General features: G+C 40.6%; 2 protein-coding genes across 4 annotated transcripts; both read left to right on the forward strand.

Annotated features, from left to right (window-relative positions):
• The first annotated feature begins 256 nt into the window (after positions 1–256).
• Positions 257–3,441, forward strand: LOC112543578 (UDP-N-acetylglucosamine transferase subunit ALG13-like). Its single transcript, XM_025178050.3, has 2 exons — positions 257–356; positions 3,330–3,441. Exons 1-2 carry the CDS (start codon positions 286–288, stop codon positions 3,439–3,441), a joined length of 183 nt encoding a protein of 60 aa, XP_025033835.3. The 5' UTR covers positions 257–285.
• Positions 3,442–9,648: 6,207 nt separating this feature from the next.
• LOC102463607 (UDP-N-acetylglucosamine transferase subunit ALG13) lies at positions 9,649–46,562 on the forward strand. Of its 3 annotated transcripts, XM_025178044.3 has the most exons (24): positions 9,650–10,003; positions 11,023–11,106; positions 13,129–13,179; positions 14,039–14,085; positions 15,185–15,257; positions 16,582–16,663; positions 16,930–17,110; positions 18,109–18,184; positions 19,068–19,176; positions 20,850–20,914; positions 21,602–21,702; positions 22,896–23,023; positions 26,392–26,629; positions 27,792–27,905; positions 28,094–28,250; positions 28,984–29,119; positions 30,452–30,487; positions 30,613–30,668; positions 31,528–31,590; positions 32,352–32,523; positions 34,432–34,557; positions 41,851–41,891; positions 43,511–43,694; positions 45,586–46,562. In XM_025178044.3, exons 1-24 carry the CDS (start codon positions 9,863–9,865, stop codon positions 45,858–45,860), a joined length of 2,736 nt encoding a protein of 911 aa, XP_025033829.2. In that variant the 5' UTR covers positions 9,650–9,862; the 3' UTR covers positions 45,861–46,562. The 3 variants fall into 3 exon arrangements, with proteins under 3 accessions (XP_025033832.2, XP_025033829.2, XP_075797020.2); XM_025178047.3 differs by lacking the exon at positions 27,792–27,905 and having other exon boundaries at positions 9,649–10,003; XM_075940905.2 differs by lacking the exons at positions 19,068–19,176; positions 20,850–20,914.
• Positions 46,563–62,049: the final 15,487 nt, after the last annotated feature.

A 62,049-nucleotide genomic window follows, 5' to 3' on the forward strand; every position in this document is an offset into this window, starting at 1 on the left:
AAAGCATCCTGCCAATCTAGACGTGCTTTTCCAAAAATGCTTTTAACAGAAAACTTTTCCGTTAAAAGCATTTTCGGAAATTCATGCCAGTGTAGACGTAGCCTGGGAGTGTGACCGGAGGAAACAGTTCAGGGTGAATTGTTTTTTACGGAGAGTGTAAGGTGAAACATGGATACATATGTATAAATAGTGTTCATGTTACTGATTTCTTCTGTAGGTGCAGGCACATGATTGGAGACACTGGAAAAAGGAAAACCACTCCTGGTGGTTGTAAATGAAAAGCTGATGAACAATCATCAGCTAGAATTAGCCAGGCAACTCTACAAATATGGACACCTCTTCTATTGCACGTGTAGGTACATCAGATCTTTTCACATCATTTGTGCCTCTATCTAAGAGTACAGTCACTGTTCGCACTTTGTTTTCTTAGAAGAAATTGACAGCAGCCATCTTGTCTGAACAAATATTATTAGTGGTAATATTCAGACAGTGTTTAGGAGCCCCAGTCATGAACTAGGTCCCCATTGTGCTAGGTGTAAGGTGTTCACAATTGTATGTTACAGTGTCACAACACACAGATTTACTAGAAAAACGAAAACAAACTCTTCTCTGGAACTACATCAAAGGCAAAAATCAGTAACTTTTCCTCAAACAGACTAGGGATGTAAATCATATTTAATAGTGTTTTACTGGTTAACTGAGGGGAGGTGGGGCTGGAACCCCTTTTCCCCCACCGCAAGCAGGGGCTGTTCCAACCTGGCCAGAGTAGCGGCAGGAGGGTCACTCCAGCCTGGGGTGGCAGGGGGTGGGGAACTCTGCCTGCCCTGCATGGGCTGAGTGCTGGCAATCCCATGCGGGGGCTGGCGGGCCTGGAGCAGCCCTCCAAGTTGGCTGCTCCCAGGTGCCAATTAACTGTTAAGGGTGATGCTTAAGGGGTAACTGGTTACCCATTCACATACCTAAAATAGTGACTAGATTGGACATAGCTCCCTCCAGGGCTAGTCTACCACTGCCACATATTTTTGCCAGGGTAGATTACTAGAGTTATGCTTGGTGCAGCATTCACCAAACTCTTGAAAATCTGGTTCCAGGGTTATCATTTTCGAAGGCAATACTTGATTCCCAATAAATCAGTGGTGGGCAACCTGCAGGCATATATCTGTGATGTGTGGCCTATGAGACGTTTTGCTGAATGTTAGCAGTAAGGATGTTAAGTATGGGGTATTGGAATAGTCGATGATTTTTGTATCGACTATTCAATTAGTCAATAGGGCGTCTTCGCCTTTGAAGTGTAGCAACAGCCCCTAAGGCTGTTGCTATGCTTCAAAGGAGAAAGCGCCGAAGCCCAGAGTCAGCTGGGGACTGAACCCGAGCTCCGCACGGCACTGTCGCACTGAAATGCTGTGAGGAGCCTGACACTGGGCTCCTTGCAGCATTTCAAAGTGGCAACGCCATGTGGAGCCCGGGGCCAGCTAGGGAGTCCAGCTGATCCTGGGCTTCACGCGGCATTTCGAAGTGGCACGAGCCCAAAGTGGACTCCCCTGCTGATCCTGGGCTCCACGCGGTGCTGCGCTTTGAAATGCCAACATGAGGAACCTTATACCAGGATCCCCGTGATATTCAAAGTGGCAGTGCTGCATGGAGCAGCTGAACCTGGGCTCCATGTGGCACTATTGCTTTAAAGTACCCTCCTCCCCCCACCCCCGCCTCTATCTGATAGAGGCAGCAAAGGTGGGGAAGCAACTAGTCGACTATCGTTTGGACTAGTCCTTCACATCCTTAGTTAGCAGGTTTGCCAGATTCTGGTGGTTTCCATCTATGCAGGTTTTCTTCCCTATCAGTATTACTAAAGTCACAAGTACATAAAGCAAGGTGCTTGATGATTGCACACAACATTGATTGTGAATCTTGCACCTCTTCTGCATCCAATCAGTGTTGCTACAGTTCACTCCGCTACCCTTTCCTAGGAGAACGTCTTGGTTACAACAATCTTGCAGCCCACTGAGATGAAGGAGGGCCACTCATGTGCTCCACTCAGTAGCCTAGATTGCCCATCGCTACATTAAATGATGAACACTGTAAACAGAGCAAAAGTGAAGGAATTTGAATTATTCAAACTGTTAGGAAAAATCAAATACATCCTCTGAAGTCGGCAGAAAGCAGCACTGGTCTATAGATCTAAGTCACATACCTTGTAAGGTAGCAAAAGGCAGTGTCTCTTCAGAAGCTTCTGTTTGAAAGTATTTAGATCTTCATGTTGAGTACAACCTTAAAACACTGTCAAAAGTTTGGGTTGATCAACAATTCTCTCTCTGATTAGGATAGTGAATAACCATTTAGATCTGATAAGTTCTCTTGTCTTGCACATTCATTGTTCCTGCTGTCAACTTAATTCTAACACCTAGTCAAGACTCTGTGTGGCTGTCTGTTGGGGGACCTTAGGAGGGTAAAAACAGAATACAGATTGGGTATTGTGAAATGCATTTAAAAGTGTCTTAATTTTAATAGTTATCTTATTACTTATATAGTTCATGGTTCTCTTTATGAATAAAATTATATGAGCTCCCCCTCAAAGAGCTTAAACTTAATATACGCACAAATAAAAGTGAATATTCTTGTCCTTCCTTAGTGAAAATTATTCCGGAAAAATTAAGAAGGGAGAATGAGAAGGCTTTAGGATACATGCTGTATTTCTTTTAGGATTCGTGTTTGGGAATTTTGGGTTATCATGGTAATTTTTTATGTTTTGGTAAATTTAAAATTACTATCATGAGACAAATAAATAACCGAGTGAAAATATTTAGTGGAAGAATTTTGAGAAGTGATCTGACAGGCAGATAAAATAGAGAGTGTGGGGTTGCTTTTGACCTGGGACAAGCCCTCTGAATCTGGCTCTACTTTGAAAGGAAAACCCATTGGTCATGTGCTGAAATAGTTTACATTTCATGATTCTATGGTGTCTTTTTTTCCTTCCAGGGTGTGCTCTTGTTGCTGATCTAATGCCAAAGGGAGTCATGTATTTAAGGCAGAATTAGAAACAGTGAAAGACAGAATACCCCCTTTGTAGCATTCCCTGTAAGCGGTGTGCTTGTGCAGACACTCAAGAGAAGATGAAATGAAACATAGCTGATTAGCAGAGTGTTCACTGATAGGTTTTTGTTTCTATTGGTGGAGCACATTTGCACATGCATCAGTGCACATAGAAAAAACTTATTCCATACGTGAATGGAACAAATCTGCACATGGGTAGAAAAGATTAGAGGAAACATTGCCCCTGTGTAAAGTATTTAATTGTTCATATCGCTTTTGTTGTTGCTCTGTTTTTATAGCACCCTTTTGGAGTCATTGAAGTCAATTGATTTGTCAAGACTGAAACCCTTTCCTCCTGGAAAGCCGGAAGAGTTTGCTGCATTCTTGGATAGCGTTATTGGATTTGAATAACTAATCCAGAAAAATAAATGTCTGTCTGTGGTCAGATTCTTTTACTGTCACTTTTTTTAATAGGAAAATCAATTTATTAAAACCAACACTTTTTGTACCAACTCAACATAAATTATCTTAATTTATAATGATGTGCCTTCCTATGTCATCTCTATGTCAACACATAATTTTGTACTTGTCATAGCATCAAAAAAACAGAGCAAGGAGTTGGATGTATATTTTTGTGAATAAATACATACAAACTTAATTTTATTGTATTATGTTTGCAATGTGGGCATTAATAAACATTCACACAACAAACAGGACTTGTTCTTGGTTAAATACACTTTTGTTTGGCATGATTTGGGAAAATATAGACTATTCAGTCATAACATTCTTACAGTATTGAAGACCCTCCCAGACTAGGTAAATATGTTTTATTTGAAATCATGTTAGCAAATGCAATTTTAAAAATACAATATAAAACAGGACTTTTCATCTAGTGCAGACAAGGCAAGATTTGCTTACATGTATTATGTGTTCATGGACAGTCCTAACCTCTTGTTTTTTCTATTACAGACATGGTTTAAATGTTTTCTGGAATCCAGAATTAATTTATTTATAGAGCTGTAGGTCTGTGTCAGAGGTTGAAGTGACAATAATTCCACCAAACTGAGAACAGGAAGGACATCTTATAAGAATGAAGACAATATTCTTTTGGAAGGCGCGTCTATAGTATATATATGCACACACATACACAAAGCACCAATGAAATGCAGCATCCTCCAAGGTGAGGATGTGGTAACCAACAAGTACAGAGGTTCCCAAGCACCGGTCTGCAGTACTCTGCCAGGCCATGCTCCCAGCTATGTGCCTAGGGTTGCCAGATGGCTTCAACAAAAATACCAGACACACTTGACATTACATCACAATCTACATTACATCTTATTTAGAAAATACCAGACATTTATATTTTCTCAGTTTGTTTCCCAAACAGAAAGCTCAAACACTGGACTATCCGGTTCAAAACCGGACACCTGGCAACCGTATGGGCTACGGCTGGAGCCAGGCCACGGTGAGATTGTCTCTACTGGGGTAGTCTCATCATGGCTGCAGTTCCAGCTCTGTGGCAGCCATGCAGCCCAGCTGGTGGGGCAGCGTGGTGGGTGGCTGCTCCAGGAGGTGGGGCTGCTCTTGGGGCAGCCAGTTCACATGGCCAAATGGGGCTGCTTTGGGGCAGCTGGGCTGTGTGGCAGAGCGGGGCTGCTTTGGGGGAAGCTGGGCTGCACTGAGCCCTGGGGATTGGCTCGGGGACCTCCTAGCAGGGCAGCTGGGGTGGGGTGAAGGGACAAGATGGGAGAAGCCCTCCGAGCCGGAGTCAGCACCCTGCTGTTTTCAGACCAGCCTCTCCCTGGCTTAGTCCCCCTTTTCTTTCCCTCCCTTCTTCTGCCTCTCTCCAAAAAATAATGAAAACCAGAATTATTCTGCAAAGCATACCATCTGTTTAACAATGTAAGATTCTGATCTTCCCATCCACACAATGACATCATACAGATACAATGTAAAATAACACGTGACCACTTAAAATCAATTACCACAATAAATACACAAATATGCAAATACATTAATTACTATAATAATATGCAAATATTTCAGTGCTGGTCTGCCAAATGGTTTTGAATGAGTTTGCTGATCCACGGTATAAAAGGGGTTGGGAACCACCTAACTAGTATACTTCACAGTGCACAACAGATGAGGAGGAAAACGGTAATCCAAGCACACCTGGAAATATCACCATTGTTTAAAAAAAAATGCAATTGGTTCTTTACTATCTATGGAGAAAAAACAGAACCTTGCTTTTAAAAAATGATTTAAAATAAACTATATTTCTAAATTTTAATCAGGGCTAAACAAGTTTTTTTGTTGTTGTTAAACCCGTGGTCACATATCCCCAGACATCCACACTGTTAAATAGGTTCAAAGCCAGGACCTTCAGCTCTAAGGCTACATCTACACTGCAGGCTTCTTGCTCAAGAACTGATTTGCACAAGAGTTCTTGCGCAAAAGTGTGTCCACACTGCCATGTGCTTTTGCGCAAGAGATGTGCTTTTGCACAAGAGCGTCCATGGCAGTGTGGACGTTCTCTTGTGCAAGAAAGCTCTGATGGCCATTTTAGCCATAGAGGTTTCTTGCGCAAGAAACCCCTGTTGCCCATCCACACTGCCTTCTTGCGCAAGAACTCTTGCGCAAGAGGGATTATTCCTCGTAAAGCCTTCTCTTCTGATGCTTTACTGTAAATTTACTTGCACAAGAACACATGTGCAGTGTAGACACTCCAAGTTTTTGGGCAAGAATGGCCATTCTTGTGCAAGAAGCCTACAGTGTAGACATAGCCTCAGGAGTGCTCCGAGGTTGGCTGCGGCAGCTGGCACCCCAGGCGGAAGGCGCAATTGGCGCCCTCGTCTGCACGGCTGTCAATGGCCATGACGTAACCACGGGCCGCCCCTGCATAGCCTAAAAGAATCTATCACTTGAGGCAAGGCAAGCTGACTCTAGTCTAGAGCCTTGGTCTCAATGTAAAGTTAATGACATAACTTGAGTGCTGGCCCCAGATCAAATCCAGTCCATATAGAAAAACCATTAACTCGAGCTATCTTATTACTAGAGCAAGGAGGCGGGCCTGGTTTTCCCAGCCCACGAAGGTTTAAAACAATTGAAATTTACCCTGCCCCAAACTGAGACAAATTATAAACCTAGTGTTGTTTATTAACTGAATGGGGGAGGGAGTGTTATGTGGGAGGGGAGTTTGGGCGGAGGGAGTCAGGTAAAATGAAATGTTTCCTTTTGATAATTCCAAAACTTTTTTTTCTTATTTCAGCTTTTGTTTTTGAATCTTTCTTTTTTGAGGTTATACATTAATTTTTCAAAACAAAAAGTTGTTTTAAACAAAAAATAAAATTTTGTTTAAGAACAGAACATTTTGGCAATTTCAAACTGAGTTTTAAAATTTAAAAAATTCAAATTTGGAAATTTGTTAAAACCAGCCCTTTCCCACAAAGTATCAGTTTTGACAAATCAGTATTTTACAACGAAAAACATTTATTTGGAAAACTCCACACCAGCTGTACTTATTACTTAATTATTCAAAAGTCATGTATGGAAACTTTTCACCAGGAGGTATACCTGGGTGGTCGACAAATGCCTTTGATGTCCACACCCGCACGTCCAGACTACCGCACTGAGCCGACAAACAGCTGATCGGCTCAGCGCGGCAGCCATGTAAATTTAAATGAAGCGGCGATTATTTAAATCGCCGCTTCATTTTCCTATGCCTGGTAGCCTAATCTACATGCCTCTGGCGACAGAGGCATGTAGTCTAGACGTACCCGGAATGTCCTTTCATGGACTGATAACTGGTTAAAAAAGACAGAAAACAAAGGGTGGGAATAACTGGTAAGTTTTCTGATTGGAGAGAGGTAACCAGTGGGGTCTCCCAAGGTTCTGTCCTGGGACCAATCCTATTCAACTTATTTATAAATGATTTAGAGAAAGGAGTAAACAGTGATGTGGCAAAATTTGCAAATGATATGAAACTGCTCAAGATAGTTAAGATCAAAGCAAACTGTGAAGAGCTTTAAAAAAGATCTCACCAAACAAAGTGACTGGGCAACAAAATGGCAAATGAAATTTAATGTTGATAAATGTAAAGTAATGCACATTGAAAAACATAATCCCAACTATATATACAATATGATGGGGACTAATTTAGCTACAACTACTCAAGAGAGAGATCTTGGAGTCATTTTGGATAGTTCTCTGAAAAGAGCCACTCAGTGTACAGCGGCAGTCACAAAAGCAAATAGAAGGTTAGAAATCATTAAAAAAGTGATAGAGAAAACGACAAAAAATATCTTATTGCCTCTATATAAAATCATGGTACGCCCACATCTTGAATACTGCGTACAGATGTGGTCACCTCATCTCAAAAATGATATATTGGCACTGGAAAAGGTTCAGAAAAGAGCAACAAAATTATTAGGGAGAGATGAGAGATTAAAAAGACTTGGATTTTTCAATTTAGAAAAGAGGAGACTAAGGGGCGGATTTGATAGAGGTCTATAAAATCATGACTAGTGTGGAAAAAATGAATAAAGAAGAGTTACTTATTCCCACAATATAAGAACTAGGGGTCACTAAATGAAATTAATAGGCAGCAGGTTTAAAACAAACAAAAGGAAGTTTTTCTTCACTCAATGCCCAGTCAACCTGTGGAACTCCTTGCCAGAAGATGTGGTGAAAACTAGGACTTGAACAGAGTTCAAAAAAGAGCTAGATAGATAATATATCATGCTATCTTCCTTGCTCTGAATTGAGCTTTAGGATAGCATGAAGAAGGCAAATAGATTTCAAATGTTTCAGTAAAACTTTATAGAAAATTAAATTATGGGCTTTACAATATTTTTAGTGTCTACCCCTCAAAAATTGTTCAGGTTTCTAACCCCTGGGATGCTTGTTCATATTTCATCCTGAATCATCTAAAGACCTGTAACCTGATGTCCTACTATATTAATCTCTGCAAGAGTTCCAGTTTCTCTTCCACCCATCAGACTCTAGCAAATAATCATGTCTAAACACTAGCATTTCCCTGTCCAGTTAATCGCATTTTTAAATCATTTTTAGTTTCTTTTACTAAATAATCAAGTAATTGTGCAATTGGTATTAAATGTCATTCTTTAAATACTGTTTTGCCTATTTTTTTAAAAGTTCTGCATGGAGGTATTGTATGTCTAATCTTAATTAACAGGTGACAGCTGTCCTCAGTCAAATAATTTGTATTCAAATACTTTATGGTAACCAGTTTATGTGCTCCCCAGTGGCACAACAATGAATTTTTCTAATCACCAAAATTTTTCTCAAGAAGATTTTCACTTCCTAAGTGGGCAAACACTGCTTGACTCATATTTACCTCTTTAGGCCTGACTCACGTAATACCCAGTGAAACTACCTGGCCATTTGGGCTGAGTAGGGATTGCAGATCTAACTCTTAATTTGTGTTTTATTTATAGTTATATATAGGCACATCAGAAAATAGAGCTCTAAATCAATATGATCTCAGCCTAACAAGAAAATTTTCTCTTCTTGGAATGGGATGTAGATTTACAGAGCATCTATTGTTAATATTTTATTGATCTTTTAGTCAAAAGATCAATTTTCAGGAAAAAAAAAAACTTACACACATTGCCCCTGGACCTATATATGAGTAATTTTACATGGCAACAGTCCCACTGAGTTCAACAGTTTGCAGGATTGCTTACACATACAAACAAGATGGACAATGCAAAATAGGCGAGGAGTCCTGTGGCACCTTATAGACTAAGTGAAGTGTAGGAGCATAAGCTTTCAGTGGGCAAAGACCCACTTTGTCAGATGCATGTAGTGGAAATTTCCAGAGGCAGGTATAAATATGAAATGCAAAATACTAACTTACACTACATCTAAATGAGTCTAGTAAAATGTTCATGTTTTCCTCTCCGAGGCCTCACAGGTTAATTAGAACTTAATTGTCCCCAGGCCTGTGAGTAGGCACCTCTTTTGTTGAGAAGAAATAGAAGAGCTTTTGCACCTGCTCAAGCCGCCAAAGACAAACCAGAGCAATTAACAGTGGAATTCCAAGGAAAGACCATCTTTAACTTTTCTCAATTTTATTATGGTTTGGTGCCTTACAACTGCCAAGTTAGCCCACATATGGGAATCATCCCTAAATTCTCTTGTTATAAGTATAACATACTTTTATGCTCCAACTGAACAGCATGCTTGTTACCACTAGCGCCAGTCCTTTAGAGTAGAAAGAGCTGCAAGGAATCGCAGGCCCAGAATCAACAGCGATGTGTGTATGCGTGTGTTCTGACCCTGCCCTGGGGGGTGACTGTTTGCCAGCCCTTAGGCTGCCAGTGACAGGGTGGAAAGGAGAAGCGAGCTGTCTCCACGCTGGATGCCCAGCTTTGGAACTTTTACGCATGGCCCCCTAGGAAAAGCGCCATCGGGCTTTAAGCCTCGTTGCACCCCGAGCCGGCCAGCTTTGCTATATGAGGCAGGGCTGGTCCCCCGGCCCACCGAACGGGTGCAGCAGCATGGGCTCATCACTGCCCAGCCGGATTGGCTGCAGCTGGGCTCCCAGCAAGCGACGCCACGCGCTGCCCCGTGCGCCCAGGGGGCCACTGCGCTCCGCGCCGCGCTCCCCCTCCCCACTCAGCGCATCCCCGCCCCACCGCCGCCTCCCTAGCGAGCCCCTCCTCCAGCCCCACGGCTCCAAAGCCCCTAGGGCCACAATGCAGCCGTCCTCCCACCAGCCTGGTGCTTGCGCCTAGTTCTCAGGCTGGACCCGGGGGCTCTTGCCTCGCAGAAGGAGGAGTTACCCACCCACCCCGCCTCAGGTCGGAAGATGCAGAAGGGCTGGAAGAAATACTTCGGCCAGAAATCCCTCAGCGAGGTCACCATGGATGAGTATCTGGCCAGCCTGGGGCTGTACCGCAAACTCACCGCCAAGGACGCCTCCTGTCTCTTTCGGGCTATTTCAGAGCAGGTAGCAGGAGTTTCCTTCCCACCCCAGCCGTGGGGCTCTAGGGGCTGCCACTCGAGGCCCCTTGAGGGCTGGGCTTGTTTCCTTCATAGGCCTGGCCTCCAACCACATTTTAGCTCTAATACCTGGGGTTAAAGACCGTCCCTGGTTTGGGGAGAGAACCTCATCTCTCCCTTCCTCCAGTTTTCTCTGCTAAAAGAACCAGATGGCTTCTGAGTGGGAGGGGTTGATTTCTTTTGATAAGGGGGTTGGTTGAGGTGAGGCATCATTTCCTAAAGTTGTGTTTTTGGCTTTGAGCCAACACTGACCCTTCAATCTTCCTCTTCCTACAAGTTTCTAATTTTGTTTGGTCTCATACACAAGTTCTGGCTTTGCAAATTAATTTGTGGCCCATGTCCACTATTCCTTTTATCCCAGCTAAAAGTTGGATGAAAGGCTCTTGTTCAGGCTAATACTACCAGTGGTTACCTACTTGATCTTTTCCCCCCCATTAGCCTCTTCAAATTCTTCCATTTAAAAATGAACATAAGGCACGGATGTGCAATCAAAAAAAAATTGTGCTATATATTGAGGTTCCATTTATGGGTAGTTTATAAAGGGTTGTATTAAATGGTTAAATTGTTTTTCTATAGAACATTAGTCCAACTGGTCTAATTATCTAACACCTAATGGTGGGCCTGTAACTATAATAAATGTTCAGGTCTGTAACATGTTTACAGGTGTCATTAATTTATTATAATGTAAACTACATGTTAAGAGAGCCTTAGTGTAAAGTCAAAGAGGAGGTCCTGTGGCACATTAGAGACTCACAGTTTTATTAGAGCTTTCATCAGATGAAGTGGGCCTTGCTCGTGAAAGCTTATGCCCTGATAAATGTTATCCTCTAAAGTGCCACAGTACTTCTCATTGTTTTTGCAGATATAGACAAACATGGCTAACCCTCTGAGACATAGTGAAAAGTGTAAATAAGGTTAGCTGCAAGCCCTTCCTTTCAACACCTTTTAAACACTTTTATTTTCTAGCTGTTTTCTTGTCAGATTCATCATATGGAAGTCAGGAAGGCTTGTGTTTCATTTATGAGGGAAAACCAACGTAACTTTGAGTCCGTAAGTAGATTTGTGTATTTTAATGTGTGAACTTAGGAAATAAGGGTGTGTTTATACATAAACTTATTTATCTACACCCATGCTCTGAAAATCTACAGCCCACTGTACTTTATTTTGTTTTTACCTTGTAAGTTTTGACCAAGCATAGGTTTAAACTACTATAAAGTAAGAAGAAAAGTTGAAGCAACATGCTTGCTGATTTGCCTTACTCTGTATACTGTCCATTAGTTTCTAGTCAGCTTTAGATTTTTCTGGAAATATATTTATATGGTGCAACATTTTTATTTGTAAAACATAATATACATTACATCTAAACATTTGAAGCTATCTTTGTGCAACTGAAATGTCTTGTGTGTTTGTGTGAAACTATATTTTGATGTAAAACATGCATCTGTAAGGACAGTGGGCTGTTTCAGGGCCCTGTAAAAGCATTTGTTACACAATGGTTCATGCCACTGGACACTTTTGGTGGATGACTTCAACAACCAAAGTCTGCTGTTTACCATTTCAGTTCAGGTTGTGAGTAGGTGAAGAGATTTGTCACTTTCATTCAGAAGATCACAAATTCAATCCCTGTGAACAACTGTAGTGTCTTTATACATGTAGCCTCAGTTTGTTCTAATACTGCTGAATATTAGGAAATATTTTGTTGCTCATGATGGATCAGTGGTTATCAGCAACAGGTAAACTAAATCAGTATACGCAGGTCTTGTGAATACTTTGAAACAACTTGGTTTTGAAAAAGCATTCTGGATGGCTATTAGAACTCTTAATTTGCAAATAGCTTTCCATGTATCTTAAGGGTGCAATTCTATGTGTTTCTTCGCGCTCCCCCCCACAAAATGGATGTTGGAAAGCAACAAACTATTTTTTAATACATTCTTTCACATCAAATGCTTGGTTCACTGTGGCCTTACCTCACTTAAATGAAGCTACCATTGGGGTGGAGGGAGACGCCCTGCTGGCTCAGTACATACTGCGTAATAGCAAGATAAGAGACTTTTTGGTAACAGGCATTTGCACAAGTTCCTCCTATTCACAACTACTGCTGTGCAATTTTAGCTTCCATACAGAGTGATCAAGATCTTTCTCAAACAATAAAAGAAAGTTGCAATAAACTACATGGCATTTAGTATATTGACTTCAGGAGGAAGGGCTGGGGTGAGCAATGCTTGTATTGCACATGTATATTTTAGGGTGTTTACCTTTTCCAACATAATGCCTTTAAGCTATCCCATTTCAATTAGAGGAGTAGATACAAAATTTGATAATAGCTAAAATTGTTATCCTGCAGTTTTAAAAACAAATACGCTTGAAAAAGTCACTTCTGCAATACCCTGATTGTGAGCAAGTGGACAGATTGTTAAAACTGGATAATTTTGAGAATGAAACATTAGACTCAAGTGTAACCAAACCATATGTATGGTTATTTGTGTGTGCAGGGAAGAATTCTGGACCATCCAGACCTAATGTTTCACATAAGACATTCACATATGCCTAATATGTTTGAGGAAACACTGCTACAATTGTTTGTTTGTTTGGGTTCTCATAAATCTAGTGCATACAGATAAAAAAGCTTTCAAGCAAGAAGTTACCACCTGTACTAAGTACACATATGCAATTGTTCCTAAATGTGGTAAAGAGGAAAATCCATTAATGATCAGGAAGGTGACTTGTTTTATGAACTCGAAGGTTGTTGGACTAAGACCACTGCCTATATGCTGATCAATGTGGTCTCATTGTTTTCTGGTATTCTTCCTCCCCCAATTGTGTATAGCCATCTGTTGTGTCTATGCTTAGAATGTAAGCTCCTTGGGGCAGGGACCATCTGTTGTTTGTACATTGCCTCACACAGTGGAGTCCTGATCCAGGGCTTGGTTCTTAGGTAATACAAATTAGAGGAAAACTGTATTTAAAAAATATTTTTCTTAAGCTCAGAGTGCAAATTCTGGCTCTTAATATTTTCAGCAGATGTAACAAATGATCTGCAGTTTGCTAATTCAATATTATCTTTTTTTTAAGTATGTGGAAGGATCATTTGAAAAATATCTGGAACGGCTGGGAGATCCAAAGGTAAAGCCAGATTCATATTCCTGAGAGTGAGCCCAGAAAGCTCATGCAGTTTGCCGAGATGTGGGTTTGAATGTTACATTTCTGTTCTCCCTGCTCATTTGGACCTCCGTCCTGCCATCACACCCACACAGGAGTATTGTTGATTTCAGTGTGGGTATAATAGGACTCTTTGGATCTGATGGCAAGATCAGGGCCTTAGTTCTTGCTTGTGGACAAAAAATGGGGCATTGTCAAACCACAGCATGTAACTTAAGCATTGGGAACCAAACTTTGGTCCAGCTTGGACCTTTAAAAGGCTGTTACAAAACTAGGTGCATAATTCATAGTAGATATTAATTAAACTTTGTTTTTTTTCCCCCAGATTTGGGGGGAAAAACCTGCTTTCTTATAAATTGTTTCTTTGAACATTTCTAACTTGTGAATATGAGCAGGATGCAAGAATATCTAAAGCAAAATTAGCATGTTTATCAAAGAAGTATTTTAAAATACATTTGAGACTGCCAGAGGTCTAGCTAATAGAACTATCACTAATTTTCAAGGATTGAGGCACAGACTTGTCTTTTCCATGAAACAGTTAGTTCAGAGGGTGATATACTCAGATGTACTCCTTTAAAGAACTTGGCTTGAACCTTTTAGAGTTTTGAAGATGAGGTCTAAGAATTTTACCCAGTAGTTACAGCTGGTTAAAAATGCTTAAATCACAAAAAATGTTGGCTAGCTCTAATAATGCTCTAGTGAGAGTCAATATAGAGTTTGTTACAGAAGTAAAATGCAGGCTCAGCAGTCAGTTCCTCTACACATTTGACACAGTTATTTTTGTACGTTGTAGCGTGATCTCAAAATATGTTTATACTCCTAGGAAAGTGCTGGCCAATTGGAAATAAGCGCTCTATCATTGATCTATAAGTAAGTCTATTCCTCTTTTGTTTAAAATTAAAATCTAATTTTGTAATGGGCTGTGATACTAGCTGTGGGGCCCAGAATATATATATAAAATCAATCTCTCTATCGATATTTTAAAGGCTGAGAGAGACCATTATCATCTAGTTTTTATGTTTGCTTTGGTTAGGAGTGACTGCCATTCAGTGTTTAATTTAAATATATTAGTGGCTACAGAACAATTACAGGTAGAGAGGATCCCACAAATTGAAATGTACTGAATTGGCTCCTTAGGTAAGGTGGCCGTGGAAACTGAATGAATTCTGATTACTGGAGGTTTCATTGATGCTACCCAAGCAGTAGTAGCTTTGTGAATTATCAGAGGACTTCAGTCTTTAGTGATGTCTACTTGGCATTTTTTTATAATTAAATTCTTTAAAAAACTTTACAATTAGAGACTTACTGATTGTGTGCAGTGGAAACAACTTTTATGGACAGCATTAAATAACTGCCAAACCACAAGTAAAACTTTGTGCTTGTTTTATGAGGTGTTCTTGAAAATTGAGAGTGAGAAGAGCTGCTTGCTATGTAAGCCTGGAACTGCACTGCATTTAAAATATAATTTCAATTGACATTTGAGTGTGTGGTACAGACACTGTCTGCTTCGTTGAAAAATACTCCCACTTCTGAACAGTTTAGGAGCATAGTAGCAGAGACACTAAAACATTCTGCATTCTGTTCTAGTCCACTAGACTCCCAGAAGGTTGTAATGGCATCTTATACTGAGATTTTAATCCTTTTGAGGGCTACTTCATTTAAGGTCATCAAAACTATCTGTCTTTGAACAAAAATACCTGACTTAATGCATCTTTTTATTGTCTGAAACCAGATATTGTCGTTTTTACCAAATATTTCTTATTTCATATAGAAGGTTCCACTTTGTGAATATAGTTGTTGCTTAAATTTTATGTCTGCATTCACTTGTCAGGAAAAATATTCTGTTCCAATTCTCTCTACTAACCAAAAGTGGATTTGCCAAGTTGTTCTCTTCAAACATCTTCATAACAAGCACTTGCGTTAAATGTGTGCTCTTTCGATTCTCTTGTTTTTTCCTCTTCTTGTTTAGTCGAGACTTTATTCTGTACCGGTACCCTGGAAAGCCACCCACCTATGCTACAAACAATGGCTTTGAAGATAAGGTAAGATGATGTCAACCAAGTTTCTACCCTCCCACTCTTAGCTTTGATTTTGTTTAAGTGTGCAAAATGCATAGAGACCTCACTGCAGTTACAAAAGCAAAACTGAAGTGACAGGATCCTTAAACCTGAGTGAAATTACAGCTAACTTCAACAAGACTAATGCTCCACAAATGAGTTATTTCACAGTTGAATACTCTGATTGCTCAGTAGCTAACCTTTTGCTTGGTTACTTTCCTTTGGCTGTCAGAGTTATATTACAGCCCAGGAATCTTCCCGTTTGATCAACTTCAGCTTTTTTGGGGGTGTTGGTCCCTACATACAATTCTTTGCGTCTATTTTTTTAAACTTCATTAGTTAGAATTTGAAGTGAGTTCCTAATGAGCAAAGTGAAGGTGACAAGATGAGACAAATATGTGGGCAAAGAAAGTGCACTCTTCTCCATCTCCTCCCTCCCCCCCAAAAAAAGAGAGCAGAGAATATTTTGCGGTTCTTGAGGAGGGGTTCTCCTCCGATGTTGAAGAAATGAATGTTTGAATTTTTTTGAGTTGTGCTTTGTTATGTAAAGGAGTAAACAGTGTGAACCCACTTAAGATTTTGACACAATTAAAGGGTATACGGAAAGTTCTATATTTAGTTTTTTCTTATAAAATGTATCTTTCTCTAGTTTGATACTAATGGGCCAGTAAGGGTGTGTCTACACTGTAGGGCTTAACTCAAAATAAGCTACGCAAATTGAGCAACGTCAATTGCGTAGCTTATTTTGAAATAGGGAGCATTTACACAGCACTTATTTCAAAATAGAGCACTTTTCCTCTGACTTCCCTTACTCCCCATAAAATGAGAGTTACAGGATTTGGAGTAAGAAGTCCTCCAGCTTGACAGTATTTTGACACTATTTCAACATAACGGCCTGCTGTGTAGACGTAGACTAGGTTATTTCGGAATAGTGTTACAGTGTAGACATTCCCTAAAAGTATGCACTTTAGGGATTCTAAATGTTAGAGTGATTAGCATTTAACTTTTAGACCATTAGTTGTTCAAACAGTAGCCGACTTGCAGGGAAAATCTCCATATTTGACCTTTTAACAGTTCATGGCATGATTAAACAATGTCCAAATGGGTAATAAGTTTTGCCTACTTCTGCACTTGCTACAAACTCTCTTATAGGGATCAATTCTGTTTCTAACACTTTGTATTTGTTTGAGCAAGACAGTTAAAGCACTGGCCTTACAATAAGTAAATGATGTGTAGTCTCCTGCTAGAACATCAAATGTATTTTCTTTCATTCCTTCTTCAAAGGTGCGCTTTTTTTTTCTTTTTAAAGATCTTGCTGTGTTGTTCCAGCAACGGCCATTATGACTCTGTGTATACAAAACAATTTCAAGCAGATGCTGCTGTTTGCCAGGGTAAATTAACTCTCTTACTCTTTCCATAAAAATTGTATATTTGAAGTACTTATCAGCAATGTTCCCCATTGGGAGGAGAGGGTACTGAAGGGAGAAGAAAGTAGAAAACTCATTAAGCATTTTTAATGGAGTTCTAGGGTAATAGGTGACCATAGAGTAGATGGTGTGCTCATTATGGACTTTCATTACACACGAATCAGACTCCAGGTGTTCTTTGTCTGGCACCACATCAAAACCTTTGGATTCTGTGTGCTTTGTTTGCCTAGCTGTATTGTATGAGATCCTGTATAAAGATGTGTTTGACATGGATGAGGAGGAATTGAGAACTGCAGTTGAGATGTTTCGAAGTGGGGCCAAAAAGAACAGAAACAGTGCTTCTGTTGGAAGTGAAGATGCAAACTTTGATTGTCTTCCCGAGAAAGTGTCCAAAACTTCATCAGAAAGAAGGTACTAGTTGAAAGCAAAATATCCTGTGAATGGTAACTGAGCTCTTTCAAAAAGGTGTTGGAGGGGTGAGCCTACTAGATGTGTTCTGAGCTGCACGTGGAACATCTGGATCAATTTTCCAATGTCCTCACACTGAGCCAGAGTCTCTGGAAAAAGCAGAGTGTTTCTTTTAGAATTGGGAAGTGCTGTGCAGTTGAGCAGCAATCTCTCCCGCTAGCTATAGTCAGTTGGCCCTGTCAGCACCTTTTTACTGAACAAATCTTGAGGAAATCGGAGTAATTGGTCTTCTTTAGCGAGGAATTATTGTACTATTTTAATTTCTATTAGTGTGGCATCAACAACACTGGTATGAGAAGGTGTGCTGGATTAGAACATAATTTTGTTAATGAGTTCAGGGCCAAGCCCTTCCTTCATTTGAAGTGCCATTGTGTAGCCCTTTTGTCTGTGGTGGGGGTAGTAACCAATGGGATTGTATAAATGAGAAGACCACATTTGATTTTATTTATGGTGTTTGAAGTGCAAGCCAGAAAGAACCCAGATTAACTTGTTGGCACTGTCGGTTCTTAACCACTTCTAAAAATTAGATTCGCTTGTTAAGGAGTACTTGAACAACTGAAGGAGTTTCTTTAAAAAAAAAAAAAAAAGTCTCAACTCATGAGCATTATGGAGTGTTCACATTTGCAGAATGGACCCAGGCTAACCCTTCTTTAAATGTAAAACGTTATCTGCTATTACATGGAGAACCTGAATCAAAGGGGATTTGGGAGAGCTCATTTTATTTAAAATCAGAAAAAGATTTCACATGTAGGAGTGTGTTGCTGTGCACAATTTCATATCTATTCTACAATATAATAGTGTAAGGTTCTGTCTAGCATCTTATCAGTTGATGGTACCATGGTTCTTTTATAGGTCATTCAACCAGTTTCATCTTGTTGATTTCAGTTCTGGCCAGAAATCTTTCTGTCTGTATTTTGTAATCCTATTTTTAAATTGCTTAGAGTGGAAGACTGGGAACGCAATGATACTGACAACTCACATGAAGATAAGCTCAAACAAGGCACTGAAGAGGCAAAGGTTTGGCAATTAAGGAAGAATCCTTTAATTTTTTTTTCCTATTACAGTGTCATGATGCTGTGGTTAAGGTTGAATCAACCTTTTGTATTCTTGGGGATTTACACCTTTATTTCCTATCTTACATGTGAATGTTTAGTGTTCAGCCCTAGTATTTTCTCTTTTTAAATTAATTGTTGAGCCTTTTATCATCTAAAGCTTATTTCTGAGACTCCCTCATTCTCTAGCTAGTTTTTTTTTTTTAAATAAATGTTTGGAGTTTTTTGTGTGTGGTGTGGTGGTTTTTTGTTTTTGTTTTGTTTTGTTTTTTTGTTAAACAAAATTTGGCAATCAATCCCTGATCCGGGCTCTTAAGTAGAAACCATCTGACTTGTTTAATCTAATTTTATTTTAGGCACATGAACAGTGCTTTTTATTCTGTTTTACCAGGCCTTGCTCAAAACATTGCTGTAGCTAACACTCTAGGAACATTTTTTTCTCAATTATATAAACTTCAGCAATGATGAGAACCTGCAGTACTCACTGATGTTGATCTGGAGTTGTGTGGTCTGTAGCTTCTGAAAGGAAGCCTTATCTCCTTTCCTATTTACACAGTCACCAAAAACTTTCTGTCCTGGAATCAAGGAGTCTGTGGTTAACCTCTTCTACATGCTTTTTATTAGTCTGCTTTGTCCTCAAGCATCCATCCATAATACTTGCATGCTTGTTCATCATCTTAGATTCTGTACTCGCAGCAAACTGCTTACGTGTTATAGTGGGACTGAAAGAGGCAGGGAGGACAGTGTATATGTTTACTGAAAATAGTTAGAACCTCTTGCAAGGAAAGGGAAGGGGTTGTGAATATATGGTACGCTTTTAAGTGTAGTCCGTTTTAACTCTGTTTTAGCCTCCTGAAAATCCATCAAAGATGCCTTTTCCCTATAAAGTGCTAAAAGCATTGGACCCTGAGATCTATCGCAATGTAGAATTTGATGTTTGGTTGGACAGCAGAAAAGGTACCCCCATCCTAAAAAAACCCCTTTGTATATTCAGTAAATTCCTGGCTAAAAGTAAAAGTTACTGGGGCTTATTGAGTCTATTTATAGACTGACTGACAAACACGTTGGATTGGCAAAGCGGCTTGAGTAGATGGACACACACCTAAAATGTTAAAAGCATTGTCTAACCCAGCAAAAGTACCTGTGGAGCATACATCCTGTTACTTGATTTCACCTCCTAAGCAACCAGTAGAGTACTTCCAATCTTGCATGATGTCCATCATGCTCCTTAAATCTAATCTGTTGAGAAAAAGATACTGGTTCTCAAACCGAAAATGTGATGGCACACTAGAGCTAAGTTCAATAGCAGAGTATCATCTTTAAAAGCTATCTGAAAATAGTATTCTAATGTAAAATGGGTTTTTTTATTTTTTCCATTATGATCGCAATGTCTGCACAAAGGCTTGTGTGTACCATGAATGCATTTGGGTTCAGAGTGATAGTTACTGCCTCCCATGTACGTACTTAGTGAGCATCCTTAAGTGCCTGATGGGATCAGTGGTCCCTTCCCTCTCTCCTCCACTCCCCAGGGCCTTGAATGCTAGGGAAATGTTACTCTCTCCCTCCACATCTTCTCTTCTCTTTGCCAAAGAATCCAAAAGTGCTTTGCAAGTGAGTTCACTGCACTCACCACTGAAATTCAGCCCTTTCTGGGATTTCACACCGGCCAATTCCTGGGGCATAGCAGAGCTATGTGGAATGTTGGGGGATGATAAAGGCAGAGTAAATTTTCAGAATTTCCCTGTCAGGAAGATTTAAGTAGATCACAATTACCCAAGTACATCCTTACTTACAAATGAGCTCTGCTTGCACAAGCAACACCTCCTCCGTCTACAATGTTATTTGTAGCAGTGTACTATCCCACCGCTGCCTCCTTCCCCCCACTCCCCAAACTGCTGGAGTCTTTCCACACTGCAAGGATATGCTTCAGAAGTTGGAAAAGGTTCCAGAGCCTTTCTCTCCTGCAAGGCTTATTGGAGCTTTTCCTCACAGTGGGGAAAGGCTCTGGCAGGAAGGAGGTAGTGGAGAGAAGCTTGGCAGCAGGGAACTATTTCCAGTGCCTTTTACTAATATGCGTAGGAAGGTAATACAGTGTGAATACAGCCTGCTTTTCACTGCGATCTGTAGCTATGCAAACCTTGCATACCACAAAAAGTGGTATGCTGACTCAGGAGAAAGGGACATTTTTCATTTGACTCAATTTCCATGTACTATTGCTGCACACTGGTCTCAGAAAGGACTGGATTTCAATGATGAGCAAAGTGATCCTGTTATGGCATATGTGTTTTGAGATTTTGGCATGTGACACTGTGCATCCCATACTATCTTCCTCTAAAGCCCAGCTGCTGTCAGTTACATGGGAGGAATTACTCTGTGGCATTCCAAGTTGTGGGGAAAGTACAAGTTTTCCCTAGTGGTCAAGCCCCTGGATGGCTAGAGAAGAGGTCACTTTTCTCATTTGGTAGTTCAGAGTGCTCGCATCATAGATGTCCAAGAAAATACAGCCAATAATTCACTCGTTTCCACCTATAATTCCCTCGAGTGCAATTCTAAGTCATAGGGTGAATAAATAGGTAAAAATGAAGAACATAACAGTACCTAGCTTAAACTTTCACTTTGATCTCTTGTAGAGCTTCAAAAAACTGATTACATGGTGTTTGCTGGGAGACAGTACTATTTAGGAGACAAGTGTCAGGTTAGTACTTGAAGCAGATTCAGTGACGATGAATTATTAAAGTTGCTTTAAATAGAGCCTATTAAATCATAAAACTTGCAGAACTTAGTCTTCAGAAGTTTTCTTCTTTCATTATTTCTATTAAATATGATGGACTCATCTGAAATTTTTAAATATTCTGTAAATCCAAAAGTAGCACAAGATAGTACATGGGAAAGGCTGTTTGGAAGCTGATCATGAACCAGTCCTGTAAATCCTGAAAGTATGGGAGTTTAAGACTGAACTCTTGAAATACAGACTCCACGCTTTCTGGCAGTGTATACGAACCACAGCAGAATGGAGATGGACAATACGTTTTTTACTCTGTGATCCTGTTTAGTTTAGTTCTTTAATTGTTCAGACAAGTTTTGGTTTCCACCCTGCCTTTCTTCCATCTATGTAGTCATCTCTTATTCTTTTTCTTGAGGTGTTTGTATCAGTTCCTGCAGTCTCTCCCCCTATGCTGTCCACTCTCATACTGTCTGCATGATGGGTAGGGCAGGGAGTGCTGGACTGAGGTATTCCAAAACTCTCAAGCCAACTCACTGGCATGTGAGCAGCATGCAAACAGCTCCAATGATATCAGCCATTTGGGGATGCAGGGGAACCAGAGTATCATTAACATGTCACCATTTGGCTTTACCTACTCCCATTTTATTTCATCCTCAGGTACGTCTGGAGCCTGGGGGTAAGTACTACAATGCTCATATCCAGGAAGTTGGACATGATGGCAACATGGTGACTGTGTTCATTGAAGAGCTGGCAGAAAAGTAAGCAATCTGGAGACAGCCTTAGAGCCGCATCTCTTATTTACTGAAACGGTCCTTTCTGTTGAGTCTGTGTATACACCTATCTCTTTAAAAGTTCATAAGACCATAAGAATGGCCATACTGGGTCAGACCAATGGTATCGTGTCTTCCAACAGTGGCCAATACCAAAAGTTCTGGGTTCGGTTTCTCTTCAGAATATAAAGTAAGAATCAGACCCAGTTTTTTAGCAGTTCAACATCTTCACAATAGCTACCATTCCACCAGTAGCAGATGGCAGGAGTAATAGTTCTTGGGCTTTCATTGAAGACATTCCAGGTGAAATCTAATTACCATGTGGATAGAAAGCAGGACAGTTTCCAGCTGGTTTGGCAGAGCTCATGGTGAACAATAAGTCTGTGCAACTGACTTCTAGAAATTCTCAGGAGTGGGACTTGCATCACAGCTAAATAATGGGCTTTTAATCCTTTAAGTCTGTTCTGACCACTCTAGTTCAGCTTCTCTCCTTGCCTCTCCCCCTTAATTTTGGGAATTTGTGAATGCCATAAAATGTCATCTGTCTTCCATGTCTAACAAATGTCACTTGTTGGTGCGTCTCAAATTTACCTCTGGTAACCTGTCTGCATTGTTATCAGTAAAATAAAGTACAACTCTGGTGCTGTGTGCCCTTGAGTGAGAGTTAGACTGGATTAAAGATAATTTAAAAACAATCATGAGAAGAGCTAGCTGGCTTTTGAAAAGCAAGGCAACTTTGGGATCCACATTTGTTTTGAAAGGAAAGAAAAACATGGACTAATGCAGAAATTTTATAACAACATGTTACTAGTGCTGTTGTGGGGATGATTCTCCCTCTGGCCCTGGGTCTGTGTCTAAAGGATGAAGTTACCACCTATGCAAGTTACATGCCTATAATAGAGGAGTCTCTTTTTTATTATTTCACCCTCACCTATCTCTGGGAAATCTTAAAGTAGAATTATTATGCAAATGGATTGGAATGATAAAAGGTTATATTTAAATTGTCCCTTGGGTTTAGCTAGCTCAGATGTACATGCAATTCTAAACCTTTTTTTGCATGCTTCCTATTTAAAGAAAGCTTTGGTAAGATCTGCTCACACTTGATGGCAGTATTGCAATCATTTTTGTCTCATGGCATTGATTTTCCTGTGACACTACTTACACTAGCATTTTTTATATAGGCATATTGTTCCATTGGCAAACTTGAAGCCAGTGACGCAAGTGACACCTGTGCCTGCATGGAACGTAGCTCCCAGTCGAAAAGGAGGAAACTATCAGAAAATAACGGGTGGCTATGTTTCAGAAATAGGTTTGTACATTGCTTCAGTAAGAATCTTTCCCTTTTTTTAAAAAATCTGACTTTAACGGGAATGAAGGATCTTTGCAGCAGCAGCAATCTTCAAATAATGGATATGATTGAATTCAATTTGTAACATAAAACTCATTTTAAGGGAGAATGATTGAGGCAAACTGTTCTTTGGAGAGGTGATGAATAGAGGTAGTTGAAGTGTGAAGTTCTGATGGGTATCTTGCGGGGGCACTTACACGTTCTCAACTAATTTGATATTTGTGTTTAAAGTTGGCGTTTAAATCTTGCAAGAGGCTGTAAAACACTTCACAGAACAAAGTTGAAATGGCAAGGCACTGGCACCAAAGAAATTATCTAATTGGTTAAAAGAACCATGGCAACAGTAGAGGGGAAATGAAGTGAGGAAGGAGTAGGGCTACAGCAGTGCAGCTCTATAGAGCAGTTTAGGCTTGTGTGCCTCCTGATGATTCTGTAAAGGGTTTGTAATTTTGAGTTCCCTAAAGGAATCACAAAGAAAGGCCTTCAGAAAGGGTTTGAATGATGAACTAACCAACTATTCTATGGAAAATCCATCAACTAGTTGATTAAACTAAATTTAGCATCCCTAGTTGCCACTCTGTGCTGCTGCTGCTGACAGCGGTGCTGCCTTCAGAACTGGGCAGCTGGAGATTAGGGGCTTCTAGCTGGGAGCCCAGCTCTGGGGGCTGCGCCGCTGCCAGCAGCAATGCAGAAGTAAGGATGCATGGCATGATATTTCTACCTTTGCTTCTGTGCTGCTGCCTTCAGAGCTGTGCCCTTAGCCAGCAGCCACTACTCTCCTGCACCTCACTCTGGAGGCAGCAGTGCAGAGTTGGCATAGTATGGTATTGATACCCATAGCTCATCGCTGTGGCTAGCAGGATGATGTGTTCAGAGCTGGGAACTTGTCTAGCAAACACCACTCTCTGACTGTCCAGCTCTGAAGGCAGCAACACAGTAGTAAGGGTGGCATGGCATGGTCTTGCCATCCTTACTTCTGCACTGCAACTATTGAAGTGATGGCTTCAGAGCTGGGCTCCCAGCTGACCAACCACTGTTTCCTATTCACCCGGCTCTGAAGGGAGCACAGAAGTAAGGGTGGCAATATCATTACCCACTTACAATAACCTTGCAACCCCTCCTGCAGTCCACTTTTGAGTTGTGACTCCCAGTTAGAAAACCATTTGTTTACTCTGTGAAATCTGTATAGTTTAGGATCAAAGTGGTACAGGATGAACCTCTGTAAACCAGGACTCCCTGGTCCAGCAATATGTTCCAGGACCAGAGAGTCCTAGTACAGGGCTGGTGGCTAGGCTCCCTACAGCTGTGCTGCCAAGCACTTCCCAACAAGGCAGTCGGGTGCTGCCAGGAGCTTTGCATGCAGGGAGCTGGACTGGAGCTGGGCTGCCTGGCATAGCAGAGAAGAGGATGTGGGGGCCAGCAGGGCAGCAAGGCCAGCGGCTTGGGGGCAGCCAGTCCAGGGCTGAGGGAGCCAGTAGCAGAAGGGGCCAGATGTGAACTCCCCATGTCTGGCGCAGTCTCTCATCTGGGACCAGTCAGGTCCCAAGGGTGCCAGACCAGGGAGGGCGAACCTGTATAACAGACCCGATTTCACATGGGGGAGACGAGAGTTCATGCCCTGTGATGTGTTTTTCACAGCCATGAATTTAGTAGGGCCTTATTTATTTCATGTCTGCAGCTCTTCTGGAGAAGAGGCCAGGAAAGAAGTGGGCAGGGGAGAAAAGGTAGAGGAGTTGCACTGTATGCAAGAGAACAGTATGATAAGAACAGTTTCTTTGATAAGATAACGAGCCTTGTGGATAAGGGAGAAGCGGTGGATGTCATATACCTAGACTTTAGTAAGGCATTTGATACGGTCTCGCATGATATTCTTATTGATAAACTAGGCAAATATAACTTAGATAGGGCCACGATAAGGTGGGTGCATAATTGGCTGGATAACCGTAGTCAGAGAGTTGTTGTTAACGGTTCTAAATCCTGCTGGAAAGGGATAACAAGTGGAGTTCCTCAAGGGTCTGTTTTGGGACCCGTACTGTTCAATATCTTCATCAATGATGTAGATATTGGGATAGAGAGTACGCTTATTAAGTTTGCAGATGATACCAAACTGGGTGAGGTTGCGACTTCTTTGGAGGATAGGGACATAATTCAAAATGACCTTAGCAAGTTAGAGAAATGGTCAGAGGTAAACAGGATGAGGTTTAATAAAGAGAAATGCAAAGTGCTCCACTTAGGAAGGAACAATCAGTTCCATACATACAAGATGGGAAGCGACTGTCTAGGAAGGAGCATGGCGGAAAGGGATCTAGGGGTCATAGTGGACCACAAGTTGAATATGAGTCAACAGTCTGATGCTCTTGCAAAAAAAGCAAATATGATTCTAGGTTGTATCAACAGGTGTGTTGTAAGCAAAACTCGTGAAGTCATTCTGCCGCTCTACTCTGCACTAGTTAGGCCTCAGCTGGAGTACTGTGTCCAGTTCTGGGTGCCACATTTCAAGAAAGATGTGGAGAAATTGGAAAGGGTGCAGAGAAGAGCGACAAGAATGATTAAAGGTTTAGAGAACATGACCTATGAAGCCAGGCTTCATGAACTGGGCTTGTTTAGTTTGGAAAAAAGAAGATTAAGGGGGGACATGATAGCAGCTTTCAAATATCTAAAAGGGTGTCACAAGGAGGAAGGAGAAAATTTGTTCCTCTTGGTTTCTGAGGACAAGACAAGGAGTAATGGGCTTAAAGTGCAGCAGGGGAGGTTTAGATTGGACATTAGGAAAAAATTCCTAACTGTCAGGGTGGTCAAATATTGGAATAAATTGCCAAGGGAGGTGGTGGAATCTCCCTGTCTGGAGATATTTAAGAACAGGTTAGATAGACATCTGTCAGGGATGGTGTAGACGGAGCTTGGTCCTGCCTTGAGGGCGGGGGGCTGGACTCGATGACCTCTCGAGGTCCCTTCCAGTCCTATGATTCTATGATTCTATGATTCTATGCGAGTACTGCATTTGCCTAGCCAAAACTAGGAGATCATGCTGCACATACAAAGCTTGCTAAATGTTCTGCTCCTCTACCTCTAAAGGCTTAAATTAGATTTTAATAAGTTCATGCATTTGGTTGCACTTTTCTGCATGGAGGACTTTCCCCCCACACTCTCTTTATCCAAATATTAACTTTTGAAACTGTCCAGGACCACTTTCTAATCTTAATGTGCCTGTGGAGTTTTTCTCCCTTTAAGGCAGTCATGTAGACCCATTCAGATGTTTAACTGATCTAACGTCTTTTCCGCTCGGACCTCTGATTATTTTTTTCCTTTTTGTTTAATTGAAATTACAGAAATGGATATGAAGTCACGGAAGAGACTGTTTAAGAAAGTTCGTGGGAAGGAAGTTTATATGACAGTAGCTTATTCTAGGGGTCAACCAGTGCTTCCACCTCGACTACAGCACAATGTTCCTTCAGGTCGATCTTCTCCAATTAATTGCTCCCAAAGTGGTGGGAATATGGCATCTTATGACCACTATCGTCCTCAGAATTCTCCTCAGAGGCATGGCAGGGGATATGGAATGCCCAGGTACGAAACCTTGGAACCGTAATAAAGGCCAGTATTCATTCTCTGCAAGGCTGCCCCTACCCAATCACAAAATACACGGCTGCATAGGGCACCACAAAATTTGAGATTAAATTGCCCAACATTTTCTAGTGCCCTAGGCAGATATGTGCTGCATATGTGGCATTGACAGCCAGCCCTATTCCCTGGCTGGCTCCCCCTGTGGGCTTCACCCGAGCAGGGATGTCCCTAGGTGGGTCTGAGGCCAGGATGACCCCTTGCTCCGCTTCCACCATGCCCCTGTTCTGTCCCCCCACCCTTTCTCTAAGCCCCACCTCTTCCTGCTCCTGTTTTGACTTGCCCCCCTCTCACGCCTTCCCCCAAATCCAGTCCCTGGCATGACACAGGGCAGGGGATTAGCAGGAATCTGACACCAGCAATAGAGGTCAAGTTGACCTTGCACTCACCAGTGCTGCAGGGAAGCCAGTTAACCTGGCCTCAGCCCACTCTGCTGCCTTGGCTCCCAGCCACGTCACTCTCTTCCCACCACTTCCTCTAGTGATGTGGCTGGGAGGTGGGGGAGCAGAGTGGGCTGGAGCTGAGTCACTCTGCTTCCTACTGCCTCTAGTGAGTGTGGTAGGGGGGCACCCCTACTGCCGCCTGGCTGTCTGCTCCTGTCCCTCAGTCCTTGTGTGCACTGGTCTGTGTAGAGCTCAGGTCTTTGTAGGGCACCAAGGGTATGTTTACACAGCAATGTTATTTTGAACGAACGACGGTTATTTTGAAATAACTTGGTCCGTGTCTACACAGCAGGCAGTTATTTTGAAATAGTGTCAAGCCGGAGGACTTCTTACTCCGACGCCTGTAACCCTCATTGTACGAGGAGTGAGGGAAGTCAGGGGAAGAATGCTCTATTTCGAAATAAGTGCTGTGTAGACTTTCCCAATTTCGAAATAAGCTATGCCATTGATGTAGCTCAATTTGCATAGCTTATTTCAAGTTAAGCCCTGCTATGTAGACACACCCCAAAAGTGCTAGGGACAGCCCATATTTTTCTGTTAGGTCTCCTACACTTTTAGCCTGAGCAAATCTTCAGGTATCTAATAGATGATGCTACAGGTGAGTTTCATCTGAGAGACTCTGTAGGCAATTCTTGGTAACTGGACCTTGTACCCTTTAAATTTAGGGGATCTGCCCGATTTATAAACAGGAACAACATGGTTGGCCCTCAAATAGCATTCTACCCTGGTCCAGGGAAGAGATGTTATCAGAGCTATGACAATTTCTCCTACAGGTCCCGGTAAGCAAATACAAATTTCTTTACAAAATGTCAGAGGAAAAAAAACTTTTAAAATGTCATGATACTAAACAATGGGTAAATTGCACTTGTTCAAACAAATGTAAGGGCATTTCCAAAAGCAGTGTAATTCAAACAATGAAAATATGCTTAAACCCTCGTGTGTGTGTCTTGATTTTTTTTCTCTAAAGTTCATATAGCCGTAGTCGCCGGCAGATGCAGTGTGTAAATAAGGAATGTCAGTATGGATTTGTACCAGAGACTGGGGAGGAGCCTCAGGGTTTGGAAGAAACCATAACTTTCTATGAAATTGAAGAAGGAGATGAAGCTGCTTTTCCTGCTTTGCCAGTAAGTCATGAGCTAGAAGTTAATGTAGAAAGAAGTGTTTGCCAAAATAAAAACGAAATCCTGAACAAATGTGCAATATTGAGATGGGGTGTTAAACACATAGCTCAAATTTCCTGAAATATGCTTTTCAGACTTCATGTAGCTTTGAAAGTAGTGAAAAGGAACCCTCCTCTTGTTGGTCATGTTCTAGTTGGAGTCTCAGTTAACTAAATATGAAAGCTATGAAGGGAGAGTCAAGATTCAACTCTTACATAACTTTGTGCAGAAAGTCTTGTCACTCACTGGTTGCATCAACACCTGCATTTATGCGTACTGTCAAGTAGCAAATTGTTTTGATGTTAAAAAACAACCCACTAACCCTTAGAAGCTGCTGAGTTTAATTCTGTGGTGAGATTCCAGCTTATATTAATCTAATATAGCTCTGAGGTGAGAGTGAAACAGTTTGTATTATCATCAAGCCTGGAGGCCTAATTAGGGAGCAACGTCACTATGCTAGGCATTGTATACAGACAGAAGGAAAAGTTGGTTTGTTTATTATGAAAGGCATTGGGTAAATAAAACATGGAGGGAGCACAAGTACCAATATGGTCATTATATATGTAATAGGTAGTGTTTACACCAAAATTGTTTTGCCAAATCTGATTTCAGAAGGGTGAGAGAGCCTGCCCCATGGCGAGTTCACTTTGTTCTAACAGCAGTTTTATCTCCCTCCCCACCCCTACCCCAATCCCAGAGTCAAGGTGGCCCTGCCCCAATAGTTCCTGCTCCTGCAGGATTCTGGGTAGCTAGAAGAGGCCCAACCTCCATTCCATCCAACAAACAGATCCTGAATTCCTCAGAGGAAGAAGTCGATGAACCAAGTGATAATGGTAAGTTCTAATTGAGGACACATTTATATTCTGGCTAATCCAGAATCTCCTTTTTTTTTTTTTTTTTTTGTATTTCTGTTCAGTGTTGGTGTAGACTACAAAAGCAGATCCCTTTAGCTCTGCTGCTGATCCATGTTGCCTTAGTGGTGCTCATTGGGTAGTCATAAATGCCTTCCATTTTTCTCTCAGAAAGGCCAGCTTTGGAGCAAACATCTCTTTCAAGTTTTGTGAGGTGTTGCACATGTGCATGCTTCTATTTTATTGCATGCTAAAAGTGCCAGTCCACTTAAGTTTGCCAAGACTAGTGTTGATGTGACTCTGCAGGTTTGTTGCAAAACTCATTGCTTGAAACCTATAGCATAGATGCCATTTGGTGAAAGTTACCATGGCCTTTGGAATGGAATAAATTTGTGTGTGTGTGTGTGTGTGTGTTCTTCTGACATACCTCACTAAGTAATAAACTTAGTAACCTATGATGTAGAAACTAAAGCAAACAGTATGCCTTTAGATGCAAACTTAGTATTAGCATCTGTCTTACTGACTATAAGAAACTTTGTCCAAGACACCCTAGTAATCTTCCTAAAAGTGCCAACGGGTCCTTTTTTTTCCATTTATCATGGAAGCCAGGAAGGGCTCTCAGTTAATCTCTCTTGACTGAAAATGAGCTGTATTGGAGAATGTGCCAGTGTAGGTAGGTAGGGTTTGTTTTCCTTTTCCCTATTCCTTAATCCCCTCTCAAACGTATTGCCTATTAATTGTAGTATCTAAGAAGCACAAGGTGCATTTTTTCAGATCTCTTGATTGTTCAAAAAAAAAAAGTAACTGTATACAGTGACTAGAGGATGAGGGGAATAGGGTTCTAGATGAATAAGAAGTTTCTACTTAAAATTGTGGGAATTCATCTCATTTAGGGGAATAAATATTTTTCCCCAGTGTGTTCTTTACTTAGGACTAGCTTATCCTTATTCCTGTTATACAGGTGTATTAAATCAATCTGCAAATTAGGACTGCTTTCAAACTCACGTAAACTAGTATCCAATTCTTAGCTGCATCTAGCTACATATAGCTCTGCATATTTAGACTCAAATTCAGGTCTCGAATGATTATAGATGTTGTGTTTGACTTTGGGCTACTCTGTTAATATCACTTGAGCTGTGAAAGCCGACAATGCAATTGTAGATGTTTGTAGGGAAAAGCAGCAATGGTGGTGTATCCCAAATTAGTAAACCTTTGTCTTATGACGACTCAGTTCCTCTTTGCCAGTGACTGAAATGGAACTCTGGTTTTTTCAGTGTTTAATATTTTAAAATGAAGCAATTTCCTCTTTTCTAGGGGAATTCCATGAAGAATATATCTACACCCCTTCAGGTCAGTAAGAATTCGATTCTCCTATATTACACACAGTGAATGTGAAATAATAGTTTAATCTCTCAAATTTTTGAAGGATTAGATTTAATACTCCTGTTTCAATTAATTTTGCCCATGCCCTCCAGATCCAGACTGTGAAACTCCAACAGTATTTAGTTCAGCAGAGACTACAGCAAACTTGGTAAGCTTTAGTCACTGTTTGGATTAGGCTTCCTAGAAACACACAACATCCTTTAAAGAAATTAGCCTTGGAAGCAAGTTTAGTATAGATATTCTGGGTGACTTTTAGGTGGAAAGAATAGTTCAATTATATTTCACATTTCTCTCCCCTTCCCCTTTCAGCTAGATAGTAAATGATTGTCTTTGAAGGGGATCTTATTGAAATGTGATCTCATTACTGTATCAGTGTAAGTTTGGTGTTTAAATCAGTGCACAGTGCTTATCAAGTCTATACACATCCTGGTGGTGGCTTTTACAGTCTGAATTTTACTTGTCAGAGTTCTGCTCCATATCTGTCCTCACACTTTTTTGTGGAGAGAAGGGAGGTGGAAAATGATCTTTGTTCTTTATAAAGCCCTGATTCTTCCCCCTCTTTCTCCTAGTTGTTCTTATGTGCTATTCTTCATGTCCCACATCAGTGTACGCTACAGACAGGACTGGACCAGATCTTGCCTTAGAACTCAATCTGTTAATGGGCTTGAAGAGGTTACTGTTTAGTGAAACAAGGTGTTTTCGGTTCTCTTCCCCACACCCCTACAGCCTGCTGGTCCAGAGATCAGGTGATCAAGTGCAGGTATAGAAGCCTCCTCTGCACCTGGTAGTGTTGAGTATAGTTGTAAACTGGCCTATTTTCAGTTAATTTAGGGATGGTTTTAGGCAAACTGCAGGACCTTTTGAGTATATTTTAAAAAATTAAAGAGTAACAAAGACTTATGGGTTTCTATCACTCCACCTCACTCTTTTCCCCTACCCAAAATCTTGTAGCCTCGTGACTTCTGTACATTTCAAACACACAGTGTTTTACTTTGAAATCTCTTCAGGATGGAGGATCAGGTTCTGTCTCCCCTCAAGATGGAGTTGCTTCATATAACTATTCCCAGAAGGTAATCTGCATTGTGATTTAATGGTCCATATGGCAGTGAAAAGTTGCAAAATTAACAAAGGAAATAAAAAATGAACCTTTCTTCTATAAAGAGGTGGTTCGTCTACTTGTATTTACAGGTCTGGGGCTAATTCCTACTTGCTTTTGTTATGTGAGTAATCTCATTGACTCTGATAGTCCTGCATGAGTTGGTGAGGAAGTAGGATTTGCTCTTAATTTGCATTAAACTTCAGTATATCGTTTTCCCCCAAATACTTGTGCCCTCACTGTTGCTGGAATACTTAAAAAAAATCACACGGTTCTGTAACTTTACACTTTGATTTAAATGCTGGAACTGAAGTGATATTGGTGATCACTTAATTGCTGCATGAATTGCTTCAGAATATATAATTTGTGACTACTCAAGTACAGTAATGAATGTATTGCACTTGTTTAATATTGTAAAGCCCTGTCATGGAGATGGCAGAAGTATTTTGCTTAGTATTTTATGATGTAAAACACCATATAGAATCATAGGAATACAAACATTTGTATAATAAAAACAGAAGGGAGAAAAGTTTACTGATAGTAGATGTTCACTATTCCATATTCTTTATAGTATTTTAGTCTGGAATTGGACCACTAACTCCTTAATGCTCCTCTGAATATTTCAGCTTAAACATATATGGAAAACTACCAGAGCAGATAGTATTTCAAAGCCACGTGTGTATTTTTTCGTCTAAGTTTGTAGTGTATTGAAAGCTCTCCTGGCTGTTTCTACAGGTGATGGTGAATTCTGCAGTGATCTCAACCTCCTCCTGTGTTAATACTGCTCCAGCAACTGTCTTTTCCTCCAGCACAGCAGCAGCCACTCAAGCCAGTGTTACCACATCTGTTCCCCCCCAGACTGCTGTGCAGCCCATCCTGGTATCCCCTACATCTGCTGGAAGGCCAGGTTCTACTCCTGTTCTTTTGCTTTCTCCTCACCCCTATTACCCAGAATACACACAGCTCTTTGAGGCATTTCCATAAAATGTGGTTCACCTCGCTGTGATTACTATCTTCACTGTGTTATGCTTATTAGAAGCACACAGGATATTCTAGGGGAGAAGCCAAACCTATTCATAAACTTTTGGCATACTGGTAACTTTATTTGCATATTTATTATGCAAATTAATATGCAAATAAAATGTTACCAGTCCAGCAAAAGCCCCAGCCCCCAGAGCCAGTGCAAACAGCTGACTTCAGTTGCGACAGCCACACGCTACATGGCTGTAAGCAGTCAATGCCTCAGTAGCTGTACTTGCAATCAATCTCTGGGGGAAATTTCTCAGCCCACATGGGTTAGCAGCTCATTGGCCTAATATCTTGTATGGTGTCTTCATTGTCTCCAGCAGTGTTCAGATGTCACCCAGCTGATTTGTAGAGTGCCCACAGCTTGGTTTTGTGTTTCTAGTGGTGCTGCACATAAAACTTATTCCATACATGGATAGAAAAAATCTGCACATGTGTGGGAAAGATTAGAAGGAACATTAGTCTCCAGCTACCTAGCTCCATAAAAGAACTTAATTGCTTCTTGAATTTAGCTTGAATGAAGGCTTGATGGTATACCCATCATCATTAACAAGGTCATTGATAACGGTATAAATCAACCACATGTTTGATGGCAGCCATCAGCAGTTTCCAACGTAACAATATCTGTCCAAATCTTTTATCATAATTCTGGATACTTTGATATCCACATAAATGTCTAATCCTTCTTTAAACCTGGCTAATTCTTCATCTTTGTGACTATGCCACTGAGTTCCACAGCCGAAGAATACATGGAGTGACAAAATATTTCCTTTTCTATCACTTTTGAATTTGTCCCTCTTTCTCTGCTATGAGACAAGGGTAACAGAAGTTCCTTAGCATCTGCTCTAGACCATTATTTTATATAGAGCACTTTAATTGTATCCACTATAATCTGCTTTCTTAGAGAACAATCAGAACCATATGACGAGATTGGTGAAAAGAGTTTTCTCGTGTTCTCAAACTTCTGTATTATCTACTCTCATTTACCTTCCCTGGATTCTTACTTTTGCTCTATTTTCATTCTTTTTCTTCTCTTCCATACCAATCATCTTAATCTGGAGTTTTTGCATTATGATTAAGTTTCTTGATGTGATCACCATGTGCTTGCACATTGCACTGTGTGGATTAGCCACTTGGTGGTGTTACAAATAAATTTTTGTTTAAAGGAGCACAGACCACTTACAGTCTAGTCAATTTTAAAAAAGCTTATACAGTAGTTTCAGCTACTACCACTACCTTGAAAGTTGCAGCCATTTTTTGTAGGTTTCATAATCCTATTTCCCTAACTTCGGAAAATGTTGTTCTGTCCTCTGTTTCTGTAGATAAACTAACTATAGTAACTGGCTCCTGTCAGGGGGGAAAAGTGAAGTTAATGCTACACAAAGGCTCAGATCTTCAAAGGTATTTAGGCACCCAACTCATTAGGAATTAATGTATAACATCTCTAAAAGTCGGGCTAATTAGCTTTCAAATGCACAAAATAAACTGCAGAGATTTCTTTTGTTAATTTGTTGGAGTTGGTCATACCTATTCTCATAGTTGAGACAACACATTTCAGACCAAAGTGAATTAGCTACACAAACCATAAGACACAGTGAGAGTTAAAAAAAAAAAAATCCCAGCGAGTTTTTAATTTGTCCAGAAGGAATGATAAATCCTTCGGACAGAAGCTCAGAACTATATGTTCAGAGAAGATGATGGTAGTTCATATCAGTTGCACTGGCTAGTAGCTCTCTTTTAAAAACCATTTAAAATCTGACTGAGACTTAAAAATTTTTTTTTTTAACAGTGGTGATTCCATCTGCGCCGTACCCATATCATCCAGCTCCACCTCCCCCTGTCAGTGAGGTAGGAGATAGTGGCAATGGGCCTCCACCTTACTCCTGCGATCCTAGTGGCAGTGATTTACCTCGAGGTAAGAGGAGTGTATTCTCTAACACTGTGGTGACCAGATAGAAAATGTGAAAAATCAAGACGGGGAGAGGGGAATAGGCACCTATGTAAGAAAAAGCCCTGAATATCAGCACTGTACCTATAAAATTGGAACATCTGATCACCCTTATTGGCTAGTGTTTTCCTGATTTGTGTATATCCCACAACAAGCTTAACTGAGAATATTTGTAGTGAGGCAACATGGCTCTTCACAGTTGACACAAAGAAGGGAATTTTGAGATTGATTATGTAACTGGTGGGGTATGCTTTAATTTCACAGTTGGGGAAAAAGCTTGTACAGAGGCCTCAAACATGTTTATGGTAGATTCAGCAAAGTAACTTGTGGAGAAATAATGGGAAGCTCAGAGTTGTTTCAGTCATGAGTCGCTCTCTGTTGTGATGTGGTGATCTCTACCAGTAGTAAACATGAAGAGAATGATCTAGAACCTGGTACTAAAATTTTGACATCAGCCTTCCAGTTTTAGTCACTGATTGGTATCTTCTGGCTTCATCTCTTAAGTGGCAGTGTTTACATCAGCCTGCTGTGCCCTGTTGGGAGAATTTCTATTAACTATGAGAGATCACATTATACTAAGCAGTTTGGTAAATGACACACAAAATGCTCTTTTTGTAATTCGAGTTAGTACCTAATAAAGATCTCTCTCTATCTTTCTGCCCGCTCCATATCTCTTGAATTATGTACATCTGACTTTCTTTCAAGAGAGCTTTGCTTGCTAATCCAATGAACAGTCCACCCTCAATCTCTGGCATTGTCAAAATGCCACATAATCCTGTTACCAAGGGTGTGAGTGCCAATGGCAAGCTATTCAGTACATATGGAAACCCTATGGATGCCCATTTGTGCTCTATTTAGTCCATTATGTACGTCTCTAGTTAGAGGCTAATCATGCTGATGACAAGCTGCGATGCAATGTGTCTTGTCAGATAATTCCTTTATCATCTGAGTAAGCTGCTCTGTCTATATAAACTCCTCCCCTTTCTCTTACTTTTTTTTTTAAACACAGTTCTCCGATAATGTCTTGATTTGTCTTGCTTTGGTCTGAACAGAGGGCTGACCTTCAGAGGAAAGGTCTAGAGTAGTGTCAAACTGCCTGTTCTTTTGATACAGACCAGCTGACTCCTGCACTATACAGAATATAGGCTTGAGCAGACTAGAGCTCTGTGTAAAATGGGAGGAAGGGTGTGACTTGAATTGTATCTACAGCTATACATGCACTGACATTGTCATTTAGTCTCACCAGAGAGACTGTTATCTATGAAGAATAGTGGTAGAAATGTAGCCGTGTTAGTCTGGTACAGCTGAAACAACAGGACTGTGTAGCACTTTAAAGACTCACAAGATGGTTTAATAGGTTATCTATGAAGTCTGAGAGCTGAAGGTGAACTGGCAGTAAACGTGGCTTTGATATTTTTTTCAACATTGCTGTGTAGGGAAGCAACTTCATTTTTTCTCTTTTGAAAATGTAACTGATCCAGAGGCCACTGGGGAGGTGTCAGTGTTAGGCCAGTGGTTTTCAAACTTGTTTTCCTTGGGATCCAGTTGAAGAAAATTGTTGATGCCTGCAAGCCAATGTAATTATATTTTTTGACTAGAGTGCGGGCTCTGGGGTGAGGCAAAGGATGAGGGGTTTGGGTTGCATGAGGGAGCTCCAGATTTGGGGGCTTTTGGGCTATGGCAGGAGACTGGGCTGCAGGGTTGGGGGGCTGGCTTATCTCTAGTGAGCAGTGCAGCAGGGGTGTTAATGCAGGGTTCCTACCTATCCTGGCACCGCGGACTGTGCTGCACCCTAGCAGAAGGTCAAGCTTTTGGGTGGAGGTGTGCAGGCATCTCAGTGTGCTGCTCTTGCCTGCAGGTAGCTGGCCCCACTCAGGCTCCTTTTGGCCAATTCCCAGAAAATGGGACTTTAGAGCCGATGCTCAGGGCAGGAGCAGTGCACAGAGCCCCATGGCTCCCCAACTTAGGAGCCAGACCTGTTGCTGGCTGCTTTTAAGGCACAGCATGATCCACGGTACCAGAACAATCAGGTAGCCTGCCATAGCACCACTACTGGTCACCCTATAGCAGGAGTGGGCAAGAGTCTGCCAGCAGCCCAGATCAGTGTCCTTTTGTAGCACCTTTGACTAGGATGGTATTTTGCAGAATCAAAACCATGTTTGTTGTGTCCTTTAATTCCCATTGAAGAGAAAAGATATGAAGGGTGTTCAGTGCCTTGCAGAATCATGGGTTAAGTATGTGGAGGAGAATCTGGAGCAGATAAGAGCAGCAAACCTTTTTCCATAGAGGGCAAGTAGTTCTGCATTTCTCTCGCTGTTAAACCACTCCACAGAATTCTTTGAGCCCTCTTCAGGGAAAGGCTCTGGATTTTTTTTTTTCCTAATATAGATGGATTTTAGGGGAGAGGACTAAGCAATAAGTCTTACAGTGTTAATAGTCTATGAGCATGTTGCCTTTCTTCGTAATGGTTGTTGAGCTTCATTAAAGCCTCCATAGGGGTGATATAAATATTGGTGCATCAGTGCCTCTAGTCAAGCTTGTGTCACTGCTTCTGTTTATAGGTCAAGCTTTCAAAGTCCTCTAGAGTGGATGCGCTTAGCTGGAGTCACTTGAATCTAGAATGCCTCTGGAGAGTGCAGGGCAGCACAGGGGACCCAAATTCGGTCCAGAGCCAGAGGTACAAAACATGCCTTCCCAAAATAGCTTTTTTTTTTTAAGTTTCTACATGGTTTTTACTAGATTTTTTTGCACAGAGCTAAAGATCAAACTAGTGATGTGATGCAAGTCAAAATGTTCTCAGTCTTTTAAGTTTCAAATGGTATAGTGCATGACAGCAGTGTTCCCTGAATAAGCTGCTTGGGAGAGATTCAAATGCTGCCTAACTGATTAGCTGACTTTTTTACTGGTGGTGCACATAAAGAAATATTCTGTGCATGAATGGAAAAGATTACAGAGAACACTGCATGACATCCACTAAATCTTTGGATGACCCAAGCTGACAGCAGTATTTAAGAAAACACCTATTTTTTTTTTACACTCTGCATGAACCATTTGAGAAAAACGACTAGAGGGTTTCTATTCTCATTTTATGCGTTTTAAATCTGGACTCTCTTCTAAATACCCTAACGTTTGAATGGTTGACTGGATCGCTTTGAAATGCGGTATGCTTCATGGGAGCAGCAGCAGTGATCCAAATTTAAAATCATTTAACCTAGCTGTTCCCAAAGAGAAGTTCTTCCCACCCAAAAAACTGATTCATTCTGCCTTGTCTTTTTAAACTGAGTGGTAGGAATGACAGACTGAAACAGACCTGATATCTGTTGAATGCACCTTTCAGTTAACTAAGGAAAAACTAATCACCAACTCCCACCAAAGACTAAGGGAGTTCGGAATAGAGTGACTGGAGGATGCTACCATTTGAGTTGTGTGTGGCAACTTCAGTCTAGGGAGATGAGGCTTTTGGGGAGTGGGGTTAGAATTTCACATGTGAATACTTCCTGTGAAGAGGGCTTGGAAGGAGTTTGGGGTGCAGAGAGGGGATTATGGGGAAGGACAATAAAAGGGAGATAGATGGTGGTAGAGGAGAGAGAGGTTGGGGCCTCAGGTGAGTGAGGTTTAGAGGTGGGAACAGAGATTGGGTGAGCAGCAGGGGACTAAGGAAGAGTGTGGCAGGGATACTTGTCCTCGTGCCTTGTCTGTACCTATAGATACAAGTGGCCTTTTCCCATCTTTGGAATCTGAATCCTCCTTTCATATAAACTAGGATCTTGGGGGACTTGCCCTTTTGGGGGCATCTGAGACCTGCTTATTGATACCTGGCTTTATATGCAAATTGTGGGGCACGATACAGGTGCTATCTAAATGACTAACTCCTGCCTCTAACATGTTTTCTATTTTAAAAACTCAGAAATTTAGTAGCACAAAACTGTTAATGAAACAAATTAAACAAATTTCATGTCTGAAAGCCAGGAAATGTGCAGTTAAGGTGGCTCATGCCACCTTAACTCTTCCCTCTTTCAGCAATGCCCCAATAAATCTCTCTCTCTCTCTCGCCAACCCTGCAGTTACTAAAATTTACAAGGTTCTCGCTTTTACAGTTCACTCAGTCTCATCCACAGGATTCCATCTAGCATTATTAAAGGACCGAAAAAGGGACAAAACTGGCTTTTTTTTTCCCACTAACTTTTGTTAAAGCTGACTGAACAGATGTGCATGTGATGAGAATTCACCTTGTTGTGGCTTGGTATCAGTGGCGGCATGTCAATATAGGCGAACTAGGCGGTCGCCTAGGGTGCCAAGATAGACGGCCGTTGAGGACTTTGAAGGTGGGGGCGCCGATTGCACGCCAATCGCGTGTTTAGCCTAGGGTGCCAGTTGCCGGCAGCTTGTCTAGGGCCGCTCTTGCTTGGTATCCACTGACCAATGCAAGAGTCAGAGTGAAGTCTGTGTCCAGGACAGGCCAATGTGTTCTTCAGTGGCTATTTCATACTTCCAGAATCTGTTCTGGATTTTCCTCCTTTTGTCCCCAAGTTAATTTGGGAGGTTTGCATATGCACCCTCTTCCTGCTTGCTCTGTTACCTTTATTGAAATAGTCAGTGTTATTTTGTGAGTCCTGTGAGACAGTCTCTCCCTCCCAGCATTAGTATTCCAGATCTGAGCCTTTCAGAACCTGCACGAGTAAAATTCTTATCCAGAAAACTGTTTCTTGAGGTCTTATGGTGTTGGTAAATTCTTGGTGACTGTTGCTGTTTTTTTATATATGAAGTTTACTAGCCTCACTGCGTCTTTCTGGCAGGTGTCACATCATGGCTTTGTTTTACTGAAATTTACTCTGGTTTGCTCAAATTTAAAAAGAGCATTGTAAAACAACTGGGTCCCTCCTGCATTTGCTGCTCTTCCAGTGTTCGGACATCACTATTGGCAGTGTTAGCCTGTCATTTCATTCTTCTAGTGCCTTGTGTTCAATTATTTTCTCTATGTAATGGCTTCTCCGTTCGCCTCTTAGAACTGATGTTTATTTTGCATAGATTTGCATAATAATTGAAGAGTAACATTAGGTTTTGTGTAATTTACCCCAAATGTAGATGCGTCTGCTGCTAGATACTATAAAACCAGCCTGTATGTTGCTCTTTCAGCATGCTTTAATGCTTCAGTAGCATTATGACTAGCATTGTTGCAGCCAAAGCAGTGTCACTAGGATGGCTCTCGCGGCATAACTCATTGCCTGCAGGGATGGGGGAAGAGTTCTTGCATACTGACTAACAGATAACTGGATGGATTATGGTCTGTTTTGAAATGGCACATAATGTGAGGTGACCATTGCAGAGTTGGAGGGACTAGCCACCTTTTTTAACAAACTAAATAGCCTCAAAAACCTATAAATACCAATAAAATAAAATTCCTGAAGTACAGAATTAAGTGGGGTTTTTAGCTCCATGATTCTGCCAAACAAATTTCCATTAATAGTTCTGAAAATGCAGGCGGTATACAACTTTTTTAAAGAATTTTTATAGAATTAGAATAGAAGTGATTGGCATTTTCTTAAAATAATCAGTAATGTGGGGACTGTCTGGAGATTACCTGTTTTAGTGAGTTGTGTGAAGTTTTGCCTCCCTTTCTTCTTGGCTCATTTTCCTGTATTGTGTGTGAAGCACAGAGAAATAGCCTCCTGATTGCTGCAAATCACAATAAACTAAGCACTATACAAGCTGGCATGCAGCGAAGAACACTGCATATCTGAGCTGGTAATACTCTGTTCACACAAAGCATCTGTCTATTTCAGATAAGTGCTACAGCTTTTTTTCTTCCCCTTATTGCTGTAGGGAATTTAGAAACTAAAGACCTTTCAGTTAACTTTAATGCAGATCCTAATCTGGAAATAAAATTTACCTGTTTCCCTAATCCTCTGAAATATACTCACTTTGAGACCAGCCAAAAATCTGATGTTTTGCAGTTGCTTCTTCCTTTTTCTAAAACTGCACTGCAGAATGAAAAACTGTGTATTCCTGCCAGAATTGTAAATTTGAATATTCTAGACCATTTCACATTTTGCGGTAGAAGAGGTATATTTGAGCTCATAATCCAGTTATTCTTGCTGAACAGTTTTAAAGGCCATCTTTGATTTTTGGGATTACCCTTGAGTACTATATAATTATCCAGGAATATATTCTCACCCCTTGTAAGGAAGCAAAGAGAGGTGCAGAAAACTGGATGCCTTCCATTTTTCCAGAGTAGGGGAGTTGGTGTTCGCATGCTAAGTGGCATGCTTTTTAAATTTTTTGTTGTTGTTGCATAGATCTAGACTAGAGGATCTGAGGGAATCCTAATTCCAATACAAATCTTGGTATTTTGTAGACTGCCTGCCCCACCATGCACCTTGCAAGTCCCTAGTTCTCTTAGCAATATGTATACCTTAGTGACCCTGAAAATCTTGGTGCCTCAGAGGTAACTGCACATCAGGACTTAATAAAGGGCAGAGATAGCCAAGTGCAAATCTTAATGTTGTTAGGGCTGACTCACATGCCATAATCCTATGTGTTTCTGTATGTCTAGAGTGGCTGCAGATGGCTTGTTTCTGGTTTATGATTGGGCAGCTTGCAAAGTACTCTTTTTCTCCTCTGTTTTTGCAGACTAGTGTTATGCAGTCTTCTTTTCATAGTGAAATTGGAGGGAGCACAGGTCTTTGGAGAGAGGTCTGTGGTGTTCTTCTTGGCAGAGGAGATGCTTATCAGCCCAATCAGCTTGGGGACACAGTATTTTAGTTACCTTTTCATTGTTTGCATCATAGATTGCAGGATTTAGTTTCACTGTGCCACATTTTCTGAAGCAATTTTCCCATAGAAAATCACTTTGTTTAAATCTGAGTTCCCAAAATAGCTTGTCACTTCTAGAAACAGACCAAGATAATATATTGAAGTATAAATTAATCATTTGTTTTAAAGTTTGTAATAATACCGAGGGATTATAGTCATTCTGTGAAAAGCCTCACCTGAGCAAACAATTTATAGCAATACGTGAATTTCAGTTTTGGCTTCTTAATTCATGTATTGTCCAAATGTTTAATCTGTTTTTATTACATTTGTAGATTGTTTACACACATGTAATGACTTCAAAAATATCATGTTTGAAAGTAATTGAGTCAGATTCAGAATTCTCTAGTCTAAAAATACTTTTAGAAAATGTAATGACTGTTTCTGGATGTTTTTCCCCACTTGGTATTTAAGAGCATTCATATTTATGGTTATATTCTCTAATTACAGATACAAAGGTATTGCAGTATTATTTTAATTTGGGATTGCAGGTAAGTGCAATGACTAAACGGCCTCTATTATGTCACTAGTCTTGACAGATGCATTGATATGTTTTCATAGGCCTTTTAGTGTTCTGAATTTGCTTCCTGTCCTCTTGGTTGTTAATGCATGGAGGAGACTAAACTTACAGTGTAGGATGTTTGAGCTGTAAATTGTGAAACTCATGAAGAGCATTATTGCATGTTATTACAGTTTCAGTCTGGTGGCTTATGAAGGTGAGTAGGTAAAACACTGTTCTTCCCAATTATCTAGAAAGGATGGTTAAAGCACAGAGAAGCTTAACATCAAAAGGCACATGAATAGGCTCTTAAAGTCAGATGGAACCCAGGGGAATTTTCCCATTGTCTTGCCAAGGGCATCTGAGCAACTCGGCAGGAACTGAATTGGGGGTGTGGGGGCAAGATTTTGATCTCAACTGCAACAGTTAAGGCCATAGTAATTCCTCACTCGCAGCTGATGCTCAAACAGCCACGTGGTCTACTTGACTTTTTAGAGTTGTTGTTAATCCAGGGAGGAAACTTGAGCCTTATTTTCCAAGCATGAGTGGGGAAGGACTTCTAGTGCTCAGGGTTCCTATTGACTCTATGCCTTTATCACCCATCCTATGGTGATAGAGAGTCCTTGGCACCTATGAGGATGGGGACTTTACAGAATGAAATAAGACATTCTACATTCTAGAAATTGCTAGTACATATAGCGACTAAATTACTGGCAATATCTCTCTGTGTATTAGTATTTGGCACATCAGAAAAGGTGGCATGCAGGTCCTTACACATACTCAGAGTATGTAGCTGTATAGGACACCCACAAATTTTTGACACCATTGGGTCTTAATGTCCACCCACCTGCCTCTTCCTATGCCTGTTCTGTGATTAGACACTCTCTGAAGGAAGCAGAGTTAACTTAAAAGTGAAGAGGCTATCCAGAGCTATTAGTAGAACATTGAACCTGTGAAAAAGTTATTCAAGTGGTAATGAAGCCATTTAACAGGCAATCTTCCAACCCCAGGTATATACTGTCAGTATCTGAGTGTATACCGTGTTAGTCTACAGGACCTTAGTTTAAAATTTGCTTTAAAATATTTCATCAGTGTATTGCTAAAGATGATAAAAATCACATCTCTTAAAAAAAAAAAAAAATCATCATTCGCCTGCCCTGGGCTGCCATTGTGCATAGGAGCACCAGTTTAAAAGTACTGCTCAAGGCCCCATAAATCTGAAGGACGGCCCTAGTGGCATGAGATTCTAGTGCTCAGCAGGAGGTAACTCCGATACTAGCACTGCATCTGCTTTCTGATTCTGATGGAACAGGTAATACTGATATTCTGTGGACTAAGACCCATACAAGCCCCTTCTGTCATTGAAATTCCGATCCCCAAAATATATAGGGGTACAATTTTAATTTTTCAGCAGGGTAGCGCACAGTTGAGAAGTAGCTGACAGTGATTTGGGGAGTTGTTTTGATGACTTTCTGGCAGTCTGGAAGATATAATCTGTACAACATTGTTGACAGATTTCTGGAAATCTTAATGTTTAAGAGCTATTGAGTGTGGGGAGGGAAGTACACACACCAACTATAAAATTTCTCTCCTTACTTTGAATTTCCAAAGTATTACCATCAGAGCTGTTGGCATTCCATGGTGTACATGCAGCAGGTACCACCACCATCACCAGTAGAAGCTTACTCAGGATATACTGAGCCTGCCTCCATGGTAGATCCATCAGTACCTCAGTTTTATGCTGATGCTGGGAGAAGTGATGTCCGGCATGTTGCCCTGGAAACATCAGCAAACGGTTAGTATTCTAGGATGGCCATCTATGTAGGAATGTGAGCCATTAAATAGAAATGTGATAGAAATGTAGCCGTGTTAGTCTGGTGTAGCTGAAACAAAATACAGGACTATGTAGCACTTTAAAGACTAACAAGATGGTTTATTAGATGATGAGCTTTTGTGGGCCAGACCCACTTCCTCAGATCAAATAGTGGAAGAAAATAGTCACAACCATATATACCAAAGGATACAATTGAAAAAAAGTGAACACATATGAAAACGACAAATCACATTTCAGAACAGAAGGGGGATGCGGGTGGGGGGGAGGGGGGGAACGAAGGTAAATGTCCGAGAGTTGATATTAGAGGTGGGGAAAGGTAGATGTCTGTGAGCTAATGGTATTAGAGGTGATAATTGGGGAAGCTATCTTTGTAATGGGTAAGGTAGTTGGGGTCTTTGTTCAGCCCCCCGCAGAGAGTGTTGAATTTTAGCATGAATGCCAGTCCAGAGGATTCCCTTTCAAGTGCAGATTTGAAAGTCTTCTGGAGTAGGATGCATGTGATTAGGTCATTGAGACAGTGTCCTTTCTGGTTGAAATGGCAAGAAACTGTTTTTTCTTTGTGATCCTGTCTAATGTCTGTTTTGTGGGCATTGATTCTTTGGCAAAGTGTCTGAGACGTTTGTCCAATGTACATAGCAGATGGACACTTTCGGCACATGATAGCATAAATTATATTTCTGGATGCGCTGGAATATGTATTCTTGATCTTATAACTCACTTGGTTAGGCCCAATAATGGTGTCAGCAGAGTGAATATGTGGACAAAGCTGGCAGTTACAAAAATTCTGTGGGGCGGGGGGGGGGAGAAGCGGGAAGACCACAGTTGTTGGGGGGGGGGGGGAAGGACCCTGAGAGTTAAGCAAATAAAATAAAATAAAACCGCATGTCCCCTTTAAGTGCATGCAGTCAGAATAGGGATAGGAAGCGGTTGAACACTAAGACCCAGGGACGGCATTGCTTCCCCTTGCTTCAAGTCTTCAGCATTTTTTGCCAGTGGCCATCTTGTTTTCTTCATCAAGTAAGCAGTGGGTCCGGAGGCGGGGGACTGGGGGTGCCAGGAGGCAGGGGGCTGTGCTTAGTTGCCGAGTGCGTTGTAGGGTTTCCAGGTGTCTGGTATTTTCGCCTCCTGGCCAGGAAAAAGTCAGAAAATACCGGACATTTTAGGTGTCAGGTATTTTCTGAATTTTTTTTTACCGGACAGGAAGCAAAAATACCAGACTGTCCAGGTCACACCAGACACCTGGCAACCCTACCACCAGCTGTGCTGCCATTTGCGCTGCAGCCCTCTTCCTCCCCCCTCCAGTCCCGTGGTGGGCCCAATCCTTACCTTTCTTTTTCTTTCGCGTCCCCTCCCCCCCCCCCCCCCCAAGGGCTCAATGCCTGGCTAAGGGCAGAGTGCTGGGGCAGGAGCTGCCTTTGGCCATAAGAGACACCTTGCTGTATCCTCCATGGATGGGCAGGGGACGGAAGGGATCGGACTGAAGAAGCGGGGTAGGCCAAGGAATGTGCTGGGTGCCATTTCCTGCTGCTCCCCTTGGGGTGGGGGGAGGTCTGTAAAACTTAACAGCTTGAAAAGGGGTATGTATGCTTGACAAGGTTGGGAACCACTGCAATAGGCAATGAATGCTTAAACAGACATGGGGCACATCTGTGAATGAGCGCTTTGTCTTCCAAACTTATTCAAGAACTGAGATAGTCTCCTTGTCAGTGTACACATAATATGGATGGACAGTGTTATTTATTGAAAAATATTCTATGTTATCAGTCTCAGAATTGTTTCAATTGTAATAAAAATGAAGGCCTGCATAAAAAAGGGACCAGAATGTTAAAATATGTCAACTATGTGTTTTCAGGTACTTTCCAAAATGTAGAGCCTCCACCTCCACCCCATGGAACAGTATATTATCCAGTCATGACAGATCCCTATGGCCAGCCACCACTACCGGGGTTTGATGCTTGCGTCTCTTTAGTACCTGCCTATCATTATGTTAGCCCTTGGCATCCAGTAAATCCATCATATGGTAACTCCTCACGGATTCATAATTCTGTAAATCCTGGACAGTTGCATCAAGTCAGCTATGTTACCACACCTAATCCGGTGTCACATTATGTACCTCAAAGTATGTAAGGCCAAGTGATGTAAACTCACTTCTTGCACTAAAATTTTCCTGTTTTCTCTGTTAGTATTGTTTTTGTAGTGAGTGGTATGCTGTTTAGTGTGTTTCATTTACATGTTTCTATTTCAGTTTATAGTAAAGGTAAAATCTTGAGTATTGTTTTAGTAGAGAATATCGGAAAGTAAAGAACACAATGTTTAAATTCAGCTATCTAATATATAACAATCTGTATATATTGGAATAAAAGACAAATTGCATTACCTCATACATACATCAATGATAATGATGTATGGAGAGGTTACAAGATCACTGTTACATCATTATCCTGTGCAAGACTAACTATTGTCTTACATATTATGCCAGTTTGTGTGTAATGGTAACATACTTGATTACTTAAGCAGGAGAAAGGTTGGGTCCCAGTCCATTTGAGGAAAGTTATTACTGTTAAAATAGGCTGCTTTTTCTCAGATTTCCTGGGGGAGGGGGAAGTATGTCAGGTATCTTCTCCAATGGTAACTACTTATTTGTAATAGTTTTTTCTCTGTTTAATTTTGTTTGGTATAATCTTGAAGTGTTAGAAGGTGGGAGTCCTTGGCACTGGCATATTCTGCTGTACACAGCTGTATTTATGAGAGGGGCTTGGTTGTGAAAGTCACCCTGCACAAATGGTGGTAGAAGTGGTGTTTGACTTGCACTAAATAAACAAAAAAAGCATCTAACCTATGAAAATGAGTCCTCTTTTCTGACCAAAGCCCCACCTTAATATCCCTGCAAAGAAGATTGATAGAAGAGGCTTGAGCTAAATTCACATAGGGGTTTTTTTATGAGACATAGGAGACAATTGGACTGAATGTATTCCCCAAAATGCTTACTTGGAGTCAGTGCAATGTGGATAACATCAAGCAGAAATGTATTCTTCTGTTCAAAAGCTAGTGATGTAGAAAACTTTGAGTGCTTTTCAGACCGTAGTCCAATGAGGCATTGCTGCATACACTGATACTTTTTTTTTCTTGTCCTACTCACTGAAGACTGTTATGCACATGCTCTCTTACACTTGTTCCTTTTGGTGGTGTCTTAAGCCCACAAAGCTTTTCATCACCTGTGTGGGGAAGACGCCAATTAACCCACCTGGTTGCACCTGGACAGTAAACAAAAGCTTAATTTAAAATGAAGCCCAGATGGGGAAGAGCTGAGTGGTGCTGTAAAGAGAAGCAGTCTGAAGGAGAAAAGGAAGAACTCTGCAGTCTCTTGGTAATGAGAAGGGAAACTCTTCCAGGAATAAGAGAGCTCTCTTTGGGCGTCTTCCTTACCATGTAGGAGCTATCTGAAAGACACAGGTTTGGAGCAAGCTCCTGTGGCTGATCTTGACACGACAGGAATAGGACCTCTAAGGAGAAACCCTGGGCGATGCTGCTTGTTACAAAGAGCCTAGATCAGGGTAGCAGAAAAGCTGTTGAGGTTAGGCTAATGGTAAGCCTTGCTCCAGAGAGGTATGGCAAGGTGTCTGTCAGAGCAGACCTTGTATTATTTTTTAAAGGCACTTGAACTCAGTGTAATGGGAGGGCTTTTGTTCCCTGACTAGCCCTTTGGAAAATGGTATTAAGCTGCCTGATTTAAAGGGATAAGGACAACATAATGCCCAGGAATAAGGATGTGAGCATGATGGGGCAAAGAGTTGGGATCAAGGATCAGATGTAAGTTCAATCTGTTCATCCAGAAGATGTGGAAAAAAATCATGCCTTAGTGAGAGAGCTGAGTAGCAAGAAGAGGCAGGCCACTCAGAGCAAGTGTTAGTGGGAAGCAGCTAGAGAGGAGTCCGGTGGAGCTATAAAAGAATAGAATCACCATATTTATGCCTTTGGGAAGGTGACTTTCCATGATTGTGTTGAGGTTTTGGTTTTGACATGGCCTTGATTTTTAGGAGGTGGTATTTCCATACAGACAAGAAAAATATAGGGGTTTTTAATTTTAAAAATGGACTTGCATTTCTCATTTTAAACTTATACACACTATTAATATCTGTTTCCTGCCTGGATGTGCCATCAACTTTGAAATTTTATACCGTTTCTGCTGGTGCATCTTTTTTTCTAAAGATTTGAGTGTGCAGTGATTATTGATGGGCTGATGTAATTTGACATCACAACTTCAATAAATGCTACCTAGGTTATGTCCCCTTGGGAAAATATCCATTAAGGTTGACCTATGTAAAATTCTCGGGAAAGTAATTTTCCTTGAGACTGGTGAAGAGGAAGCATGCTTTCCACCATTAGAGATTTTTAAACTGCCCTTAATTTCTTTTACTCTGAATTTAGCTGCTGGTAATTGAAGGCTAGTAATTGCTACAAGTCGGCTTCCCACCAATAGAGCATGCTGCTGATTCCTATTTGGACAAAGAACCTTAACTTTTTTTACTTGGGTTACTTTTTGCGATGTTATCCCCTTCCTTCCTCACCCACAGCCTGATCCACCCACCTCATTGCCAGAGAGTACTGTACAAACAATGAAAATTGCACTTTGAAAAAGTCAGTCAAATTCTATAAAGATAGTCATGATCAGTGTTCTCTCTAATTTTTTCCAATCATGTGCGGAATAAACTTTGTATATTAAGGCATGTGCAGATGTGCACCACCAGTAGCAGCACGTGCTGCTGGCTGTGGGTGCTCTCATAATCAGCTGCCTGGCATCTGAATCTCTCCTGGGTAGCTGTACAAGTTCTCAGGTTACAGGGAACACTGATCATGGCATAAGTAGATATTAGAAAAATTGGCCTAGGATTTAATTCGATATGTGCAAAGTTCAGAGTTTATGGTTAAACTAGATACATGTTAATTCTGTGTTAAAAAATTATTTCAAAACTTCTAGGTCTCCTCTTAGTGGGTAGGAGGCTCTAACTAAGCCTTTCCAGTTTATAATGGTAAAGAGACTTGATTTGAGCTTTTTTTAAGCGATGAGACTTTAAAATAATGGGGTAATGGTTGTCTCTTACTTGGTTTAGAAAAATCAACTTTAAATTCTAAACCCCCGAGGTCAGCGGATTTTAACTTTTACCTTTTTTGTTGATATATGAAAAACTTCAGAAGAATATAATTACTCACTCTTAACAGCTAGAAACTCACTTCAGTGCCTCTGCAACATCTTGCTTAGATTATAGGATTATTATGTTTGGAAAAGAAAGATTTATTGTGGTATCTTTTTATGGCTGTTTTGATAGGATCTAAATCTCGACTCATCTTGATCAGCTCTATCGCTAAAGAGAGTAGGTAGTGTCAATTCCATCTGTGCTCAACTTATCCAGTCTTTGGACTGAAGCCCTGGAAGTAGCTACTTAGCTACAAGAAATCATGCCAATACGTCTCTCTCAAATCTTTGCTAGCTCAGAACAGTAAGATGGCATCACAAACAGGCATGGCTATGGCTTGCCATCTCTCTCTCATTTTGATTTACTCAAATTTGAGCCAGTGACAGTGCAGGCTTGTTGGTTGAGCTCTCTAACAGCACTTAGTAAATTTGGACATGCAGTCTTCATTCCCACGAATTTTAATGGGATTCAAGTGTTCAAATCCCCTGCCCGCTTTGAAAACCAACTGGTGGAATCTTATGTGACAATGACACCCAATTTGAAATCTAGTCCATCACTTTTCATACATAAATTATATTCCTGTTTACCAAACACTAGATGGCAGCATGTATCTTTTGGCATGCAGCTTTTCCCTTTTTTTTTTTTTTTCCATACCAGCTTGCTTGTTTCCAAGAGCATGTTGAGTCTTTTTTAATATTACACATGCACTATCTCTCTTCTGCCTGCCTTCTCCCCATAGGAAAGGAGAAGGGGGAGAACTTGCCTTTACACAAAACACTCCCCCTTGGAAGAGCTTTTTAGTGGCTTATGCTTTTGAGTCATGTGTGACCGACTTGCTGTCAAGTGCATTTTTAACCTGCCTGTCTTGTACATTAAAATGTTTGTATCACAGAGACCTCAAAGCTTTTCCATGTCAGACAGCAACCTGGTCCACCACAGACACCATCTATTGCAGCCAAAGGCTGAATGGGACTCCTTGGAGCCACTCAACTCTTCCTGTTAATGGTCATTGTTGAGTGGAATGTGGAAATCTGTTACTTAGATTGTATAATGGGGGGTCTCCGTGACCACCTTGCACAATCAGTGAGGACTGAATCTGGTACTTTAAGCACAAGCTTTTTTCACTAAAAAGGAGATAAAGGAGTAACTGTTTACCTGATCACAGTAATAAGCTTTTATTGTCTCTCTAGAGCAGTGGTTAGTAGGGGATTGAAATATCCAGCATGTTATAGATGAAAGGATGTACAGCTTACTTGCCTATGTAGTTATAGGCAGAGGGGGTTTTCTTGAAAGTGTAGTTCAAGGTTAGGCATGAAAATAACTTTAACTCTTCTCTGGTCTGCTGATGGGGTGGGGGGGGAGAGGAGCAAAGGGGGCAGCTGCCCCAGGGCCCAGCAATTCAAAAGGCCCTGGGACGGGAGCACTGGGCAGTGTGTTCCTGGGCAGTTCCAAAGGCTGCCTGGGAGAGGAGGGTGTGGTGTGTTCCAGGCAGTGCTGAGGGCTTTAGGAGTGTTCTGCAATCACTGATAATAGCTCAATTCCTGTTGCAATCCTTGCACATCCCTGAACATCCATAACATGCCACACTGTTAGAGATCCACATCTTTTAGAAGTCTTTCAATTTTAAACTCATCCATTATTAAAGATAATTATCATAAATACTGCAAGAAATCAACCCCCTGTGTGATTCTGTGCCTGTGACATTAGACTTCACTGTTACTAAAGATAAGGCTACAGCCCTGTTTCCTCCTTCCCCTCCTCCCTCGCTGCCTAGGAGCACTAAACCATAGGTCCTGCATTAAGCAGCTTTTCCAGATCAGTTCTTTTTTGCTCAGTGCCATGCCTTCATTTTAATTTTTTCTATCCTCATCAGTATCTCCCTGAATGTGATACAGTCCTTTCGTGTTATATGTTATAGACATGTGCTCCAACCAAAATCTTTGATTCAGATACTGAAGGATGTTCAAATTAGAAATCCAAATCTTTTTCCAAGTGGGTCCGTCCATCCTTAACAGAAGGAGATGATAATCTTGGATGTAGATTTTGATTGGTGTGAAATCTGGGCTTGAATTTTTTTGCAGCTTGGAGTGTCAATAATTATCTGAGCCTGACCAATTCGGGGGTGAGATTCTGCACGTATTGAAGTCAGATTTGTCACTAACTTTTAGTGCCCGGACTCACCCTGGCATACCAATGTATGTAGCCCTCGTTGCATGTACTAAGGCAGTGTTTCTCAAACTGTGCTCTGCGGAGCCCCAGGGCTCCACAAGACATCTCCAGGGGCTCCACGAGGTTGACAAACTGGAAACATCGATAGGTACAACACATACAATCAGTGGACCGCTGGGGCACCGCATAAATTTTTACGCATGTAAAGGGCCCTAGAGCCCAAAAAGCTTGAGAACTGCTGTATTAAGGCAAAAGAGCTGTCACAGTGATCAGATGTTCATTAGTTTAGGTGCTCAACTTGTGAACCTAAGCACATGCATACACCTCCATAGTATTGCAGCCATTGAGTTCTCCCAACAGCAGTAAACCAGAGCTGGATGAAGTTTGGTGTGTGTAGAGACTTCAAAAAAGTTCTTCTGAACATGGTAAAGATATACAAATTCATTGCTGTTCATAAATATTTATTATCAATAGTCAGCTGGAAATGTTACATCTGAAAAGGTAGAAACACCTTGAATCTCAATAGACATACATTTTTGGAAAAAAGTTAAATGCTTTTTAATTTTTTCAGTTTACAATTAAGCTAAAAATACACATAAAATAATTTCATTTATGTACATCACTTCTCCCTTTTTACATGTGTTTGGGAATGATACAGAGTTTGTACTGCTGACAGAAAATAGATAAGTATGTAAAATTAACAGGGTTTTTTTTCCCCTTAAAGAGGCGGCTATTTAATGGCCAAATCCTGAGCCCTCATGTAGTTTTTGTGCAAGCAAAATTCCCATTTAAGGGCAACAAGATTTTGACCAAAAATTACAAAACCAAAATTCCCTAGCTATTGTTTTTCATCCTATGGAGTAACATGCCATCAAAATACGTTTAGATTCCAAACTGTTTCTATGATTAAACTCTCAGAAGATGCAATTGAAAGATAAAGTATTTGCAAAAATGTTATTTGGCAAAATAAGCCCATTCCACTTGCCATGTAGGAAAATAGAATACTTAAATTTCCTTTACCATCCTTTCCCCTTCAACAGATCAGCTGTCTATAGTTCCCAGACTATATTGTATAAAGTTGCTTTTAAATGAAACTTCACAATACTCCCAAGTAGCTACACTAAAACACATCAAACCTCGAAAACAAAACTTTTAATAGTCAAAAAGGCATCTCCTCTGAATTTTGTTGGCTAAAGATATCACAGTGTTTTGTTAGCTAATTGTGCTAGAAGGAAGGGTGTCTGATCACCATTGGGTATGCGCAAGAGAGCAACCACATCATGGCGGTCTGTTTATGCCACCAGTGTGAAGTAAAAAATGAACAGTGATGAAGTGGTATTCAGAAGTGGTCTCTGAAGACAGTTGGAGGTGCTGTTTTTCACAGTTGCTGAACTGCTTATAATGAATTGATCTCTGGAAGGTTTTTCTGGAAATCACTTTTAAGGTGGTTTCTAACAAGTGAGTTCATGTTCTTTCCCTCTTTTCTGCTTCATGCACCTTTAAAAATCAAATGAAGATTGATGGTCCTTCATGCTCCAGAAAAACTAAAGTTCTGAAGATAAGAATCCAGCTCTTCTACCACATTTCAAACACCTCTTTAGATAAAAGACATTCATTTTAAAGATAAGCTTTCTGCATCATGATTTGTCTTAGAACATTAGTAATTCCTATGGAGAAACACACAATAAAAGACAAATTGATTTTAACCTTGTACAAATGTTACTGTCTAAAGCAAGCAAAAGAGTCTCAAGCTAATTTATACAGAAAAGGGAATAATATAGCCAGACAATACAATATAAAAAGAGGATAAAATGCTTGTTTGAATGGTTAGCACTGTCAAAAAATGATTTAGTTATGGGAATGATTTATAGTAATTGGGTTTCACTTAACATGTTTAGTAAGCTACAGACTATTTTGGTAACACTTTATTTTAGAAGTTCCATCATTGAATGTGTTTGTTATTCACTGTAGACTCTCTGATTCTAATTAATTTCTCCATTATGCATTGAGAGTCACAGGTGCTTCCCTGTGGGTGACTTTTTCAACATGCCAGCTACACTTGTGCTACTTCCTGCAATGATAAAAGTCTACAATATATTGGTGAGAGTTGATGTCCATTGAAACCCATTCTTGTGATGAGGGGCAGGAGTTGATTATACCTTGTCTGTTTCAAAATTGGTTAAATGCAATTTTTTTGTTTGTTAGTAATTCTAGGGTTTTAAAAATGATTCAAACTTGATTTGCTATGGTTCTATCTAAACCTGTCTGTCTAATTTTTAAATGTAACATGGCAGTGGACTAGGGGAAACCCTAATGTATTTATTTGGAAATAGCTATGGAAACTGCACAGTTTCATCTGAAAATGTACACTTGTTGCAATGTTAATATTCTAGGGATTAGCTACCATTTTGGCACTGAAAACAAATTCACCAACATTCAACTTTTCCAGCTAATGCACAATGTGTTTCATTATTCTTCTGTATTGTAGTAGAGATGTAAAATCATCATTAAAAAGTTAAATGGTTAAACTTTACATTTTACCAGTTAATGGGGATCCTGTGGTCCCCACACACGCACACACTCTTCTAGCCCAGCCGGGCCACCAATTAACCAGTTACCCCAGTAAGCATGCAGGTAAGACTGATGCCTACTGGATAACTGGTTAAACCTTTACATCCCTAGATTCTAGTCTTGGACCAGAAAAGTGAGAATTGCTTTTTGTGCCTTTTTAGAATTTACAAAGCATTGCAATGGAAGTATTAGTAAGCTCATGAAGATAGCTGGTTCTTACACAAGTTTCCAGCTCAGTTTAACACCCTAGGAAGAATTCAGATGCTTATCCAAACTAAACCCGAATTCAAAATCTTTTGTTTGCCCTGTTTGCTTCCCCATAAGAATTCTTAGCATGATCCCAGTGCAAATTGGTGTGAAGGGCCGAATCTTGCATCCGATCTGCTCATTCCATGTACTCGAATGCTAAATTGTATTGTTCAGCCACTAGGTGATACTATTTGTAAAATGCCTTATTTAAAGTCAACCTTAGCTATACCTGGCAGAGCATTAAAAGATCTTTTAATGAACACATCTGGTGTGTATATATAACCAAGCTTGTCCATATCTGATAGAGGAATATGACATGGTGGTAGAAACTAAGATCAGAAAAAACGAGGAATCCTGTGACGCCTGAAAGATTAACAAATTTGATACATCTCATGAAGTGGTCTTCTGCCCACAAAAGCTTATGCTTTAATACATTTGTTATTCTGTAAGGTGCCAGAGAACTCCTTGCTGTTTTTGCTGAAACAGACTAACATGGCTACCCCTCTGAAACTTAAGATCCGAAAGGGTATGTCCACACAGCAGAGCTAAAGTTGCATTGAGCTACACAACTTCAGCTACATCAATTTATAGTTTAATTCAAAATAGCTTAATATGGCATTTGGCGCTGTCTACACAGCAGAAAGTCAAAGGAAGAACACTCTTTCTTTGACTTTCCTTACTCCTCGTGAAATGAGGGTTACATGAGTCGGAGTAAGAAGTCCTCCTGCTCAACATTATTTCAAAATAAAGGCTTGTACTGTAGACGTGCACTGTTATTTCAGAATAATGTTGATTATTCCAAAATAGCACTGCTGTGTGGATGTACCCAAAGAGAAGAAAACCAAACTAACAAATGGGTGTCATGAGCATGCCAATTTCTAGTGCCAAAGATCATCAGCTTTAACAAACATTCACAATAGACAGCCTGGAAACAATATTTTGCAAGATTTCACATTAATAGCAAACTTCATAAAGAAATTGGAGATATACAGATATCTGTAATATATTCTTAGGGAATCAAGCAGAGCATATTTTTAAATCATTTGACTTTAGTGAAGACAGTCACAGAGATGACTATGAAAGGATTCTGGCTATCTTTGTGTACTTTATACACAAGAGAAATATGGTTTATGAAAGAGTATTTTCACCAGAGAATTCAAGAACCAGAGGGAAATGTTGAATATTTTATAAGAGCACTGCATACTTTGGCTGAAAACTGATTCTGGGAATGCAAAATGGGAATATATTGGAGACAAGCTGGTTATCGGATTAACAGATAAAAATGTTTCAATTAAAGCTACAGTTGAAGATAGATTCAATCCTAACCACAGCTGTGCAGATAGCAAAGCAGTTGGAATTCATCAAACAATGGAACAAACTACAGCAGTAATCTGAGAAACCTGAAAATAGCTCAAACTGTAAACAGATACTGGAGTGTTAAGTACCATAAAAACCCTGAGGAAAGGAGAGGGAACACCCAAACTAAGCAGGAGAAAGACCAGTCAACATGCAAAAGATGACGAACAAGTCATATCCCAAAAATTGGTACATGTCAAGGCAGAGGCACATGGTGTAATAAATGCATGAGATATGAACATTTTTGCAGCTGTTTTCACCAAAGCAACAAGAAGTGGATTCATATTAGACTATCAAGACCCATTGTTTCTGGGATTTGTCATTTGTGCTGTTGCAGAGCCTGCCTGGAGAATGAAATTGAATATCCATAGCAAAAAATTGACCCCCATTCCGTATGAATGCCGGATAACAAAGCTTGTAGTGTATATAGAAATAATATACTTGAATGATGTTATAGTGCTGTTGAGATATTGAAGTGCACTTTTGCTCACTTCAGTATTCCAAAACCAGTGACAGACCACAGAATTTTATTCCAAATTTAAATATGATATTGATCATATTAATAACAAGTCCCATTACCTGCAAGAGGCTGAGAGAGTTGTACAGGCAGCCAAGAAAATACTGCTGCAGGAAGATCCATTCCTTGCTCTTCTGAGTTAGAGATCTACAACAATAGCAGCTACCAGATGTAGTCCATTGCAAGTCCTGATGGGAAGACAATTCAGAACAACTCTTCCAACTTTGGAAAGGAATTGGTCTCCAAAGTGGTCAGGCATGAAGTAGCCAAATCAGATAAATAGGCTAAAAGAACTTAAGAACATATTTACTACAGACATCTCTGAGAACTGCTGGGTCTAAAGCCTGGTGATGCTGTTTGTCTAATTGGATGGAAAATGGGGATAGACCACTCAAGCTGTCCAATTATATGTGATCAAGACCAACAATGATGAGAGTGACAAAAACTGATGCCATCTATAACTCATTCCTCAGAATGAGCTGTCAACAAAACAAACTCCACAAATGGCAGAACAAGAACATGATGACTCAGGGATTGTGGACTGACCACCAACAGTTGTTGCAGCTAATGAATAGCCAGAGGACCAAATAATTTCATGTTCGGGTCATGTAATTAGAAAACCAGTTCAATTCAGAGACATTTATGTAACACTGATATGTACTGGACTTGAGTGATAGTGTAAATAGTATGCAAATAAAACTTACAGGAGCAGCCTAAGGGAATACTAACCTGTATTATACTAGAAAAACTTTTTAAAAAAGAATTGTTGGCACAATCGACTTCTTCAGATGAATGGAGGTATTAAAGGTCTAGTTTCTAAATAAATAGGGGAGGGGGGGAGAAGAGGGAAAGAAAGGGGAAAGGGTGAGAAAATAGTAAATTAAAGAGTCCATGCTACATAAACTGATAGAGAATGTACTAATTGTTCTTAAGTATCCATTGTTTCATTTTTTATGTCATTAGGATGCGGAGTATTTACAAGTTTGATTCCTATAACAGGTATAAATAAAGACACTGGCCTAATGTACCCAAGCAAGGTACTAAATTGTTCTTACTTACCCAAACAATGGGTACTTAAGAACAGTTAGTACCTTCTCTATCAGCTTCATGTAGCATGGACACTCTAATTGACTATTTCTTTCCCTTTTTTTTCTCTCTCTCCCTCTTCTTCTCTGCCCCCTATCCCCTATTTTAGAAACTGGACCTTTAACTCCATTCATCTGAAGAAGTGGGTTGTGCCCACAAAAGCTCATGATGCCCTCTGCATGTTTTGTTAGTCTTGCAGCACCTTAAGACGATTAGTCTCTAAGGTTTTTTTTTTTTTTTTTTTTTTTTTTTCCAGTTACAGACTAACTCAGGTACCCCTCTGAAGCTGTATTATACTGTTTAGCCACTTGGTGGTACTGTGCAAACACCATATTTAAACTTAAAAAAACAACAAATGGTCTGAAGAAGTGGGCTGTGCCCACAAAAGCTCATGATACCATCTACGTGTTTTGTTAGTCTATAAAGTGCTACCAGACCAATTGCTGAAGTTTTACCATATTTAACAATATTTAAAGCTAGACTTTGCCCTACCTGCCATTAAAAGATCTTATAATAAACAAGTCTGATGTGTGTAACCAAGCTCTGTAGCTAGTCCATATGTGGTGTAGGAACATTTGAGTCTGCACTCAAATTAAAATCCTATTGAAGTAAATTAGAACTTTTTCCTTAGGTCCAAATTCTGCAGTCCTTACTAAACTGAAAGGAAATAAAAATAGTCTTACATAAGCTATGTCCATGCAAATCCATGGCAACATTTGGGAGTGGTGAAGGAAGAAAAAGCTTTAGTTCAGTGTAATGTATGTTATACCAACACAATAGGAAACATTACCAGTAGGATAGGACCTGATTCTTTTTCCATTGAAATAAATTGGTTTGCCATTGTCTTCACAAGGATAAAGATGGAACTTCACTCAGAAGTCCTGTGAGAGTTGCCTGTTTTTTCTTACACAATGATATGCTACATCTCATAATAAAATTGTAGTTACACAATTCCCATACTACATGAGCCTACATGTTTTCTGTGCTGCCATACATGTCTGATTATGTTAACTCTATGTCAGTAGTAGTGACATAGTTCCCATTGCCAGCAATGGATAATGCTCCAAAACCACTAACCCTATGGGGTTAATTATATATGGTAAAAATTATCCTATTTAAATTGCTTGCCATGTGTACATGCAGTAATGCTAGGCTGTACATGGAGCCCTCCTGTTATGTACCTGGTGCCTTTACATTTTTAAGAGATTAAAATTGGTTAGGTTTTATACCCTATATATCTTTTATTTAAATATTACAACTCTTAATATTTACATTTCTATTTCTGCTAAAAATATTACATATCATACTATTAGAAAAAGAATGTGGAACACATAAGTACAACAGAGCAATATTAAAGGTAAGATATAATTCTGTGAAAGCAAGGATGTTTAGAATTTAGGCTGCCAGGTCACATTGCTCTTGGTATCTGTCAACTGCATACATTTCCCTAAACCTTCCTGTCTGACAAGCACGCTATTTCTGTTTGTGGAAAACTGTCACAATTGACAGAGAAAGCCTTACCTGAATTACTTGTAAGAAAATAAACGAGACTTACTGTATATAGCGCCTTTAATCCGAAGCTCTCAAAAGTGCTTATAAACATTATGTAATTCTGGGTATGTCTACACTACCACCCTAGTTCAAACTAGGGTGGTAATGTAGGCAACCGGAGTTGCAAATGAAGCCCGGGATTTGAATTTCCCGGGCTTCATTTGCATAAAGCCGGGCGCCGCCATTTTTAAATGTCCGCTAGTGCGGACTCCGTGCTGCGTGTAGCCGCGCGGCACGGAGTCCGCACTAGCGGACATTTAAAAATGGCGGCGCCCGGCTTTATGCAAATGAAGCCCGGGAAATTCAAATCCCAGGCTTCATTTGCAACTCCGGTTGCCTACATTACCACCCTAATTTGAACTAGGGTGGTAGTGTAGACATACCCTAACTGACTCACAGCCCCTCTCCCCTGTGAGGTAGGTAAGTATATTATCCCTATTTTACAGATGGGGAAACTGAGGCGTAAAGAAGCTACGTGACTTGCCCAGGATCACCTGTTGAACCAGTAGCAGAGCTGGGAATAGAACTTCAGGGTTCCTGGTCCTATGCTCTAACCAGGAGATATGCTTCCTCTTTAGAGACCACTTGTATAAATAATTGAATATTTGCATATCTACTGATGTGTTGAGTTTCTTTACAAATGGAAAAATGTAAACAGCTTGCAAAGAGATGTCTTTATTTAATTTCCTGTGTCTGAAATGGGTTCCTTAATCTCTGACTTAAGTATAAATTCCTCAGTTTTACTTAAACTACATTTTAAATATAATTGTGTGATGTCTGATCAGTGGTTCCCTTTTGAGCCTGAGACTATCATTTTGAACAGTTATATTAAGATAATAGCACATCTTGGGAGATGACGTGTAAATAAGGAGAAATATCCTATTAAAAGAAATCTAAAGATCTGCAAACAAAAGGGACAAAATAAGAGACTAAACATTCTTAGCTGTGTGTCTTTGCATAGGCTGAGGGTTAGTGTTGAAACAAAGAATAAAGGCCCACTAGAGCTCCGGGGGGTTTGGAGGGTAAGCATGCCTAAAGATGCTACGACATTCCAAGGAAATTCTCCACATCACACTACATTTTACTCTCATTCATACTCCTGGGCAAGCTGGAGACAGAAAAATGTTTCAATTAATATTTCCTCTACAAAAGGTCTTTCAACTGAAACAAAAATTTTTAATAGAAAAAAACCTTAATTTTGGTCAGATTGTTTTGGATTCTTTGACTCAAATTTTTACCCAAAAAACTGAAGAAGTAAACGTTTTTTCCAATTTCTACTTTTCAGCTTTATTTAAAAGATTCCCCTATCCCCTCCAGAAACTTCTACTCCCTTCCCCAAAACTTCACATAAAAATAAATCAGTTAAAAACCACCAACTTCAAGTGCAACTAATTCCAGGGGAGTCCTACTGTCACAACTGAACACAAGTTGGCCATTTTGCTTTGGCTGGCAAGTAGGAGCAGTGTGAAACTTACAAATGCCTCATAAGGTGCTTATTCTATATAAGGTTTTTCTTTGTAAGGAAATAGTTGTGTTCAATTTAAAGGCTTGATGTAATTCTCTCATTTACGGAGTGAAAAACATCTGAGACACAAAACAAATCCCCCCAAACACCCAGCCATGGTGTCAGGATGAACTTCTCACCCTCAACATAACTTTACATAGGTCTTGGTGTATGATTTTTCTCTCGTGTTAAATTGTCTTGATTCCTATTTATGCCCTTTGTGGGTATAACAAGGTGAAACATCTAATGCTATTTGCATGGATGGGGTTTGTGCTGCCAGAAGTGTCTGTTGCATTCTGTTTATGCACTGCTATAAAGCAGTGACCACATTGCAAATGTTTGGTGTGTCAACTGGCTGGTACAAGAATGCTAGAATTGAATGAGTGATAGAAATGTAGCCGTGTTAGTCTGGGGTAGTTGAATGACAAGCAGTAAACACTGGGCTTACTTCCACACTCAAAGAACGGTGAACCCTGTTTGCAGCTCAGACTCCTTGAGCTTGGCTTACAGAATCTGCATTGCCATCTCAGACCTGTACTGCTTTTTATTCTTACTTGCTAGCTGGGGAACAGCAATACGCCTTGCCAGCTCCATTCAGAATAAGAGTCATAAACTTACAAAGTGGGAAGGCGAAGCATGAAGTGATTTCAGATGCTATCTCTGCCTGCAGCTAACTGCTCTTTTATATACTTGTGTTACTAGACAAAATGTTCAGTCAGCTTGGTTTGTATGTCTTCAGAAGGTGCTTGCTCTGGGGTGGGATTGCACCTTTCATTATTCCCTTCAATCCTCCCTGAATACCATCCTGGGGCCTAGCTGGATGTGGGATGAGTGTGAAGGGAGGCTGGATTTGTTTATGAATCAGCAGCAACCTCCCTCTCACCCTGGGAATTTGCACATTTCTGGTGGTGCAAATGCAATAGCATGTCAGTGCATTTGTGCCCCCTCACAAGAAGAGAAAATGTTGTGTCAAAGAATTCAAACCACCTTGCAAGCACATGAGCCTGAAAGCTATTGAGCTGATAGAGAGAAGTGCTTTTCACTATGCCCTAACTGTTGGACACAGGCTTAAATAGGTAGGGCTGAATATTGCATAGTGCTCAAGATGCATGGCCTATGTAGTTTGCAATCAGGCGCTTTGCCACCAATGGTTCATCTTGCTGAAAACCAGAGCTGGCTTAGAGCTACTAGGTCCAGATAGAGCAGCATTAAAACTTTCCAGAGGGTTTGCATACTGAAAGCTAAAGTTTTGTTTTGGCCTATTATAGGGACAGAGACTATCTGTGAATTTCAGATCTGCATCTGGAAAATTTATTTCCTGAAACCCTTGGATCTAGGAGCCTCAACTTTTGGCTTACGCTCATCCGTCTGAGGTGTGACTTCATTTATAACATGGGTGTCCAGAGGACCATCTGCCAAAGCAACTTTTTTACTGGCTTAACTACAGCAGAGAAACAGATATAATAATCAGGCCAAATGTGCCATGCTTGGTCACCTCTTCCAGTGTTAAAACAGGAAAGGAAGGTACTGGAACTGGGAGTCCCTCACATTGAATCTGAGTGCTGTGAGCAGAGGTGCTCCAGTCATTTTTCAGAAAAAATAAGTCTCCCCAGCAGTAGTCTCAGAAGTTCCCAATGCTATTACAGTGAACCCTTCCCCAAGCACAATCCCCAATCTCATTCATGGTCCTGCTCATGTGCACTTAGCACCTGATCCTAGAAGTTGCAGTTCCATTCCCTTCAGCAGGAACTGAGCTACCTTAGCATCTCACAGCATCACCCTCTGCCAGGCTTGCTGACCAATGTGGCTTTCTTTTAAGGGAACCTGTGATCAAATCGTGGGTGCCCCTTACATCTTCAGCATTTCTCTTGGGGAGAATACACATCATCCCACATGATCTGATCACCCTTCCCGAGCTGGTTTGCAAGGCCGCTACCCTGTGCACATTCAGGCCCTCATTTAAGCAAATCACTTCATACCCTCCTGAAAGGCTACTTCCATTGTGATTCCTATAAGAAAGCAACTGACTAGTAATGGAAGAGGAGGGGGGTGATCTCAGTAACAATCCAGAAAGTTCTGGTATCAAGCACTGCGGTATCAGAATAATTTCCATCAATT

Source organism: Pelodiscus sinensis, chromosome 13 (assembly GCF_052426305.1).
Source record: "Pelodiscus sinensis isolate ZL-2025 chromosome 13, ASM5242630v1, whole genome shotgun sequence".
NCBI lineage: Eukaryota > Metazoa > Chordata > Testudines > Trionychidae > Pelodiscus > Pelodiscus sinensis.

Bases quoted from the DNA above. Each gene is read 5' to 3' on its own strand.
- LOC112543578 (XM_025178050.3), top strand. From the start codon at position 286: ATGAACAATCATCAGCTAGAATTAGCCAGGCAACTCTACAAATATGGA. The intron at 357-3,329 runs GTACATCAGATC...CTGTTTTTATAG, and splicing joins CTCTTCTATTGCACGTGTAG to CACCCTTTTGGAGTCATTGA.
- LOC102463607 (XM_025178044.3), top strand. From the start codon at position 9,863: ATGCAGAAGGGCTGGAAGAAATACTTCGGCCAGAAATCCCTCAGCGAG. The intron at 18,185-19,067 runs GTTTGGCAATTA...ACTCTGTTTTAG, and splicing joins AAGGCACTGAAGAGGCAAAG to CCTCCTGAAAATCCATCAAA. The intron at 32,524-34,431 runs GTTCTACTCCTG...TTTTTTTAACAG, and splicing joins TACATCTGCTGGAAGGCCAG to TGGTGATTCCATCTGCGCCG.